Here is a 67,730-nt window from a genome sequence, read left to right as displayed (position 1 = left end):
TCACATGTTCAAAACCCAATTTCTTTCCTGCCACAAAAGTACTCCTTATGCAGACCTCCATCTCACTAAATTCTGACTTTATTTTTCCAGTTGCATAAGCCAAAAATCTTGGAGTTATACTTGACACTCCTCTTTCATACACCACATGTAATCAATCTACTGAAAAATCCTGGTGGCTCCACTTGGAAAATATACTCAGATCCAACCACCACTACCCACACTGGCTCTAACTAGTCAGCCTGTTTCCTCCCTTCAAACCTATGGTGTATTTTCAACACAGCAATCAGAAGTCTCTTTCTATAAGTCAGATCATGCTATACCTTGGGTTCAAAACCTTTCCATGGACTCCCAGCTTAAAAAAGTAAATGCTGAAGACCTTACTATCGCTGACATATGGCCTGGCCCTTGACTACCTCTCTTAGCTCCATCTCCTTAATCTCTCCTCCTTACTTCCACTCCAGCCACGATTAACTCCTTGTTGTTCCCCAAACATGTTAAATACACTTGTGTCTTAGGGCCTTTCTATTTGTTATCTCCCTTGCCTGGGATACTCTCCCTCTAGTTGTACCTAGAACAGTTGAATCATCGCATAATTGCTAAAAGGACAAGTGACCACGTGACAACGTTCTTTCATCTTTTATGCTTGTAACACCAGAATTTACTTGAAAAAGTTTGTAAGTGGACAAGTATGAAAGACAGATATGTACACAAAGTAACAGGAAGGTAAAGATGATGTGAAAAATGAAAACCAATCCACTGAAAGTCATTCTAATTGGTATTTATAAATGTAAAAACACAAATGTTTTGCTGTTATGTAACAAAGAATATAGCCATCATCTATCACTTCAACAAAACTATGAGCCCTAAAGTTTTCAAAAGTATTGCAGTTTGGACAGGTGTGGTGGCTCATGCCTACCGTCCCCAGCACTTTGGAAGGCAGGAAGATCACCTGAGGCCAGGTGTTCAAGGCCAGCCTGGGCAACACAGTGAGACCCTATTTCTACAAAAAATAAAAATAAATTAAAAAACAAAAAGTATTGCATTTTGACAAAGTGAGTTCATGAAGAATACAAATAATAAGGTAGAACATAGTAGAGATGCATTTGAAATCCAAAATCCGTATTTAAAGGTAGGTATGTTCCAGATTCATGCATAATGACAGCTGCTTTCAAAGGATGTAATGCCTTTTAGGTATACATAAACATTCAAAACTGGGAAAATATGGGAAAAAATGTGGGTCTCCTATATTTGGATTCTCATTAAAATTGCTAACAAAGTTAATTTTCACCATCCCTTTATTCTTCTGTAAATTGTTTATAAAATGACTTGAAAAAGAATGCAGTCAATTCTCATTACTTGAGGTAGTTATGTTCTATGAAGTTGCCACAAACACGCAAATTAGTGAATACTGAGCCATTGCTCCTAACAGAAATACAGGGTTAGGTTCTTGTAAGCCTTTGGTCACATTTTCACCAACTTATAAATACATAAGCTTGTTTTACATCTGTTTCTGTTTAAAGACACATTATTTAATAAATATAGACCTGGCATGGTGGCTCATACCTGTAATCCCAGCACTCTGGGATGCCAAGGTGGGTGGATCACTTGAGGTCAGGAGTTCAAGACTGGCCTACCCAACATGGTAAAACCCCACCTCTACTAAAAATACAAAAATTACGCTGGGTGCAGTGACGGGTGCCTATAATCCCAGCTACTGGGAAGACTGAGGCAGGAGAATCGTTTGAACCCGGGAGGAGGAGGTTGCAGTGAGCCGAGATTATGCCACTGCACTCCAGCCTGGGTGACACAGTGAGACTCCATCTCAAAAAATATAATAATAAATAGTGATGACTCATCATCATCTAACTCCCACTCAACAGCACTGTAACTCATGACTAAACAAAGGTTATCTAACACATGTATTCTCTAAGGCACCTCACAGCCCGCATGCACCTTGGAATACCACTATATAGCACTTCAGCACAATGCTTGGGAATCACTTTAAACAGTAAAATCACAAACAGAAGGCACAAAAATGTGAAAAATGTAGAACTATATAAACTGCTTTCGAAAAGGACACTTGTTTATAGTAAGAAAGCTACACAAAAAACTGAGCACTGTTCAACCCCAGCTGGGAATATCTGGGTAAGGTTCTCAAATTTTTCACCTCTGTGTATGTCCATGAAAAACCATGAAACTGCCATGAGTATTGATGTTAGGTTACAAATAAATTTTAGCAAGTAGGTGCCTTTACAAATACAGATTCTACAAATAAAGAGAATTGACTGTAAATAAAATTTTATAAGCAAAAACTCTGAAAATAAAAACAAATAGTTAAAATGGTAATGGGAAGACCATATAAACAACAGAAAATTAAAAGTTCTTAAACACATGAAAAGGTGCTGAACTTCACAATAAGATAAAAATGTACAAATATGAGATAATCATTTTTAACTATTCAATTGACAAAGATTCAAAGGTTTGATAAATTATTGGCTATTTTGCGGGAAACAAACTCCATGTTGGTATAAATATAGATTAATATAACCTCTACTGAAAAAAATTTAGCAAACTTTTATTTAAAATTTAAATGTAGGTCGGGCACGGTGGCTCACGCCTGTAATCCCAGCACTTTGGGAGGCCAAGGCAAGCAGATCACAAGGTCAGGAGTTCAAGACCAGCCTGGCCAACATGGTGAAACCCCGTCTCTACTAAAAAAATACAAAAATTAGCCGGGCATGGTGGCGTGCGCCTGTAATCCTAGCTACTCAGGAGGCTGAGGCAGGAGCACTGCTTGAACCTGGGAGGCGGAGGTTGCAGTGAGCTGAGATCACGCCATTGCACTCCAGCCTGGGCAACAGAGCAAGACTCTGTATCAAAAAAAAAAAAAAAAAACAATTTAAATGCAATAGCCTCTTCAACACAGTAGTTCTAATTCTAGATACTTAATCCTAAAGATGCTGACTGTACTATTAAATAGCAAATAATTAGAAACAAATTAAACTCTCATCCACAAGAGCTCAATTCATTAAGCGTGGTACACATCTATAAGAATACCCTGTAAGTGCTTAAAAGAATGAGTTTTTTTTAAAATTTTTAATTTTTGCATTTTTCTTTTATTTTATTATTATACTTTAAGTTTTAGGGTACATGTGCACAATGTGTAGGTTAGTTACATATGTATACATGTGCCATGCTGGTGTGCTGCACCCATTAACTCGTCATTTAGCATTAGGTATATCTCCTAATGCTATCCATCCCCACTCCCCCCACCCCACAACAGTCCCCAGAGTGTGATGTTCCCCTTCCTGTGTCCATGTGTTCTCATTGTTCAATTCCCACCTATGAGTGAGAACATGCGGTGTTTGGTTTTTTGTTCTTGCGATAGTTTACTGAAAATGATGATTTCCAATTTCATCCATGTCCCTACAAAGGACATGAACTCATCATTTCTTATGGCTGCATAGTATTCCATGGTGTATATGTGCCATATTTTCTTAATCCAGTCTATCATTGTTGGACATTTGGGTTGGTTCCAAGTCTTTGCTATTGTGAATAATGCCGCAATAAACATACGTGTGCATGTGTCTTCATAGCAGCATGATTTATACTCCTTTGGGTATATACCCAGTAATGGGATGGCTGGGTCAAATGGTATTTCTAGTTCTAGATCCCTGAGGAATCGCCACACTGACTTCCACAATGGTTGAACCAGTTTACAGAACTCTCCAACCCACATCAACAGAATATACATTCTTTTCAGCACCACACCACACCTATTCCAAAATTGACCACATAGTTGGAAGTAAAGCTCTCCTCAGCAAACGTAAAAGAACAGAAATTATAACAAACTGTCTCTCAGACCACAGTGCAATCAAACTAGAACTCAGGAATAAGAAACTCACTCAAAACCGCTCAACTACATGGAAACTGAATAACCTGCTCCTGAATGACTACTGGGTACATAACGAAATGAAGGCAGAAATAAAGATGTTCTTTGAAACCAACGAGAACAAAGACACAACATACCAGAATTTCTGGGACACATTCAAAGCAGTGTGTAGAGGGAAATTTATAGCACTAAATGCCCACAAGAGAAAGCAGGAAAGATCCAAAATTGACACCCTAACATCACAATTAAAAGAACTAGAAAAGCAAGAGCAAACACATTCAAAAGCTAGCAGAAGGCAAGAAATAACTAAAATCAGAGCAGAGCTGAAGGAAACAGAGACACAAAAAACCCTTCAAAAAATTAATCCAGGAGCTGGTTTTTTGAAAGGATCAACAAAATTGATAGACCGCTAGCAAGACTAATAAAGAAGAAAAGAGAGAAGAATCAAATAGACCCAATAAAAAATGATAAAGGGGATATCACCACCGATCCCACAGAAATACAAACTACCATCAGAGAATACTATAAACACTTCTACGCAAATAAACTAGAAAATCTAGAAGAGATGGATAAATTCCTCGACACATACACCCTCCCAAGACTAAACCAGGAAGAAGTTGAATCTCTAAATAGACCAATAACAGGCTCTGAAATTGTGGCAATAATCAATAGCTTACCAACCAAAAAGAGTCCAGGACCAGATGGATTCACAGTCGAATTCTACCAGAGGTACAAGGAGGAACTGGTACCATTCTTTCTGAAATTATTCCAATCAATAGAAAAAGAGGGAATCCTCCCTAACTCATTTGATGAGGCCAGCATCATCCTGATACCAAAGCCAGGCAGAGACACAACCAAAAAAGAGAATTTTAGACTAATATCCTTGATGAACGTTGATGCAAAAATCATCAATAAAATACTGGCAAACCGAATCCAGCAGCACATCAAAAAGCTTATCCACCATGATCAAGTGGGCTTCATCCCTGGGATGCCAGGCTGGTTCAACATATGCAAATCAATAAATGTACTCCAGCATATAAACAGAACCAAAGACAAAAACCACATGATTATCTCAATAGATGCAGAAAAGGCCTTTGACAAAATTCAACAATCCTTCATGCTAAAAACTCTCAATAAATGAGGTATTGATGGGACGTATCTCAAAATAATATGAGCTATCTATGACAAACCCACAGCCAATATCATACTGAATGGGCAAAAACTGGAAGCATTCCCTTTGAAAACACGCACGAGACAGGGATGCCCTCTCTCACCACTCCTATTCAACATAGTGTTGGAAGTTCTGGCCAGGGCGATTAGGCAGGAGAAGGAAATAAAGGGTATTCAATTCGGAAAAGAGGAAGCCAAATTGTCCCTGTTTGCAGATTACATGATTGTATATCTAGAAAACCCCATCGTCTCAGCCCAAAATCTCCTTAAGCTGATAAGCAACTTCAGCAAAGTCTCAGGATACAAAATCAATGTACAAGAATCACAAGCATTCTTATACAGCAATAACAGACAAACAGAGAGCCAAATCATGAGTGAACTCCCATTCACAACTGCTTCAAAGAGAATAAAATACCTAGGAATCCAACTTACAAGGGATGTGAAGGACCTCTTCAAGGAGAACTACAAACCACTGCTCAAGGAAATAAAAGAGGATACAAATAAATGGAAGAACATTCCATGCTCATGGGTAGGAAGAATCAATATCGTGAAAATGGCCATACTGCCCAAGGTAATTTACAGATTCAATGCCATCCCCATCAAGCTACCAATGACTTTCTTCACAGAATTGGAAAAAACTACTTTAAAGTTCATATGGAACCAAAAAAGAGCCCGCATTGCCAAGTCAATCCTAAGCCAAAAGAACAAAGCTGGAGGCATCACACTACCTGACTTCAAACTATACTACAAGGCTACAGTAACCAAAACAGCATGGTACTGGTACCAAAACAGAGATATAGACCAATGGAACAGAACAGAGCCCTCAGAAATAATGCCGCATATCTACAACTATCTGATCTTTGACAAACCTGAGAAAAACAAGCAATGGGGAAAGGATTCCCTATTTAATAAATGGTGCTGGGAAACTGGCTAGCCATATGTAGAAAGCTGAAACTGGATCCCTTCCTTACACCTTATACAAAAATTAATTCAAGATGGATTAAAGACTTAAATGTTAGACCTAAAACCATAAGAACCCTAGAAGAAAACCTAGGCATTACCATTCAGGACACAGGCATGGGCAAGGACTTCATGTCTAAAACACCAAAAGCAACGGCAACAAAAGCCAAAACTGACAAATGGGATCTAATTAAACTAAAGAGCTTCTGCACAGCAAAAGAAACTACCATCAGAGTGAACAGGCAACCTACAAAATGGGAGAAAATTTTTGCAACCTACTCATCTGACAAAGGGCTAATATCCAGAATCTACAATGAACTCAAACAAATTTACAAGAAAAAAACAAACAACCCCATCAAAAAGTGGGCGAAGGACATGAACAGACACTTCTCAAAAGAAGACATTTATGCAGCCAAAAAACACATGAAAAAATGCTCACCATCACTGGCCATCAGAGAAATGCAAATCAAAACCACAATAAGATACCATCTCACACCAGTTAGAATGGCAATCATTAAAAAGTCAGGAAACAACGGGTGCTGGAGAGGATGTGGAGAAATAGGAAGAATGAGAGTTTTAAATACTGATATGGTGTGTTCTCCAAGATATATTGACAGAAAAGCACTTATCTATTGAAGAACATTATATGAATTACCTCTAAAGATAAAAAATTTTAAAAGTTCAAAAAGGGTAATGATGATATATCATGACAGAATTTAATTACTTTTTTTCTTTTTTTTTTTTTTGAGACAGTCACTGAGTCACCCAGGCTGGAGTGTAGTGGCACGATCTTGGCTCACTGCAACCTCCGCCTCCTGGGTTCAAGTGATTCTCATGCTTCAGCCTCTCCAGTAGCTGGGATTACAGGCGCCCACCACCATGCCGAGCTAATTTTTTTTTTGTATTTTTAGTAGAGATGGGGTTTCACCATGTTGGGCCAGGCTGGTCTCGAACTACCGACCTCAGGTGATCCACCCACTTCAGCCTCTCAAAGTGCTAGGATTACAGGTATGAGCCACTATGCCTGGCCTTAATTACATGTTTTTTAAAAATTCACAATAAATGTATACACAAACATTTTAAAAAACACAAAAGGGTACACTGTGAAAAGTGTACAGAAGGGCTGGGCATGGTGATTCATGCCTGTAATCCTAGCACTTTGGGAGCCCGAGGTGGGAGAATGGCTTGAACCCAGGAACTCGAGACCAGCTTGGGCAACATAGATCATGTCACTACCAAAAAAAAAAAAGTGTACAGAAGCACAGTTGCTCTTGTTTTTTGTTTGTTGCTTTGCTTTGGTTTTTTTTTTTTGAGACAGGGTCTCAGTCTGTTGCCCAGGCTGAAGTGCAATGGTGTGAACACGGGTCATTACACAGCCTCAACCTCCTGTACTCAAGTGATCCTTTTGCCTCAGCCTCTCCAGTAGCTGGGACTACAGGCATGCACCACCATGCCTTGCTAATTCTTTCATTTTTTGTAGAGTCAGGGGTTTTGCGTTGTTGCTTATGCTGGTCTTGAACTCCTGGGCTCAAGTGATCCGCCTGTCTCGGCCTCCCAAAATGCTGGGATTACAGGTAAGCCACTGTGCCTGCCCCAGAGATGCTCTTAGTAACGTGTTTTTTTTTTTTTTTTTTTTTGAGATGGAGTCTCGCTTTTTAGCCCAGGCTTGAGTACAGTGGCGCAATCTGGGCTCACCACAACCTCCACCTCCTGGGTTCAAGCAATTCTCCTGCCTCAGCCTCCCAAGTAGCTGGGACTACAGGCGCGTGCCACCATGCCGGGCTAATTTTTGTATTTTTAGTAGAGACAGGGTTTTACTATGTTGGCCAGGCTGGTCTGGAACTCCTGATCTCAGGTGATCCACCCACCTCGGCCTCCCAAAGTGCTGGGATTACAGGTGTGAGTTGCCGTGCCCAGCTGCTCTTAGTAACTTCTGGAATTTGATGTCTAAATTGAAACCATTATTTCAAACATCACAAGACTTAAGTTCATAAAAACTTTTTTAAAAAGTTAACTCTGGGTCAGGCGTAGTGGCTCAAGCTTGTAATCCCAGCACTTTGGGAGGCTGAGGCGGGTGGATTACCTGGGGTCAGGAGTTCCAGACCAGCCTGGCCAACGTGGCGAAACCACGTCTCTACTACTAAAAATACAAAAATTAGCCAGGCATAGTGGCACATGCCTGTAGTCCCAGCTGCTCGGGAGGCTGAGGCAGGAGAATTGCTTGAACCTGGGAGGCAGAGGTGGCAGTGAGCTGAAATTGCGCCACTGCACTCCAGCTTGGGTGAGAGTTAGACTGTATCAAAAACAAAAAGGAATTAACTCTGTAGTTTATTTCTGTTAATGGCAACCTTGCAGAAAAGTTAAACTTAAAATATGTCTCAAAGTAATCTCTGTCTGATCCCTTAATGAAGGATCTCTTCAAACACAGCAACTTTTGTCTGTCTTCTGAATGTAGGTACAGCTGTGGCTGTAGAACAGACCATGTAATTTTCATCTAGATTCCTTACAACCACAAGGACAATTATTACAATGAAAGCCAGAGAACTAGCTCAGTTTTGATTTTATTACTAGGATAAATCCAGCCAGGCAGTGTGGTGGCTTTGATGTTTTCTGTCTATATCTAAGGGGGAAGCTGCTTCATTATTCGATATTAAGATAAATAGGGCCTAAAAATAGTCGTAGGTCAAACACCATTATGATTAACTCAACTTTCAAAACCATTTACCTAATGTAGGATTTGTTAATAAGTCTTCTTCAAAATTAGCAAGAAATACAACTAATGCCTAACCCGTCATGATGAATTAAAGACTGATCCAAAAATAACTGACAGTTCTCTTCCAGTTGCCCTCTTCGACAATCCCACCAGTCTATGCTCTAAGCTCACGCTTGACTTCCAAAAACTGCCAGATATTGTAGACACCAAGAAGAATAAGATGTACTACCTTTTCTCTAATGAAAGAGGAAATACAGATATAAACAATATATAAACATAATATAATGTGAAAAGCTATGTATAGAAATAAAGAGAGAGGCCGCGTGCGGTGGCTCACGGCTGTAATCCCAGCACTTTGGGAGGCCAGGGTGGTCGAACCACTTGAGGGCAGGAGTTTGAGACCAGCCTGGCCAACATGGTGAAACTCCATCTCTACTAAAAATACAAAAATTAGTGGGGCATGGTGCCACATGCCTGTAATCCCAACTACTCACGTGGCTGAGGCACGAGAACCACTTGAACCCGGATAGCAGAGGTTGCAGTGAGCTGAGATTGCACCACTGCACTCCAGCGTGGGCAGCAGAGCGAGACTCTGTCTCAAAAACAAACAAAAATAAGAATATGTAAAGACATGAAAAATGTGACATTAAGTGGGAATACACATGCACATACACAAAATGCTATGATGGCATCCATATCAAAATATGGGCCAAAGGGCAAAATAATATGCAAAAAAGAAATACAATCACAGACATATAGCTAATTTAAAAAAAAATTAAATATTTTTATTATATACTTTTAAACATACAGAAGATAGAAAAAAACAGTACAATGAACAGCCATGTCCACCAGTTAGATTCTGTAACATTTTGCCACATACGCCTCACATACATTTTGTTAAACCATTTGAAACATTTTAAGACACTCTAACACTTCATTCCTAAATGCTTAAGTATGCAAATTAAGACAGTCTTTTATAAACTACAACACCCTTCTCACAGCTCATAAAATTACCAATAATTATCCAATATCATTCAAAATCTAATCCGCATTCAAATTTTCTCAACTGCCTCACCACCGTGCTCGCCTCCCACCCCCACCCCAGTCTTTTACAGATGGTTTTTCAAAATAGAGTCCAGTAAAATATTTCACATTGCATTTGGTTATTACATAACTTTTAATCAAGAAGAGTTACCCATTCCACTTCCTTTTTTCTTTCCCAACACTTGATATTTTGAAGAAATGAGGCCAGTTATCTTCTATAACGCTTCACATTCCAGATCTGTCTGATCGTTTCTTTAGTGGTGTCATTTAGTGCTGCTCTATGCCAGCATTTCCTGCAAATGAGAAATTAGAACCAGAGGCTTGACGAATTCCAGTTAAACCATGTCCTCTGTGGACACCAGTTAAACTTGACTAGAGCACTTCATATGTCAGAGTGTACAGTGCAGTATGCCTAGGTTATCCCATATCACGATAAAAAAAAGTCTGCTGGTCTGCCTACTAGTGATATAAAATGGCATCATATCCTAAAGCTCTTTATTGTGAAAGTATGTTTCTTCCACACAACCAACCAGTTAAGTATTTGGTGCAACGATACTTTGACACATGAGAATTCTAGTAGGGATGTAGATTAACCTTTTATCTAATAGTTTTGGCATCAAAATTCTTTAATATTGATTGTTTTATATTAACCTTTCAACTTTTTAACATCTGAACTTTTTAAATGTTCAAAAACATTTGTTTTCCACAAACCATAAAGTTTTACAAAAGTAAGATTCACTTTCATAATGCTGGCAGACTTACTCCTTAATTTAAGGAATGTGAGCACCTTCCTTCTTTTTGATTTTGTCTGAAACCCTGTAAGGAAAATAAAGGAAGTTAAAAAAAATAGCTATATAGATATAGCTAGCTATATATAGATAGCTTTATATGGATGTTAAAAAGCATTTTGTTTCACAAGACATTTTACTTATTTTATTCAACAAAATATGATCAGAAATTAAGTTGATAGTCTTTTAATGTACTTTAAAAGTTATCCCAAAGAAAACAATTATTAGGCTGCAGTTAAGGTTTTCTTGCAGTGGCTCATGCCTACAATCCCACAACTTTGGGAGGCGGAGGTAGGGGGATCACTTGAGACCTGGAGCTTGACACCACCCTGGGCAACATAACGAGACCCTGTCTCTACAAAAAATTTAAAAATTAGGCCGGCGCGGTGGCTCAGGCTAGGCACAGTGGCTCACGCCTGTAATCCCAGCACTTTGGGAGGCCGAGACAGTTGGATCACCTGAGCTCAGGAGTTCGAGAACAGCCTGGCCAACATGGCAAAACCCCGTTTCTACTGAAAGTACAAAAAATTAGCCAGGCATGATGGTGGGGACCTCTAATCCCAGCTACTTGGGAGGCTGAGGCAGGAGAATCACTTGAACCCAGGAGGTGGAGGCTGCAGTGAGCTGAGATTTACACCACTGCACTCCAGCCTGGGTGACAGAGCAAGACTCTGTCTCAAAAAAATAAATAAATAAATAAAAAATAAAAATTAGCCAGGTGCAGTGGCATTATCACTGTAGTCCCAGCTACTCGGGAAACTGAGGTGAGAGGACTGCTTGAGCCCTGGAGGTCAAGGCTGCAGTGAGCTGTGAATGTGCCCTTGCACTCCAGCCTGAGCAATAGAGTGAGACCTGGTCTCTAAAAAATAAAATTTAAATTTAAAAAATTTAAAAACATTGCCGGTCACAGTGGCTCATGCCTGTAATGCCTGCACTTTTGGAGGCCAAGGTGGGCGGATCACCTGAGGTCGGATTTGGAGAACAGCCTGACCAACATGGAGAAACCCCGACTCTACTAAAAATACAAGACTAGGCCGGGCACAGTGGCTCATGCCTGTAATCCCAGCACTTGGGGAGGCTGAGGCGGGTGGATCAAAAGGTCAGGAGATCGAGACCATCCTGGCTAACACAGTGAAACCCCATCTCTACTAAAAACACAAAAAAATTAGCCGGGTGTGGTGGCGGGCACCTGTAGTCCCAGCTACTCGGGAGGCTGAGGCAAGAGAATGGTGTGAACCTGGGAGGCAGAGCTTGCAGTGAGCCAAGATCGCGCCGCTGCACTCCAGCTTGGGGGACAGAGCAAGACACCCTCTCAAAAAAAAAAAACCAAAAAACAAAACAAAACACAAAACTGGCTGGGCGTGGTGGCATATGGCTGTAATCACAGCTACTCGGGAGGCTGAGGCAGGAGAATCACTTGAACCCAGGAGGCGGAGGTTGCAGTGAGCCGAGATTGCACCATTGCACCCCAGCCTGGGCGACAGGGCAAAACTCCATCTTAAAAAATAAATAAACTAATTAATTTAAAAAAATATTTTTCTTCCTTTTTTTTTTGAGACGGAGTTTCGCTCTTGTTGCCCAGGCTGGAGTGCAATGGTGCGATTTTGGTTCACCGCAACCTCCGCCTTCTCGGTTCAAGCAATTCTCCTGCCTCAGCCTCCCAAGTAGCTGGGATTACAGGCATGCGCCACCATGCCCGGCTAGTTTTGTATTTTTAGTAGAGACAGGGTTTCTCCATGTTGGTCAGGCTGATCTGGAACTCCCGACTTCAGGTGATTCGCCCGCCTTGGCCTCCCAAAGTGTTGGGATTACCGGCGTGAGCCACTGCGCCCAGCCGATTTTTCTTCTTTCAGTATGTCCAATGATGTTCCTGACCCCGCTTATACCTTATTATTATTTTTTTTTGAGATGGAGTTTTGCTCTTGTTACCCAGGCTGGAGTGCAATGAGGTGATCTCGGCTCACCGCAACCTCCACCTCCTAGGTTCAAGCAATTCTCCTGCCTCAGCCTCCTGAGTAGCTGGGATTACAGGCATGCACCACCACGCCCGCCTAATTTTGTATTTTTTTTAGTAGAGACGGGGTTTCTCCATGTTGAGGCTAGTCTCTAACTCCTGACCTCAGGTGATCCGCCTGCCTCGGCCTCCCAAAGTGCTGGGATTACAGGTGTGAGCCACCGTGCCCGGCCTATACCTTATTTTCATCAAATAAAATATATGACCTTAAACTACTTGTGTCATACTTATTAAAATGAGACCATTAAACACCAGTATTCACTAAATAAAAAAAAAATTTAAAGTCAAAAATTAATACTAAAACATTTGTTTTTCTTGTCAGATCTAGCCCAAATGTCCTCTGTCTCTCTTCTGGCTTCAATGCTTTCTATCTTTCCCTACATGTATACTAGCTTGCAGTGGCTTCCCACTTCATTACTAATCTACACCTAACAGACCGTAAGATGTATTGAAAGATTTGTTACTAATGAGTATCAAAGTTATAACCTATTTTATGTTATTTCAACAACATTATTCTTAGTCATTTGCATTCTGCTTAGATTTCTAAGACAAAAAGATAGAGGTTAAGAGCTAGACTCAGAGCCTATCTCAACCACGTGGCTTCAGTAGAACAAAGGTTAAGAATTGTTAGCTTAAGGCAATGACGTATTAAAAACACTTAAGGCCAGGTGCAGTGGCTCATGCCTGTAATCCCAGCACTTTGGGAGGCCGAGGCAGGCAGATCACGAGGTCAGGAGATCGAGACCATCCTGGCTAACACGGTGAAACCCCATCTCTACTAAAAATACAAAAAATTAGCCGTGCACGGTGGCACACGCCTGTAGTCCCAGCTACTTGTCGGGCTGAGGCAGGAGAATGGTGTGAACCCGGGAGGCAGAGCTTGCAGTAAGCCAAGATCATGCCACTGCACTCCAGCTTAGGAGACAGAGCAAGACTGTCTCAAAAACAAAAACAAAACAAAAAAAACACCAAAAAACCAAAAAAACAAAAAGAACACAAACGAATGTTCATAGCAACATTATTCATTACAGCCCCAAAATAAAAACAACCTAAATGTCCATGAACTGATGAATGGATAAAATGTGATATAACCAAACAACAGAATATTCAGCAATAAGAAGGAATGCAGTACTGGTGCATTCTACAGCATGGATGAATCTTGAAAATAGCATGCTAAGTGAAAGAAGCCAGACACAAAAGACCACATATCGTATAATTCCGTTTATATATAATATCTAAAATAGACAAATTCATAGAGACAGAAAGTGTACTGACTGCCTAGGGCTGGGGAAAATGAAGGTAACAGGGTTTCTTTTTGGGGTGATGAAAATGTTCTAAAATTGTAGTGATGGTTACATAACTGAAAACCAAAACCACTGACTTGTATACTTTCTTTTTTATTTTATTTTTTGAGACAGAGTCTCGCTCTGTCACCCAGGCTGGAGTGCACTGGCACAATCTCGGCTCACTGCAAGCTCCACCTCCTGGGTTCACGCCACTCTCCTGCCTCAGCCTCCCGAGCAGCTGGGACAAAAGGTGCCCGCCAACATGCCCGGCTAATTTGTTTTTGTACTTTTAGTAGAGACGGGGTTTCACCATGTTAGCCAGGATGGTCTCGATCTCCTGACCTCGTGATCCACCTGCCTTGGCCTCCCAAAGTGCTGGGATTACAGGCGTGAGCCATTGTGCCCAGCCAACTTGTATACTTTCAAAGGTAAACTGCACACCATGTGAATTATTTCTCAAGAAAGCTATTTAGAACATAAATTATACCAATACTTTATATATACATTATGTATTTTTTCCAAGTATTTCATAATTTAAAAAACACAAAAGCCTACAGTGTTACAGTCAGATAACTGATCTCAAAACAAATTACAAGCTGTTGATTTATTACTTTTTGGTCATTAAAATGAGGAATTCATGATACATACAATATACCAAGGTTATACTACAACAACTGAAGCGTGACTTTTTTTTCCCTCCGCAAATTCTCACTCTGTTGGCCAGGCTAGAGTGCAGCGGTGTGATCTTGGCTCACTACAACCTCTGCCTCCCAGGTTCAAGTGATTCTCCTGCCTCAACCTCTCAAGTAGCTGGGATTACAACTGCCCGCCACCACACTGGGCTAAGTTTTGTGTATTTAGTAGAAATGGAATAGTCACCATGTTGGCCAGGCTGGTCCTGAACTCCTAACCTCAAGTGATCCACCTGCCTCTACCTCCCAAAGTACTGGGATTATAGGTGTGAGCCACCGTGCCAGGCCTTTTTCTTTTTTTGAGACGGAGTCTCACTCTGTTCACCAAGGGTGGAGTGCAGTGGCACAATCTCAACTCACTGCAACCTCTGCCTCCCAGATTAAAGCAATTTTCCTGCCACAGCCTCCCAAGTAGCTCGGATTACAGGCATGTGCCACCATGCCTGGCTAAATTTTTTTTGGTATTTTTAGTAGAGACAAGGTTTCATCATGTTGGCCAGGCTGGTCTCAAACTCCTGACCTCAAGTGATCTGCCTGCCTCGGCCTCACAAACTGTTGGGATTACAGTCGTAAGCCACCATGTCTGGCCTTAACTTTTAAGTAAGAATATTAATGGGGGCACACACAGATGATACATTTAAAAACATACACCTTGAAGTCAGTTGTTTCTTCTATATTAATTTACTAAAAATACAAGTGCCTACAATATCACATCATAATTTTAGCAGGGCACAAGAGCTTACTTTTAAAAATAATTTTAAATGTTCTGACTAAAATACAATAGAACATGTCCGTAGGAGACTAACGTATAAAGTGACAAGTTTGAAGCCATACTCCCCAAGGTTCAATGTGGTACACATTACCCCAGATCTTTGGGCATTAAAAAAATTTCATTTCTCTTGGAAGGCTGAGGCGGGTGGATCACGGGGTCAGGAGATTGAGACCATCCTGGCTAACACAGTGAAACCCTGTCTTTACAAAAAAATACAAAAAATTAGACAGGCGTGGTGGCAGGCGCCTGTAGTCCCAGCTACCTCTGAGGCTGAGGCAGGAGAATGTCATGAATCCAGGAGGCAGAGCTTGCTGTGAGCCAAGATCACGCCATTGCACTCCAGCCTGGGCGACAGAGCAAGACTCCGTCTCAAAAAAAAAAAAAAAAAAAAAAAGAATTTCATTTTTCATTTATGAAAAATTATCCCATCTTTTCCATTCCCTACAATCAATTTCAAATCAAAGCAGAGATTAAAACATTATTTAGAAAAAGTATAATTTCAATTCAAAAGTGTATAATCAAAATAATCTAACGATAGCATGAAAGCTTTTTAAAATTAACTAAAATTATACTTAGGGACAATGCAAGAGTAATTTAAGCCTCAGACAGTTGTATTTTTTTATTTTTATTTTTTAGTAATATAAAGAGAGAAGCAAGTAGTATTTTATAAATTTACAAAACAAAGTCACATAACTACAAAAAAATTGTCAGGAAAAGATGCTGAGTGATTACTTACCATATAATAGCCAGTATGATAGCCACTCATGTACCATGAAATTAACATACTTCCCAAAGCATCAGCATCATCAAGGGAATCTGGACATATGGGAGGTGGTGGGGGAATTATCTGGAGACAGAAAAAGATATTGTTTATATCCAGTAAACAAAAAAGTAAAGTCTGGAGATTTATATTATATAGTGAATGCTGGAAATTAATTGTATTTTTGCTTATATCATCTCCTACTTAAATTTCTTTTTTTTCCCCTAAACAAAGACGAGGTCTTGCTATGTTGCCCAGACTGGTCTCAAACTCCTGAGCTCAAGTGATCCTCCTGCCTCAGCCTTCTAAAATGCCGGGATTACAGGCATGAGCCACTGTACCTGGCCTTAAATTTCTTAACATAGCTAGCATTTGGAGAAAACCAACCAATAACAACAAAAGACCAACAAAATTAAATTTAACGAGGACGAAAAGACAGCAAGTGACATAAAAAGTTTAAACATTTTGATTTAGACTATGTATCTGTTCCACTATGAAGCTATGAGTAAAAAAAAAAATCAAGCATAAATACTTTCATGCTTTTCCTTAATACACACACACACACACACACACACACACACACACACACACACACACACACAGCTCACATAGCATTTCGAGGGCGATTTTAAGTAAATGTCTTGGGTAGAACACCTGTTCTAACCCCATCCCAATACACAGTATGCCAAAAAGTATCTTTTTATCTATTGTTCATACCTAAAAATCTACCATTAGAAATCCAGTTTACAGCTGGGTGCGGCAGCTCACGCCTGTAATCCCAGCGCTTTGGGAGGCCAAGGCGGGTGGATCACCTGAGGTCAGGAGTTCAAGATCAGATCAGTCTGGCCAACATGGTGAAACCCCATCTCTACTAATAAAACAAAAATTAGCCGGGTGTGGTGGCAGTCGCCTGTAATCCCAGCTACTCGGGAGGCCGAGGCAGAATTGCTTGAACCCAGGAGGCGGAGGTTGCTGTGAGCTGAGATCACACCACTGCACTCCAGCCTGGGGTACAAGGGCAAAACTCTGCCTCCAAAAAAAAAAAAAAAGAGAGAGAAAGAAAAAGAAATCCAGTTTACATCAGAAGCTAACATCCAACTATACCTAGAAGGGCAAACACTAATTCCTTATATAAGGCATAATTAAATCCCTTCTAACAGGAACTACCTCCTTATGGCATAGATACCAACTTCTGCCAGGAAAGAAGGCAACCTAGAGCTTAGACTTGGGACTACAAGAGCACTGCATCTGGGTAACAGAAAGGCATTAAAAACAAACAAAACCCAGAGGTTTAGTTCAAATTTCTACCCATTAGAATCTGGCCCAAGGGATGTTCTACAATGACATTTTCCAATCCTCTATTCTGCTAATTATCAAATTGTATGTGAAAGCAAAATCTAACCTATACTCTTTTTTACTTACTGGTGGTCCAGAAGGAAATGGAGGCAGCCAGCATGATAGTAAGTGGGGTGGTGGTGGTGGCGGTGGCGGTGGTGGGCCATTGAATTTTAGACCTGGCTATAAGGAATATTTCAAAGGAAAATTAACTTACCAATTTCAATAGGATAGGAATAAAAAGGACTCAAAACCAAAAGGATAAAAATAATTACCCAGAATATTTGTTTTATACATATCAAAAAGATTAAGTGAAATTTCATGTACCAAATCCTGAAGTCAAACAGACTCATAAGTCAAATGACAACCTCTGGATTTTTCTCATTTCTATGTAGACATTAAGGAAGTAAAACAAAATAAGAGTGGTGATTACCTAATAAATCAGAGACAGTCTATTTAGCAAAATTATTTCAATCATAAAAGACTATATCCCAAATTTCATTAACTAAATTGTATATTTTTATGAAAGCCTGTTTAGCTATACATGCCAACTTAGAGGACATATTGTGAAAACCTGCAAATCTCTCACCTTATAAAAATCAGCCCCCTGAGACCAATGAAGCATGATGTATATATCCTAAGAGGGTACATCATTTTAGATTCAAGAAACTGTAATATAATGTAAGCCTCAATAAGAACATTATCACAGAAAATCTTAAAACTTTTGGTGAGTCATGCTTGTTTTTTGAAAATGACTGCCTAGGCTAGGCGCCTGTAATCCTAGCACTTTGGAACGCCAAGGTGGGGAGATCACTTGAGGTCAGGAGTTCAAGACTAGCCTGGCCAACATGGTGAAACCCCATCTCTACTAAAAATACAAAATAAGCCGGGTGTGGTGGCGGGTGCCTGTAATCTCAGCTACTTGGGAGGCTGAAGCAGGAGAATCACTTGAACCCAGGAGGTGGAAGTTGCAGTGAGCTGAAATGGTGCCACTGCACTCCAGCCTGAGCGACAGAGCAAGACTCCATCTCGAAAAAAAAAAAAATGCCTAAATACCATTCCCTCCATGGAAGAAATCACCGCTTTACACAAAAGAACTAGAAAGGGACAAGCCTTAAGGTTCCATGACATAATCTAACCTATAATAAAAATCTTTTTAGAGTTGATTTCTGTTACTTATAACCAAAAGGACCATAAGTGAAAACAATATTTACATTTGAACTCTACAAAACAATCTGAGAGCGCCTCAGGATTTTATCTATATTAGATGTAAATAATGTGTTCTTATTTTACATATCTTATACAGGTGACATGGGAAACAACAGCATATCATCCAGCTAATGATAAATTATTATTACACTTTTTTTTGTTTTGTTTTGTTTTTTTGTTTGAGACGGAGTCTCATTCTGTCGCCCAGGTTGGAGTGCAGTGGCACGATCTTGACTCACTGCAAGCTCTGCCTCCCGGGTTCACACCATCCTCCTGCCTCAGCCTCCCGAGTAGCTGGGACTACAGGTGCCCGCCATCACGCCCGGCAAATTTTTTTGTATTTTTAGTAGAGATGGGGTTTCACCGTGTTAGCCAGGATGGTCTCGATCTCCTGACCTTGTGATCCGCCCACCTTGGCCTCCCAAAGTGCTGGGATTACCGGCGTGAGCTACCGCGTCCGGCGCATTATTATACTTTCTAACTTAAATAAGTGTGCTAATTATTAGTCTAATACCTAATACTCCACAAAAGTTAACTGGATAAATCTTTCATATAAAGTATTTTGTTGCATCCACTGCAGTGTCTAACATTTTTTTAAAAAAATTAACTATTTTGCATCATTATCTTATTTCCTTTTCAAAAAATTCTTGTGTATTTAAGCTACAAAAGTTTCATGGGAGAGCTACAAATTAGTTAACAGAGAGGTTAAATGTCCCGACATTAACTATTTTCTGGAAAACTTTCATAGAAGGTTTACCTTTCCTGGTCCCAGTCTTGGCCCTGGCATGGGGGGTGGTGGAGGGAGAAAAGAGTTCCATGGAGCAGATTTGGGCTTGATGTTATCTGATTTATTTCCAGGAGACCTGGAGTTCTCACTTTCATCTGTTGAAACTTGGCTTTCATTTTCATTCTTTAAAAAGAAAAAATATGCAGGTTTTTGTTATAAGGGTGTGATTAAGAAAAAATTAATGCCTCGGTGGATCAAACTGACAACTGTGTATACTGTTTAACAGTTTCTCATCTAGTCTCTGCTTCCAGAAATTGAATTTTTTTTTTTTTGTATCCTTACCTCTTGAGCATTCTGTTCTATACTATTAGCTACTTCACAGATTGGGGAAAGTAGATCGGACAGATTTTGCTCCTCTCTATTTCCATATCCAGTGTAAACCACAACACAGGTTTCTCTCTTGAAATCAATTGAAGCAATGGTAGCTGGGTAAATGCAACCGTCTTCTGACCAAATGGCAGAACATTTGTCCCCAACTTTCCACTACAAAAGAAATCAAAGATATATACATGCACACATTTCTTTTGAAGAGGGCAAACTATCATCTTGTTTTGATCAGTGGGGAGGTGAAGGATAGAGGGTAGAGATTTGGAAGGCAAAATGATGTAATGAGAAAGGCTTGGGGTCTAAATACATAAATCTGAATTCCAACTCTCTCACATTTATAATCATGGACAAGTTTCTGAATCTCTTTGAGTCTTAGTTTCCCCATCTTATTAGATGGCTATAATATAAACTACCTCCCATATTTGTTGTGAATAGCGGGAGGGAGATAAAATGCATATGGTGCCCAGCACTCTGGACTGGCCTAGAGCAAGTGCTCATCAACTGTTAGCTCTCTTCCCCCTTGGTAATGATGAAACTAAAGTTGGCTCAAAAGACACCAAAATATTCAGCTTTCAGGACTACTGCTTTTAACTAGCAGAAATAATCTACCTAGACTTCTGGGTTCCTTGGAATTAATAGTTTTAGAGTTTTTAAAGAAAAAGGGGAAAAAAAAATCTATCTCTCAGCTTAAGATGTAAAACACTGCCAATTCAGCTTACGGCTCTTGGGTACTCCTTCCAAACAGCACCTTCTCCCTGCCTTCCATTCACAAATGGAACACATGTCCTGATTTTAGCATTTATCATTCCCATCTAATTCTTTATACTTTCATGACTAATATGCATGTTCCTAAATAACAGAAAACTTAATAGTTGTTTTTGAAGTTGTATAATTATATGTCAATAGAAACACTGTACTAATCACTTAAGTTAAAGACATTTTACACTATTAAATAAGGACTAATGAGACATCCTTTGAAGTTAAATCTCAACATTTTAAAATAACCTGTTGTAAGGAAGCTGCAGTATTCTTCTTTTGGCTTTTATTCTTCTTAGCAGGTTTTCTTTTAGGTGTGGTTTTTGGTTTACCTGAAGTTTCACAAATGTCACCATTCTTTAGAGCATGCTACGAAAATAGGAATAAAAATGTGCATGTTACAGGGTGGTGCACAGAATAAAAGTCACGACATAACCCAGTTACTACTATAAGCTAGTCTCAAGGCTCCGTCACCTCAGAAAGCACCTATTTTCTCTTTTGACCACCCCCTACACTATAAAAACTGCTCTTAAAGGCATCATACACCTGACATCAGCTCTAAAGACCCTTTTAATCAAATCTCCTTGCTCTCAACCTCTCTGTAACATTAGACCCTATTAATTATCTTTCTTCCTGATATTCATGGCCCTTTGGATGTCATAGCAATGTAGGGCCCCAACGGTTTCATTACTTCTGATCAAGACTTAGATTTAGGTATTCCCAATAAGAGCTGGCCATCCTTCTTTACTTGCTTACGGCCATCTATTATTTTATTTATTTTATTTTTTTACACAGAGTCTCACTCTGTCACCGGGCTGGAGTGCAGTCACACTGATCTCAGCTCACTGCAACCTCCACCTCCCAGGTTCAAGCGATTCTCCTGTCTCAGCCTCCCGAGTAGCTGGGATTATAGGCGTGCACCACTGTGCACAGCTAATTTTTGTATTTTTAATAAAGACGGGGTTTCACCATGTAGGCCAGGCTGGTCTTGAACTCCTGACCTCGTGATTTGTTCGCCTCAGCCTCCCAAAGTACTGGGATTACAGGCGTGAGCCACCGCGCCCGGCCAAGGCCATCTATTCTTATTACTTTAGTTGCAACTGTCTGCAAACACACTTCTGAAGCTATTAATCCAGTTGTGACTTTTCTCAATCTAACATTTCCAATGATCAATTTCACATCTTAATTCATACCTCAAACTCAACCTCAACTTAATTCATATTCAACCTCAACTTAATTCAAATTCAATCTCAACTTAATTCATACTCAGACTCACTACTAAAACTATCGTTTTCCCAAATCAGTTCTTTTCCTCCTTTACTCAGATTACTTCTCCCTGCAATATCACCAACCCATCCCACATTGAGCCCCATTTCAATCTCTATTTTATAGAATTCTCTTGGTAATTCTTCTTTAGTCGACTTCTAGTTTCAGTGTATACTGGAAAGCACATTTAAAAATCTAGGCCGGGTGCAGTGGTTCATGCTTGTAATCCCAGCACTTTGGAAGGTCAAGGAGGAGGGATCTTTTGAGCTCAGGAGTTCCAGGCCAGCGTGGGCAACAGGGTGAGACTGCATCTCTACAAAGAATACAAAAATGAGCTGGGTGTGGTGGCACACACCTGTGGTCCCAACTACTCAGGAAGCTGAGGTAGGAGGATTGTTTGAGCTCATGAGTTGAAGGCTCCAATGAGGCATGATCACGCCACTATACTCCAGCCTGGGTGACAGGGCAAGACCCCATCTCAAAAAAAAAAAAAAAAAAAAAAAATCTAGAAATCAGTTACAAAGGTGACATAGAGGTCTGATCCTTAGCTCATGTTACAAGAGTAACTATGAGAAAGACATGAAATCTGTATGCTTGGTGCTCTTTATACACTGTATGAGTATATGCTCTGTTTGCTCAAGGTAGTCTGGACTATTGTTTGCTCAAGGTAGTCTGGACTGTTGATGACCCATATTTAATGCTCAGTAAGACTAAACATCTCAGAGAATGGAGAAGGTGATGATGTTGGCCAACTGTATAAGTGTCCTGTTTGAGACACAGAACCATACTACATTTCCTAAAAGAACTGTATATTCCTACCCAATAGGAACACTTGAACTGATACCCAACTTACAGGATTTGGGATGATTAGAGTAATTTAATATATGAAAAGCACACAGAGCACTGTCAAATTAATATTTGTAATGCTACAAATATTAATTGCTGTGCTAATGCTATTTATCTTCATCATTATTTTACTACATGCTTGTTAAATGTTTAAAATTATAATTCAGATTGTCTTTTTCTTATTAATCTCAATTAGAGGACTTCCATAGTTTGATACAATGTAAAAATACTAAAAGGAATACATCGTTTGTTCGTTTTCTGAGATGGAGTCTCACTCTATCGCCCAGGCTGGAGTGCAGTGGTGCAATCTTGGCTCATTGCAACCTCTGCCTCCCAGGTTCAAGCAATTCTCCTGCCTCCGTGTCCCAAGCAGCTGGGATTACAGGCACGTGCCACCATGCTTGGCTAATTTTTGTATTTTTAGTAAAGACGGGGTTTCACCATGTTGGCCAGGCTGGTCTCAAACTCCTGACCTCAGGTGATCCACCTGCCTCAGCCTCTCAAAGTGCTGGGATTACAGGAGTGAGCCACCATACCCAGCCAGGAATAAATGTTTTAAATTTTATTTAAATTGCCTCCACAAAGGATGACATATATAGGCTATCAACTTCTAAAGGAGGATATCACCTGATTTAACTAACTCATACTACCATCTAATCTTCAAAATGAAAACTGAATAACATGTACTTTAACACTTTATCGTATGTTATCAATTCCTTTCCAAATGAATAACGAGAAAATAAGAAAACGACTAAGCAAGCATTTCATACCTTAAATGAAGCCACAGCTTTATCATATGCTTTTATCAATGCTGTATCATCCCAAATGTCAGAATCATCGCTCTGGAAAGGGTAAGAAATAAAAACAACTCATGTTCAGATAGGTTTAATCAGAAAATGTATGTTAGTACCAAGAGTCATCTTAATCCACACATAACAAAATTACACTGAAAATGAGTACTTAAAATCCTAAATAAAGCCACAGGAAACTTACCTGCTTAGAGGTTATGTGACTTTACTCCAAAAGCTAGACATAGGTAAATGTTCTAAGAATGAATGCCATCAAGTGAATGCCCCTACAATTTAATTCCTATCCACATACCATCAGTAGATTTGTTCAAGGCCAGCTATATTTATTTCAATTAAGGTCAGATAAAACTTGACTTCATCTAGACTACGGGAATGCTGTTCTGACCTCAGAACCTATGATCCAAAGAATATTTTTTCTTTTGAAATTATAATGTTTCCAGATTATAAGGATACAAATTGTTAATAGTGACTAACCAATTTTCATTTTATTATTATTATTATTTTTTTACTTCCATTTCCCTTTCCTGCTTTCCTGGTACCAATTTTCTTTCCTTCCTTTTCTTTTCCTTTCTTTCGTTTCTTTCTTCTCTCCCTCCCTCCTTCCTTCCTTCCTTCCTTCACTTCTCTTTCTCTCTTCTTTTTTTCTCCCCTCAAATTCCTGTGTTCAAACGACCCTCCCACCTCAGCCCACTGAGTAGTTGGGAATATAGGTGCATGCCACCATGCCTGGCTAGTTTTTAAAATTTTTTGTAGGGAAGGGGTCTCGCCATCTTAGCCAAGCTGGTCTTGAACTCCTAGGCTCAAGTGATCCTCCAGCCTCGCTCGGCCTCCCAAGTGTGGGAATTACAGGCATGAGCCACTGCACCTGGAAATATTTTTGTCCAGACATGGTAGCTCATGCCTGTAATCCCAGCTACTTGGGAAGCTGAGGCAGGAGAATTACATGAGCCCAGTTGTTGGAGGCTGCAGTAAGCTATGATCATCCCATTGCCCTCTAGCCTGGGTGACAGAGGAAGACCCTGTCTAACAACAACAACAACAATAACAAAATAATAATAATAATAAATAATTTTTTAGCACTATCTGCTAGCACTGTGCAAGTCACTGAGAGATATATAGAAACATGGTACTCTCCAGTTATTATCTAACCAGGGATTTAAGACTATCACACAAGACAAAACAAAAAACAATATAAAACAAATCTTAACAAACATCAAAATGTGAAATACAAACAGTATTTTAATTAAAAAGGAAAGAAATTAATGTATACTGCAAGATCATATGGAGGAAACCGGCCTAAGAAATAAAAACCACTCACGCCTGTAATCCCAGCACTTTGGGTGGCCGAGGTGGGTGGATCACGAGGTCAGGAGTTCGAGACCAGCCTGGCCAACATGGTGAAACCCTGTCTCTACTAAAAATACAAAAATTAGCCGGACATAGTAGCACATGCCTGTAATCCCAGCTACTTGGGAGGCTGAGGCAGGAGAATCACTTGAACTTGGGAGGCAGAGGTGGCAGTGAGCCAAGATTGCGCCACTGCACTACAGCCTGAGAGACATAGCGAGACTCTGTCTCAAAAAACAAACAAAACAAAACAAAACAAAAGAAAACAAAACAAAACAACAGGATTTAGGCCAGGCATGGTGGCTTGTAATCCCAGCATTTTGGGAGGCCAAGGCAGGTGAATTGCTTGAGTCCAGGACTTCCAGACCAGCCTAGGCAACAGGGTAAGAACCTTGTGTCTACTAAAAATACAAAAATTTTGGCCGGGCATGGTGGCTCATGCCTGTAATTCCAGCACTTTGGGAGGCAGAAGCAGGCAGATCACGAGGTCAGGAGTTCGAGACCAGCATGGCCAACAAGGTGAAACCCCATCTCTACTAAAACTACAAAACTTAGCTGGCGTGGTGGCAGTCACCTGTAATCCCAGCTGCTTGGGAGGCTGAGGCAGGAGAATCACTTGAACCCGGGCGGCAGAGATTGCAGTGAGCTGAGATTGTGCCACTGCACTCCAGCCTGGGTGACAGAGTGAGACTCTGTCTCAAAAACAAACAAACAAAAAAACCAAATTTAGCTGGGCATGGTGGCACATGCCTATAGTCCCAGCTACCTGCAGGGGCTGAGGCGAGAGGATCACTTGGGCCCAGGAAGTTGAGGATGCAGTGAGTGGAGATGGCGCCGCTGCACTCCAGCCTGGGTAACAAATTGAGACCTTGCCTGGGAAAAAAAAAAAAAACCCCAAAAAAACCCAATAGGATGTGCATAGGTAGACAAAATAGAATGCATTCCAAGTAAGAGCATGAACAACAACAAAAAAGGCATGGAAGCAAAAATAACACTAAGAATTTATTTATGTAAGGTAACTAAGTAGTCAAATTTATAGAATTAGAAAGAATGGGCCAGGCGCAGTGGCTCACGCCTGTAATCCCAGCACTTTGGGAGGCCGAGGTGGGCGGATCACCTGAGGTCAGGAGTTCGAGACCAGCCTCAACATGGAGAAACCCCTTCTCTACTAAAAATACAAAATTAGCCGGGCGTGGTGGTGCATGACTGTAATCCCAGCTACTCGGGAGGCTGAGGTAGAATTGCTTGAACCTGGGAGGCGGAGGTTGTGGTGAGTCGAGATTGCGCCATTGCACTCCAGCCTGGGCAACAAGAGCAAAACTCCAACTCAAAAAAAAAAAAAAAAAAAAAAAAGAATGATGATTACCAAGGGCTAAGTGTAAGGAGAAATGGGAATTTGCTAATGGGTAGAGTTTCAGGTTGCAAGACGAAAAACTTCCGAAGATCTATTGCGCAACAACATGAACATACTTAATATTACCGAACTATATACTTAAAAATGGCTAAAATGACAAATTTTTTTACTTCAATAAAAAATAAAACACACTGTATGAGGGATTAGTGAGACAAGTCCAAATAGAATCCAATTTATACTCTAGGGTAGAGTTGGATTTGGTATACTAGAGAGTATTTTGGATTTGGTATAGTATTAGTCAATGAATTCCAAAAAAGTTTGTTATAAAATTCACTGAGTTGTAATATTACTTTTTGTCATTTTCCTGTTTTTTTTTTTGTTTTGTTTTCTCTTGAGACAAGAGTCTCGCTATGCCACCCAGGCTGGAGTGCAGTGGCACGATCTCGGCTCACTGCAACCTCCACCGCCCAGGTTCAAGTGATTCTCCTGCCTCAGTCTCTCAAGTAGCTGGGATCATAGGCGCCCACCATCAAGCTGGGCTAATTTTTGTATTTTTAGTAGACATGGGCTTTCATCATCTTGGCAAAACTGGTCTCGAACTCCTGACCTCAAGTGATCCTCCCACCTCAGCCTCCCAAAGTGCTGGGATTACAGGCATGAGCCACCGCACCCAGCCTTGTCATTTTCCTGTTAATCTCCGTTATATAGAGACAAATGTATTCCAATATAAAATGTCAATCTTGCTGTATGATAAAAAGTACTTAATAATCCCAGCCTGGGCAACATGGCAAAACCCCATCTCTACAAAAAGTACAAAAATTAGCTGGGCGTGGTGGTTCACATCTGTAGTCCCAGCTACCCAGAAGGCTAAGGTGGGAGGGCCGCTTGAACCAGGGAAGAGGAGATTGCAGTGAGTGGAGATCAGAGATCATGCCACTGCACTCCAGCCAGGGTGACAGAGTGAGACCCTGTCTCAAAAAAGAAAAAAAAAAGTACTTAAGATCATTAAGTCACTTTGCAGATAAGGAAAGTAATCACAAAGAGGTTAACTGACTTAAGGTTACATTCGCACTTGGAAGGGAAGATATTCCTTGGAGATTTGGTAAAAGGAATAAAAACAGGCTGGGTCCAGTGGCTCACACCTGTAATCTCTGTCTCGAAAGAAAAAAAGGGGGGGTAGGGGGGAGGCTGGGCACGGCAGCTCATTCCTGTAATCCCAGCACTTTGGGATGCAGAGGTGGGTGGGGTGGGTGGATCACTTGACATCAGGAGTTTGAGACCAGCCTGCCAATGTGGCAAAACCCCGTCTCTATTAAAAATACAAAACTTAGCCGGGCATGGTGGTGCACACCTGTAGTCCCAGATACTTGGGAGGCTGAGGCAGGAGAATTGCTGGAACCCGGGAGGCAGAGGTTGCAATGAGCCAAGATCACACCACTGCACTCCAGCCTGAGTGACAGAGTGAGACTCCATCTCAAAAAAAAAGGAAGCAAACAGTAGAAAATGAAGGGTGGTCCTGAAGAAATAAAGAAATCACAAAATCAAGGCCAGTGATATCAATAGAAGAGTGCAGTCTTAAAGCAAGATACATAGACAGATGGCAGCTCAAACTCCTCATATCTCAACTGTTATTGCCAGACCAGGAAACAAGTAATTTCAAAACGAACAGAAAACAAAGCGACAGAAGAAAAGGTAATACTGATTACAAGGTACCCAAGGACAAATACATCTGACTGAAAATCTAAGGAGCACCAAAGCAAAGCCATGAAAAAGAACCAAAGGAACAAAAATAAATAAAAAGCAAAATGGTTGATACATTGGCAAACAGTATTTATTTAACATATGTATAAATGGGGTCCCTGAAGAATAAAAACAAAACAAAACAAACAATCTTCCTGGTGGTCTAGTGGTTAGGAATTTAAAAAAAAGAAAAATTCCTAGGGATGGGAGGAAAAACCCCCTCCCATCCTCAGAGCCTCTAAGCAAAAAGACTAAGTTACAAAATAAAGAAAATCAGTTATCATTAGACTTTCTCATAGAAATTTATGGGGAAAAAGTATGAGCCAAGAATTTTATATGCAGCCTAGCTGTCCTTGAAGTAGCAAGACTAAGAAAAGTTTAAAATGTAGATGAATACCGTACTCACTAGCCTTTCCAGGGTAATCTATTGAAAATAAGCTTCATCCAACCAAGATATGACCAGGGAAACTTGGGTTTTAAAAATAACAGAACTGGCCAGGCATGGTGGTTCACGCCTGTAATCCCAACACTTTGGGAGGCCCAGGTGGGTGGATCACCTGAGGTCAGGAGTTCGAGACCAGCCTGATCAACATGGTGAAACCCCGTCTCTACTAAAAATACAAAATTAGCCGGGCGTGGTGGCGCATGCCTGTAATCCCAGCTACTCGGGAGGCTGAGGCAGAAGAATTGCTTGAACCTGGGAGGTGGAGGTTGTGGTGAGCCAAGATCGCGCCACTGCACTCTAGCCTGGGCAACAAGAGCGAAACTCTTGTCTCAAAAAAAAAAACCGAAAAACATAAAACAGAATTGTTAGCATCAAATATATTTAATTGTGGATCTAAGAGGAAAGTAGTGTATTAAATTGAAAAGCTGATTCTAAAATTTATATGGAAATACTAAGGACAAAAATAAACCAAAGCTGGACAATTTACATTATCTAACTTTAAGATTGTAAACCAGAAGTAGCTAAGACAGGTTTCAATCAATTTAGAAAGTTTATTTTGCCAAAGTTAAAGACGCTCCTATGACACAGCCACAGGAGGTCCTGATGACATGTCCCCAAGGTGGTGGGGTACAGCTTTGCTTTATACATTTTAGGGAGACATGAGGCATCAATCAATATATGTAAGATGTACATGAGTTCTGTCAGGAAAGGCAGGACAACTCAAAGTGGGGGTAGGGAGGTTTCTAGGTCATAGGAAGATTTAAAGATTTTCTAATTGGCAACTAGTTGAAACAGTTATTATCAACAGAAAGGAATGTTTGGGTTACCATAAGGGGTTGTGGAGACCAAGGTTTTATCATGCAGATGAAGCTCCCAGGTAGCAGGCTTCAGAGAGGGTAGGTTGTAAATGTTTCTTTTCAGACTTTAAGAGTCTGTTCTATCAGTAATTCCAAAAGGGAGTAGGGTGTGATGAGACATGTCCAACTCCCCCTTCCCATCATGGCTTGAACTAGTTTTTCAGGTTAATTTTGGAATGCCCTTGGCTGAGAGGATGGGTCCATTCAGTTGGTTGTGCAGGGGCGGGGGGGGGGGGGCCCTATAATTTTATTTTTGGTTTACAAGACATACCCTGAAGCAATACTAATTAAAAGTGTAGTACTGACATTAATATAGACTAATAGACAATGTAACAGAATTGAGAGTCAGAAATAGCCCTGTGATATATGTGACTGATTTTAACTGAAGTTACAAATGTGGTTTAATAGAGAAAGCATAGTAGTTTCAAGAAATGGTGGTAAAACTATTGGAAATCCTTATGCAAAAACAAACCAAATTTCCACCTACATTGAGCCACATATAAGAATTAATACAAAATGGATTACAGACCTAAGTGTAAAACTAAAACTCTAAACTGTGTAAAAAAAAAAAAAGAGAAAAATCTGTGATCATGGATTGCCTATAACAAAAGAACAAACTGAAATGGCCTTGTTGCCTGGGGTGGCACCCGAAGTTCTTGGTCTCACGCCGAGGAAATCAAGGACGCTGACACACCAAGGGTGTGAGGCTAGAGCAGAAGTTTAATAGGCAAAAGAAAGAGAATAGCTCTCTCCTGCAGAGAGAGGTCCTGAAAAGAGTTCCCATTCCACAGTGAAATGCAAGCATTTTTATAAATGAGCTAATGGGAAGGGGGTAGCTTATCTACACATAGGGAGCAAAAAACCAGTTAGGACCAGGTGTTGCCATCTGCATAGAGCGTGAATCTCTGGCATCCCCCACCCCAACCTTTTATTATGCAGGCAGGTCCTTGGCCTGAGCTACTCCACATTGCTTATCTCTTTCCTATTGTGCATGTGCTAAATAAGGGGAGGTGGAGCCACCATGGTGGACATGCCTGGCCCCAGGTACCCCTTTCTCTCCGTGCAGCTGCAGGCAACCCCAACAACTCACAACATGCAAGCTTCCAGCTTCCTTATCTGAGTATGTACTAAGGTCCACTGTGTTTACTTCACATACTGTGTTTACTTCACATACCCACCTTACGTATGTGAAGCTTGCTGATTACCCAGGAAGCTCCCCCTCTGTGCCAGAGCTGCTTCCTTATACATGTTTACAGCCCGATCTTCCAGGCTGCTCCTTGTTAGAAGAGAAGTGATTTCTTGGGCTGCTTTTTGTTAGAAGGGAAGTTCTACCGAGGACTCTGTCTAACTATCGGCTTACCTAGTCTTTTTTTACCTCCTCTCTCAAAACCATCAAAGAAAAAACTGAAAAATTAGATTTCAGCAAAATTAAGATTTTCTGTTCTTAAAAAGACGTTGTTAACAAAATGAAAAACCAAAGTGTAAACCGGGAGAAAATACATGCAAGTTACCTATCTGATAAAGATATTGTACCCAGCAAACATGAAGAACTCTCAAACCTCAACAACAAAAAAATTCAATTAAAAGATGGGTAAGTTGGCCGGGTGCAGTGGCTCATACTTGCAATCCCAATCTTTGGGAGGCTGAGGCAGGAAGATTGCTTGAGCCCAAGAGTTCACGACAAGCCCAGGCAACATAGTGAGACCTTGTTTCTACAAAATTTTAAAAAATTAGCCAGGCATTGTGGCGTGTGCTCCTAATTTCAGCTACTCAGAAGGCTGAGACAAGAAGACTGAGCGCAGGAGGTGGAGGCTGCAGTAGGCTGTGTGATTGCACCACTGCACAACAGCCTGGGTGACAGAGTGAGACATTGTCTCCAAAAAAAAAAAAAAAAAAAAAACCCCAAATGATTTGAATAGACACTTCACCAAAAAAGATATACGGATGGCAAATACACTCATGAAATGATCAACAGCAGCACTGGTCATTAGGAAATGCTAATTAAAATCACAAGAAGCCACTATATCTATTATAATGCCTAAAATTAAAAAGACTGACCATACCAGGTGTTTTGCAGGGACACTGAGCAAATGGAACTTTCATACATTGCTGGTCAAAATGCAAAATGGGGGAGCTGTTCTGAACCTATTTAGTTGTGGGGGCTGTCCAACTTTTGAATTGTTCTTTGCTCAATTAATCTCTGTTATATTAAAAAGTAACATGGTACAACCACCACTTTGAGGAAGAGTTTGACAGCTCCTTAAAGACTTAAAATACATCTACCCTGAGACCTAAGTATTCACTCAAGAAAAATGAAAGCGTATGTCTATACAAAGTCTTTTTAAAAAATTTTTATAGAAAATTTTTAATTTTTGATTTTAAAATAAAAATAGAGGTTTCACCATGTTTCCCAGGCTGGTCTCAAACTCCTGGGCTCAAGCGATCTGCCAGCCTTGGCTATATGAAGTCTTATACACTAATATTCATAGTAGCTCTACTTGTTAACAGTCCCAAACTGGAAAAAGCCCAAATGTTCACAAGCAAGCGAATGAATACAGTATAGTATATACATGCAATGGGATACTACTCAGCAATAAAATGGATGAAAATCAAAATAGCTATGATAAGTAAAAGAAACGTGACAAAAAAGGTACTGTATCATTCCACGTTTATAAAAATTCTTAAAAATGCAGGCTAATCTATGGTGACAGAAAGTAGATCAGTGGTTGTCTGGGGACAGGACAAGGAGGGATGAGAAGGATCACAAAACAGCAATCCAACTGAGGCCACCATGCTATAAGGAAATCCAAACCAGCCCACACACTGAAACCACATAAAGAAATCTTCATGAGACTACATGAAAAAAAGAGATAGCCTGCCAATCCCTAGCTGTTCAGTCCCCAGCTACTGTAGCTCTAGCAACTGTGTAGGTGCAACCACGAGACAGCCGCACGAAAACTGCCCAGCAAGGCTCTCACAAATTCCTAACCCACAGAAACAATGAGATATAATAAAATGTTCTTTGTTGTTTCAAGCCACTAAGTTTTGGCAGATTCGTTACACAGCAACGGCAGCCAGAACAGACCACCAGGACTGCCTTTATATCTGATTCTCAGTCATTTCCAGTAGCTCAGATTTCTCAAATTATTCCCAACACCCTGCCATCTTCTACCTTCTCCTACCACTTCCTGAAACTTCCACTGTGCTCCCTTGAGTAATTAATAAAATCCACTCTTTAACCTCTGAATCATCCCTTCATTTCTTGCTCTAAGTAAAATCTAGCTCCCTGAGGATGCCTTTTCCTTTCGCAGCCATCTCAAATGATAGATGTTTCCTCTTTTCTCCTCCACACTCTTCATATCACTGTACCTACTGGAGATGTGGGGAAGAAATCTTCCCTGCTCCGGCTGGCGCGGTGGCTCACGCCTGTAATCCCAAGCGCTTTGGGAGGCCGGGGTGGGCGGATCACGAAGTCAGGAGATTGAGACCATCCTGGCTAACACGGTGAAACCCCGTCTCTACTAAAAATACAAAAAACAATTAGCCGGGCGTGGTGGCGGGCGCCTATAGTCCCAGCTACTCGGAAGGCTGAAGGAGGAGAATGGCGTGAACACGGGAGGCGGAGCTTGCAGTAAGCCGGAGCTTGCAGTGAGCGGAGATCTCGCCACTGCACTCCAGCCTGGGCGACTGAGCCAGACTCCGTCTCAAAAAAAAAAAAAGAAAAAAGAAATCTTCCCTGCTCCTTACTTGCACTTCCAGATTATTCTCCTCCATTCCCCTCTCAAAATTCCCAGCCTTGAAAATCCTGACAAAAAGTAGCCAGGCATGGTGGTCAGCACCTGTAGTTCCAGCTACTTGAGAGGCTGAAGTGGGAGAATCCCTTGAGCTTGGGAGGAGGTTGTAGTGAGCCGTGATCGCGCCACTGCACTCCCACCTGGGCAACAAAAAGAGGCCCTGTCTCGGGGGGGGGAAAAAAAAGAAAGAAGGAAAATCTTGTCACCAGACTCACAGTCTATTATCGTTTCCTATTGCAGTCACCTACAGCCTACCGAGTCACTCTTCCTCATTCCTTAATGTTTACATCGCAGTTCTCTCTCCAACACTACTCCTGTCATAATTTTTGGTGATTTAAATATCCATGTAGATGATCCCTTCAATTACCCTATATTTGCAGGTCTCTAAACTCCTCTCCACCACAATCTTGTACATCCTCTGATGTGGTGCAGCTCTGTGTTCCTACCCAAATCTCATGCTGAATTGTGATCCCCAGTGTTGGAGGTGGGCATGGTAGGAGGCGACTGGATCATGGGGGTGATTTCTAATGATTTAGCACCATCCCCAAGTGCTGTTTCCTGATAAGCGTTCTCACAAGATCTGGTTGTTTTAAAGTATGTAGCACTTCCCCCTTCTCTCTCTCTCCTGCTGGCCATGTGAAGACTGTGCTTGTTTCCCCTTCACCTTCCACCATGACTGTAAGTTTCCTTAGGCCTCCACAAGAGAAGCCTGTACAGGCAGCAGAACTGTGAGCTGATTACACCTCTTATCTTTATAAATACCTGGTCTCAGGTATGTCTTTGTAGCAGTGTAAAATGAACTGATACATCCCCAAATCTCAGCTACTCACTCACTTCAACTGTATTTATTTATTATAACCAATAACCACAACCTCTCCATAAATGCAGTTTCAAGAATCCCACTCTCTTAACCATCACCTTCTAGGCTCTGCAACTTACTCCTACTAGTGGTTTGATGGGGACAATCATTCCACTTCATTAGGACTGGCAGTACATTGATCCTCCCACTTTTTTTTTTTTTTTTTTTTTTTTTTGAGACAGAGTCTCATTTTGTCGCCCAGGCTGGAGTACAGTGGCACGATCTCGGGTCACTGCAAACTCCACATCCCGGGTTCAAGTGATTTTCCTGCCTCAGCCTCCCTAGTAGCTGGGACTACAGGCACCTGCCACCATGCCCAGCTAATTTTTTTTTTCCAAGAGGAGTCCTGCTCTGTTGCCCAGGCTGGAGTGCAGTGGCGCAATCTCGGCTCACTGCAAACCTCGCCTCCCGTGTTCAACTGATTCTCCTGCCTCAGCCTCCCAAGTAGCTGAGATTATAGGCACGCGCCACCACGCCCGGCTAATTTTTGTATTCTTTTTTTTTTTTTTTTTTTAAAGACAAAGTTTTGCTCTTGTTGCCCAGGCTGGAGTGCAATGGCGTGATCTCGGCTGTCTGCAACCTCTGCCTCCCAGGTTCAAGCAATTTTTCTGCCTCAGCCTCCCGAGTAGCTGGAATTATAGACACGTGACAGCATGCCCGGCTAATTTTTGTATTTTTAGTAGAGACAAGGTTTCACCATATTGGCCAGGCTGGTCTTGAACTCCCGACCTTGTGATCTGCCCAACTCGGCCTCCCAAAGTGCTGGGATTACAGGTGTCAGCCACAGCGCCCGGCCGATCCTCCCACTTTTTAAACTGTCTCTCAGGGTCTTAAAATCCTCACTTCCTTTCTTATTTTTTTTTTGAGGTGAAGTCTCACTATATCGTCCAGGCTGGAGTACAGTGGCGTGATCTCAGCTCACTGCAACCTCCACCTCCTGGGTCCAAGGGATACTCCTGCCACAGCCTCTTGAGTAGCTGGGATTACAGGCACCTGCCACCATTCCCAGCTAATTTTTCTGTATTTTTATTAGAGATGGGGTTTCGCCATACTGGCCAGGTTGGTCTCAAACTCCTGACCTCAGGTAATCCACCCACCTCAGTCTCCCAAAGTGCTGGGATTACAGGCGTGAGCCACCGCGCCCGGCTTCTCACTTCCTTTCTTAGCCAGCTTAAATTCCATGATCAATCATTAAGAGAACTCCTTTGTACTTCTCCCCCTCACTTCTTCATATCCACATGGTAAAATCACAACTGCATTAATTTCAACTCTCCATTTACTCTGTGGGTGCCCTCATACACAATCTTGCTGTCTGGTCTCCTTCAACTCATGACCACGAATCTCAAGTAGGCTCTTTATGTTGCCTAGCAATATTTCCACTAAACTTCCCTAGTCCAACCCTTGCCCACTCTTCTAAAGAACTATCTACTTCCCATCTTCTCTTTCCTCTCCCATCCCAGCTCCTAGCTGATAACCTTGCTTCTTTCACTAAGAGAACAGTAAGAATCAAGAGAACTTTCAAAATCTCCTGCCATCCTATCTGCCCATTCACGTATCATAGATGTGTAACTATATAGCTGTCACCAAAAGAACCGCTAATGTTTCCAACAAAGGCCAAATCCATCCCTTCTTACCTACTCTAGGACATTGCTCTAGCCATTGTCTTCTTTCCGACCTCAACTTTCCCATTCTCATCTTTCCTATCAACCCACAAACATGCTGAAACATGTTGCTCCTATCTTAGTGCAGTGGCTCACACTAGTAATCCCAGTACTTTGGGAGGCAGAGGTGGGAGGACAGCTTGAGGCCAGGAGTCCAAGGCTGTAGTGATTCATGATTGTGCCACTGGCACCCTAGCAGCCTGGGCAACAGAGCAAGACCCCCCTCTCTTAAAACCACACACACACAATTAAAATTCCTCTTAACTCACTTCCCCCTCCATTTATTGCCCAATTTCTCTACCCTCCATTTATAATAAAATTTCATGGTAGCTCACTCCTTTAGGCCCAGCGACTCCAAAGGAGGGTCGCTTGAGGCCAAGAGATCAACGCTGCCATGAGCTAGGATCACGCCACTGTACTCCAGCCTGGGCCACAGGGAGCGAACTTGTCTCTAAAAAAATTTTTTTTAAATAGAATTCCTTGAAATATGCCTACCGATGTTTTTATTATGTATTTATTTATTTATTTATTTGAGACGGAGTCTTGCTCTATCGCCCAGGCTGGAGTGCAGTGGCGCGATCTCGGCTCACTGCAAGCTCCGCCTCCCGGCTTCATGACATTCTCCTGCCTCAGCCTCCCGAGTAGCTGGGACTACAGGCGCCCGTCACCACGCCCGGCTAATTTTTTGTATTTGTAGTAGAGACGGGGTTTCACCGTGTTAGCCAGGATGGTCTCGATCTCCTGACCTTGTGATCCGGCCGCCTCGGCCTCCCAAAGTGCTGGGATTACAGGCTTGAGCCACCGCGCCCGGCCGTTTATTTTGTTTTAAGACAGGGTCTGGCTCTGCCGCCCAGGCTGGAGTGCAGAGGCGCAATCAGATCACTGCAGCCTCCACCTCCCTGAGCCTTCCAAGGCCTGAACCTTCCAGGTAGCTGAGACCACAGACGCGCACCACAACACCCGTCTAATTTTTGCAGACTCGGAGTCACACTATGTTGCCCAGGCTTGTCAAATGTTGCCTTGGATTTCTCTTCTCCTACTCTCCAACTCACTCCAGCCAAATTCACCCCTACCATGCTATGCCCAAGACTGAACTCCTGAGAAACCTGCTCTACTGGCAATCTTCTCTTTCCCACCTCAGCAAAAGGCAACTTTATCTTTTCAACTATTCAGGATAACCTCCGTTATCGAATCTATCTGAAAAACCTGTTGCCTCCGATTTCAAAATATACCCAGAATCCAAATACTTTCACTCTGTTAATAACATCTTGTTCTGAAGTTCAAATCACCTTAACAAACTCCTAAGTGGTTCCCCTGCTTCACCCTGGCCTAATGCCCTCACCTCCCCCACACCAGCCAGAGAGGAGTGAACAAAATAAGCTACTGCCAAGTCGCGGCAGGGCCTCCACTCAACGCTATCAAGGAACCCAAACTGCTCGAGGAAGGAGCTTGCGGATGTGGTTCGCAGGGAACGGAGTGGGAAAAGACGTAGAAAAACGCGGACCACAACTCCAGTGAGCGGATCGACTTGATGCTGTCCCGAGACTGCGGAAGGAGAGTTGGGCCGGAAGAAAGGTGCTGAGAGCGCTAATAGGGAGACTGCACTGGCTGCGACCTCACCTGGCCTGTGCCGCGCCGGAACAGCACGGAATCCTCCTGCTCCGGGACGCCGCCACCACTGCCGCCGCTGCTCATCGCCATAGCAAACCTGCGGGTGCGCAGCGTGGGGCCCCGTCCCTTCTTAAGAGTGACGACTTCCGCCGCCCGGGGCTTCTGGGAGCGGAACAGTACGGTGGCCTGGAGGACCGCTTGTAGTAACTTCTCACGCTTTCTACGAGGGGTTATCGCCCTCCCACATTTGTGGCGTGTATATTTTTCATTTCTCTCAATCCTTTCATGTCACTGTGTTATATTTCCTTTCCTTTTTTTTTTTTTGTTTGTTTGTTTTGAGACAGAGCCTCGCCCTGTCGCTCAGGCTGGAGTGCAGCGGCGCGATCTCGGCTCACTGCAGCCTCGACTTCTTGGGCTCAAGCGATCCTCCCACCTCAGCCTCCCCAGTAGCTAGGACTACAGGCGTGCGCCACCACGCTCAGCTATTTTTTGTATTTAGTAGAGACGGGGTTTCGGCATGTTGCTTAGGCCTCGTCTCGAACTCCAGTGTGTGTGTGTGTGTGTGTGTGTAGATATTGTGTGTGTGTGTGTGTGTGTGTAGGTATTTATTCCCCCTCCCCCTTGGAAAAGTAAATGTAAGCTCCTACTAGGAATTTAAAACCTGCTTGATCTACATAAAGACAAACAAGGAAAGACAAACATGGGGGCAGGAAGGAAGGCAGATCCTTAAACACTAGAAGATATTTGATCCCCCAACCTTATTTGTTGTTTGTTTTGAGACGGAGTCTCACTCTGTCGTCAGAGTGCAGTGGCACCATCTCGGCTCATTGCAGCCTCGACCTCCCGAGCTCAAGCGATCCTCCCGCCTCAACCTCCCAAGTAGCTAGGACCACAGGGGCACGCCACCACACCCGGCTAGTTTCTGTATGTTTTGTAGAGGCGGCGTTTGGAGCATATTGTGTAGGCTGGTCTCGAACTCCTGAGCTCAAGATATTCCGCCCGCCTCTGGCATCCCAAAATGCTGGGATTACAGGTGTGAGCCACCTCGCCCAGCCTCCAGTATTCTTTTTTTTTGTGACAGAGTATTGCTCTGTCACCCAGGCTGGAATGCAGTGGCGTGATCTCAGCTCACTGCAACCTCTGCCTCCCAGGTTCAAGCAATTCTCCTGCCTCAGCCCCCCGAGTAGCTGGGATTACAGGCGCCCACCACCACACCCAGCTAATTTTTGTATTTTTAGTAAAGATGGGGTTTCACTATGTTGGCCAGGCTGGTCTTGAACTCCTGACCTTGTAATCCGACCGCCTCGGCCTCCCAAAGTGCTGGGATTACAGGTGTGAGCCACCACACCTGGCCTCCAGTATTCTTTATTAAGCATCTAGGGTTGCTAAATGGCTTACATGTACATAGTATATATATATTTTTTTAACTCCACGAAAGGAACTTTGAGCTCTTCCCCCCAAATACCCTTGGCTTCTATATAGTATACAAGAAATATCTGTGGAGGAAGGGGAGAATGGGATGATGTTGACCAAGTGTACAAAAATGGTAACTATGTAGAGGTAATATGTGGAATGTAATCATTTCACAATGTATATCTAAACATCAAATGGTACACCTTAAATATATACAATTTTTAGGGGTCTGGTACGGTGGCTCATGCCTATAATCCCAGCACTTTGGGAGGCCAAGGTGGGTGGATCACTTGAGGTCAGGAGTTCAAGACCAGCCTGGCCAACATGGTGAAACCCTGTTTCTCCTAAAAATACAAAAATTAGCCGGGTGTGGTGGTGCAGGCCTGTAATGACAGCTGCTTGGGAGGCTGAGGCAGGAGAATCTCTTGAACCCGGGAGGCGGAGGTTGCAGTGAGCCAAGATCACGCCACTGCACTCCAGCCTGAGTGACAGAGTGCGACTCCATCTCAAACAAATAAATATGTACAATTTTTATGTGTCAAAAAAGTTAAATTGTCACAAGATAAAAAAAAAAAATTTAAATCTCATGTCAGGAAAGTAATGTGCCAAAGGTACATCTCACAGATAAACATGAAAACCTGCACTCCAGCCTGGGCGACAGAGTGAGGCTGTGTCTCAGAAAAAAAAAAAAAGTAAAAAAAAAGTATGTTTTTATGAAGCTTGCTTAGATTTTTCTGAATCATAAAAATTCTCACAATTGCATTTGATGTCAAAATTTAAACAAATTACCTGGACATATTACATGATGGTTAAAAAAATAAATTTAAACAAAATATAGAACCAGGTTTCTTTTTGTTTTTTAATTTTTTTCTTTTTGAGACGGAGTCTCGCTCTGCCACCCAGACTGGAGTGCAGTGGCTCACTGCAACCTCTGCCTCCCGGGTTCAAGTGATTCTCCTGTCTCAGCTTCCCGAGTACCTGGGATTACAGGCGTGTGCCACCACGCCCAGCTAATTTTTGTATTTTTAGTAGAGACGGGGTTTTGCCATGTTGGTCAGGTTGGTCTCAAACTCCTGACCTCGTGATCCGCCCGCCTCAGCCTCCCAAAGTGCTGCGATTACAGGCATGAGCCACCGCACCCAGCCATTTCTTTTTGCTTTTATTATTTAGAGATATAATTGATATACTATAGAATTAATCATTTTAGAGAGTACAATTGAATGGTAGATTGAGCGGAAACCTTAATATATTCACAAGGTTGTGCAACCGTCACTACTATCTAACTCCAGAACATTTTAATCACCCACCAAAGAAACTCTGTTTCCTTTAGCAGTGCGCTGCCATGCTCAGCTATTTTTTGGGAGAGAAGGGGTCTCCCCATGTTGTCCAGGCTGGTCTCAAACTCGGTTGCTTAAGCAGTCCTCCCACTTGAGCCGCTGTGCCCAGGCCTGAGTTACTATATTTATAAAAGTTATTTCATATGATAGACAAATCATTCAAAACATAATGAGGTAAACTGCCAAAAGAAACCATTTTACCATATTTGAAGGCATTTAATGTAAATGCTGAATTTAATTTCATGTACTGGAATCAGTCTTTTTGCATATGTAATTTTCATACCAAATATCTCTCTTCAGTTGACTCCTGGAACTCTCTCATGATAAAATAAAAGTTTCAAATAATGTCGGGGTGGTGGCTAACACCTGTAATCCCAGCACTGTGGGAGTCCAAGGCAGGTGGATCACATGAGGTCAGGAGTTTGAGACCAGCCTAGCCAACATGGCAACACTAAAGATATGAAAGTCAGCCAGGCATGGTGGTGCATGCCTGTAATCTCAGCTACTAGGGAGGCTGAGGCACAAAAATCACTTGAAACTGGGAGGTGGAGGTTGCAATGAGCTGAGATCGTGCCACTGCACACCAGCCTGTGAGACAGAGCAAGACTCTGTCTCAAAAAAAAAAAAAAAAGGGCCAAGTATGGTGGCTCATGCCTGTAATCCTAGCACTTTGGGAGGCTGAGTGGGAGAGGATCATTTGAGCCCAAGTAACATGGTCAGGCCCCATCTCTACAAAAATAAATTAGCTGGGCATGGTGGTATGGGCTTGTGGTACCAGCTACTCAGGAGGCTGAGACAGGAGGAGTACTTGAGCCAAGGAGGTCAAAGGCTGCAGTAAGCCATGTTTTTGCCACCGTGCTCCAGCCTGGGCAACAGAGCAATATGCTGTTTCAAAAACAAACTAAAAAAATGGTAGTACCTACATGTGAAGATTGCATATAATAAAGATTGTAAAGCAGATAGAAAAACTGGACAGTTCACCAAAAAGAAAATCCAAATGTCCACTAGAGATCTGAGAAGATGCCCAACCTCTAGAGCCAAGGAATTGCAAATTAATAACTAAGATAACATTTCAGGGCCTGGCACGGTGGCTCATGCCAGTAATCCCAGCACTTTGGGAGGCTGAGGCAGGCGGATCACTTGAGGTCAGGATTTGAGACCATCCTGGCCAACATGGTGAAATCCTGTCTCTACTAAAAATACAAAAATTAGCTGAGCATGGTTGCGGCGCCTATAATCCTAGCTACTTTGAAGACTGAGGCAGGAGAATCGCTTGAACCTAGGAAGCGGAGGTTGCAGTGAGCTGAGATTGTGCCAGTGCACTCCAGTCTGAGTGACAGGGTGAGACTTCATCTCAAAAAAAAACAAAAAAACAAAAAATTTCAGGAATATACCTGCCTTTGGTAAAAACAAAAAGAAATTGTGAACCAGGCATGGTGACTCATGCCTGTAATCCTAGCACTTTGGGAGGCTGAGGCAGGAGGATCCTTTGAGCCCAGGGGTACAAGACCAGCCTGGGCAACATAGGGAGACCTTGTCTCAAAATAAATAAATAAATAAATAAAATAAAAAATAAAAAAATCGTGAATAGTGTTGCGATGAATAAAAAAGAAAAAAAATTAAAAAGAAAGAAAACCCAGAAAAACTAACATACCATTTTCCTCTCAGTTTGGCAAAACTATTAGGAATTAATAACATTTGATGTTAGCAAAGTATGGGGAAATGAACTTTTATCCTCTTATTGAAAATATCTGTTTGTAGCCAGGCATGATGACTTATGCCTGTAATCTCAGCAATTTGGGAGGCCATGGTGGGAAGATCCCTTGAGGCCAGAAGTTTGAGACCAGCCTGAGTAATAAAGTAAGACCCCATGTCATTAAAAAAAAAAAAAAAAAAGAAGGAAAGACTGCTGGGCGCAGTGGCTCACGCCTGTAATCCCAGCACTTTCAGAGGCTGAGGTGAGCAGAACACTTGATGTCAGGAGTTCAAGACCAGCCTGGCCAACATGGTGAAACCCCACCCCATCTCTACTAAAAATACAAAAATTAGCTGGGCGTGGTGGCGGGCGCCTGTAATCCCAGCTATTCAGGAGGCTGAGGCTGAAGAATCACTTGAACCCTGGAGGCGGAGGTTGCAGTGAGCCGAGATCACACCACTACACTCCAGCTTGGACAACAGAGTGAGACTCCGTCTCAAAAACAACAACAACAAAACCCAAAACATCTGTTTAAAGTTTAAGACATGTATACCTGTGAAAGTTGATTACATAAATTGGGTCATTCTTGAAATACTCAACTAAATCAGAGTTGAAGGGCCAGGGGGAAGAAGCATTCAGGGCACACAGCATCTGCTTCAAGAATTAAATTTTCCGCAAGTCCAACTGCTGAACCAGCCTTCTGTATCCCTAAGACCAGTTTTACCTAATAGCTGCTAAAATGAACTGCCATGACTCTAAGACTGGTTTTTACCTACCACCATCGCTCACCAATCAGAGCTTGCTAGCTCCCACAAGCTCTAGTGTGAATGAGCTTTCTTCCAAAACAGTATGTAATACTGTTCTTTCTCATAAAACCCGGAACCTTCTCCTTTTTTTTGTTTTGAGATGGAATTTTGCTCTTGTTGCCCAGGCTGGAGTGCAATGGCGCGATCTCGGCTCACTGCAACCTTCACCTCCCGGGTTCAAGCATTTCTCCTGTGTCAGCCTCCTGAGTAGCTGGGATTCAGGCATGCACCACTATGCCCAACTAATTTTGTATTTTTAGTAGAGACGGAGTTTCTCCATGTTGGTCAGGCTGGTCTCAAACTCCTGACCTCAGGTGATCTGCCCGCCTCGGCCTCCCAAAGTACTGGGATTACAGGCATGAGCTATCACACCTAGCCGCAACCTTCCCTTTATTCTCCTGATCATACCAATGATCAGCCTGGTCTGTGTGTATGCCCTGAATTGCAGCTCTTGCTTACCAAATAAAATGTTTTTAGAGATTTGTCTCTATATTATATTTGGCTTTGACATAACTATTCCCAAGGAATTCTATCTTTAAAAATCCATTCTTATAGAAATGAAAGCACCAATAAATGGGAAAAAGTACGATAATCCACATCGCAGAATTGTTTGTAGTGGCAAAAGTTGCAACATCCTAATTGTCTATGAGTAAGGAAATGATTGAATAAATTACTGTACATCTATACTAAAGTTAAATTTGTAAATACTGAAGTACAGGCACGGCTATTTTTTTTTTTCTTTTTGTGGAAACAGGGTCTCACTCTGTCACCCAGGCTGGAGTGCAGTGGCACCATCTTGGGTCACTGCAACCTCTGCCTCCTGAGTTCAAGTGATCCTCGCACCTCAGCCTCCCAAGTAGCTGGGACTACAGGCACGTGCCACCACACCTGGCTAATTTTGGTTTTTGGCTTCTTTCTTAATTGGTATGTTTACTTAAAAATATAGACTAATGGGCTGGGCATGGTGACTTACACCTATAATCCCAGCACTTTGGGAGGCCAAGGCGGGTGGATCATGAGGTCAGGAGATTGAGACCATCCTGGCTAAAACAGTGAAACCCCATCTCTACTAAAAGTACAAAAAATTAGCCGAGTGTGGTGGTGGGCACCTGTAGTCCCAGCTACTCGGGAGGCTGAGGCAGGAGAATGGCGTGAACCTGGGAAGCAGAGCTTGCAGTGAGCCGAGATTGTGCCACTGCACTCCAGCCTGGGCGACAGAGCAAGACTCCATCTCAAAATAAATAAATAAATAAATAAATAAATAAATAAAATAATAATAAAATAAAATATAGACTAATGATCCTGTGCTTCAATGTCATTGTGGTTATGTGCTGATGTCCATAAAACATAAGTTATAAGGGACTCTTCACAAATACACTCCAGACAGAAGGGTAAACAGAAATGACTGACAAGACAGTGCCATTTCAGACATACTTCCCTTAATTATCAATACTTGCTAGAAAATGGAGTTTGACATTATTTACAATTATACCAATATTCACAGAGGCCAACTGTCACAGGCATTAAGGGCACACCAGGGCCAGGAGACCTCATTTCAGACTTCCCAAATATTTTTATATTTTAGCTATTAAGATCAGTTACCAGAGCTAAACTTGTTCTTAACAAGCAGAATTTTTATGTCCATTCAAAGAGTCTCTTACACCTTTCTGGGCCTATTTACTTGCAGAGAACAGTAGAAACTGTAACCAGGCTCTTCATATCATGCATTCACATGTGATGTCCAATCTTCATATGCTGTCCAATTTCTTTAAGATAAATGGAGTGACTCGCAGCAGGGCCACGTAGATGAGAAAGTTCTGTATGGAGATCATATCCTCGTGCATCTTCCGTTTCATCTCCCTGAGGTCCAGCTTCCGGGAAAGGCCCCCAATCCGGAAGATCAGCTGCCTCGCTCTGCTCTCCCTAATGGCCCCCTTACACCCGGAACTAGGCCTATCCCCTCGCCCCAGCTAATTTTTGTATTTTTAGTAGAAATGGGGTTTCGCCATGTTGCCCAGGCTGGTCTTGAACTCCTGGGCACAAGGGATCTACCCGCCTTGGTCTCCCAAAGTGCTCAGATTACAGGCATGAGCCACCACGCCTGGCCCAACATGGCTATTATTTTTTAAAGTGCTAAATTATGGCCGGGGGCTGTGACTCACGCCTGTAATCCCAGCACTTTGGGAGGCCAAGGCGGGTGAATCACGAGGTCAGGAGATGGAGACCAGCCTGGCCAACATGGTGAAACCCCATCTCTACTAAGAATACAAAAAATTAGCTGGGCGTGGTGGCAGGCGCCTGTAATCCCATCTACTCAGGAAGCTGAGGCTGGAGAATCACTTGAACCCGAGAGGCAGAGGTTGCAGTGAGCAGAGATCACGCCACTGCAGTCCAGCCTGGGCAACAGTGCGAGACTCTGTCTCAAAAAAAAAAAAAAAAAATTACCTGGGTGTGGCAGCGCGTGCCTATAATCCCAGCTACCCAGGAGGCTGAGGCAAGAGAACTGCTTGAACCCAGGAGGCAGAGGTTGCATGGAGCTGAGATGGCGCCACTGCACTCCAGTCTGGTGACAGAGTGAGACTCCATCTCAAAAAAAAAAAAAAAAAAAAAGTGCTAAGTTACATCTAAGTTTCCTATTTTTGTTTAAAAAACTCCTTGTAGTGGGTTGAATGGTGGACCCCAAAATGATACATCTGTCCATCTGATATGCGTGAATGTGACCTATTTGGGAAAACAGTTTTTGTAGATGAAATTAAGGATTTCCAAATGAGATCATCCTAGGTTAGAATGGAACCTAAATCCAACAGCAAAAGTCCTCATAAAAAGAAGGGAAGAAGACAGAAAAGAAGACCACAAAGACAAAGGCAGAGATAGGAGTTATGCTGCCATAAGCCAAGTAATACCTGGAGCCACCAGCAGCTGGAAGAGGAAAGCAAGGATTCTCCCTTGGAGCCTTCAGAGGGAGGTGTGGCCCAGCTGACACCTTGCTCTCAGATTTCTGGCCTCCAGAACTGTGAACAGAAATATTTCTGTTGTTTTAAGCCACTAAGTTTGTGGTAATTTGTTACAGCAGCTCTCAGAATCAAATACATTCCCACACCCCTTATTTATGTGTATGTGTGTGTATGCATGTTTGCATGAGCACTGAGAGAAGTATACCATTATTAACATTGGTTAGTTCAGGGGAATGAGACTGGTTACTGAAGGCTGAGAGAGTATACGTGTGTGTATATAAATTGAGTGTATTTAAATTAAGTATATGGAAGTAAATTAAGACTACAATGAGATACCACTACCTCCCACCAATATGGTTAAAGATAAAAGGACTGATAATACCTAATGCTGGTATGGAGCAATGGAACCTTCCTTTATTGCTGGTGGTAAAATGGTATGGTCATTAAAAACAAAGTAAAACAAAAACAACAAAAATGCAATTGTTTGATGGTACCTACTAAAAAATGTGTGTATGTGTGTGTATAGACACACACCCTATGACCCAGCAATTCCATTCCTGGCATATACTCAGTAGATAGCGTGTTTAAGACCATCATAAGATATATAAAAATGTTACGGTAGCATTATTCACAACAGCCCCAAAGTGGGAGCAATTCAAAGGTCCATGAAATGTAGAGTAACTAAATTATGGTATATTCATATAACAGAATGCTACACAACAGTGAAAAAGGCTGAACTGCTGCATAGCAGCAAAATAGAGAATTCTTTTAGACATAATGTTGAGCAAATCAAGCTAGGCTCACTACAGCACATACCGTGTGATCCCATTTACAAAAAATTCAAAAACAGGCAAAACTAATCTATGGTGATAATCAGATGGGAGGCATTATCTAAGAGGGTGCTGGAAATGTCCTTTATTGTGATCTGAACATAGTATTCATATACGAGTCATTGAAATATACATTTCAAATGCTGGCTGTTTATTATCATTTCACTGGGATAAATGCCCAAGGAGTTAGTTTTCAAAGAGATGCTATTTAGAATTTATGGAAATTTAGAACTTACTGTATTTTCCCAGATTTTCTATAATGAGCAAGCATTGCAGTTTGAGGGTTTGAAAGGTTGGTAGAGACAAAAACTGCATAAGCTGCATGATTATTTCTCACACTTCAGATGCTTACCACCTTTATGATTTGCCATATCATGTATTTTAAAAAATACATTTTTTTCTTTTTTTAGATGGAGTCTCATTCTGTCACCCAGGCTGCAGTGCAGTGGTGTGATCTCAGCTCACTGCAACCTCCTGGGTTCAAGTGACTCTCCGGCCTCTGCCTCCCGAGTAGCTGAGATTACAGGCACCCATCACAATACCTGGCAAATTTTTGTATTTAAAAATACAGCCAGGCTCGGTGGCTCACGCCTGTAATCCCAGCACTTTGGGAGGCCAAGGCTGGCGGATCACCTGAGGTCAGGAGTTCGAGACCAGCCTGACCAACATGGTGAAACCCCGTCTCTACTTAAAATACAGAATTAGCTGGGCGTGGTGGCTCATGTCTGTAATCCCAGCACTTTGGGAGGCCAAGGTGGGTAGATTGCCTGAGGTCAGTTCAAGACCAGCCTGACCAATATGGTGAAACCTCATCTCTACTAAAAATACAAAAATTAGCTGGGCATGGTGGTATGCTCCTGTAGTCCCAGCTACTTGGGAGGCTGAGGTGGGAGAATTGTTTGAATTCGGGAGGTGGAGGTTGCAGTGAGCTGAGATCGCGCCACTGCACTCCAGCCGGGCGACAGAGTGACACTCCGTCTCAAAAAAACAAAAACATACAATTTAAAAAATTTAGTCTTAGCTTTTCAATATGAGGGATTAAAATATATTATTTTAGTCTGCTCAGCATCCATTCTCCCTTCCTTTTGGCAAAGAACCCTAAATTTTTTGGGGGATGATATAGTTTGGCTGTGTCCCCAACCCAAATCTCATCCTGAATTGTAGCTCCTATAATTCCCATGTGTCATGGGAAGGACCTGGTGGGAGGTAATTGAATCATGGGGGTGGTTACCTTCATGCTGTTCTCATGATAGTGAGTGAGTTCTCAGGAGATCTGATGGTTTCATAAGGGGCTTTTCCCCTTTTGCTTTGCACTTCTCCTTCCTGCCATCATGTGAAGAAGGATGTATTTGCTTCCCCTTCTGCCATGATTGTAAGCTTCCTGAGGCCTCCCCAGCCATACACAACTGTGAATCAATTAAACCTCTTTCCTTTGTAAATTATCCAGTCTCGAGTATGTCTTTATTATCAGCATGAGAACGGACTAATACAGGGGACCACCTACTCCTTACTAGAGTTGGTTTTACCATCAACTTGCCCTCCTCTTGCTGAGGGATGGGTACCTAACCCATGTAACTTCAGTTGGAGGCACTCCAAGTGACATAAAAACTAAATATACATGTCAGAAGTTCAACCTGATATCAGCACTGTAAGAAAAAAAAAACAAACAAAAAAACACCTCATAACACCTACTCTTAAGATACCTGAAACTGTTACAATTCCTGACCTTTCCAAAGCCTTGAGTCCTCAACTTTTCCATGACTCTGGAGTCTCTCATTCTTTCAAATAAGATTTTTATCAGTAAGTTCATTAATCTGATCCTGTTGCTTGCAACCAAAAATTCCAATATATCATGAAATCAGGTTAGATGTGGTTATATTACTTCAAGTATATACTAACCCATTTCCCGTTTGCCCCAAGAATACTCTTGCCTCTAATCTTAATGTAACATTATATACATTTCCATTATATTAGGATTAGAGACAAGTTCTGTTTAGAAATAACTCTAAGAACAGTTTGTGTATTTTCACATTGAAAATTAATTTGCGTCAACCTCAGAGTGTGTTTATGTAAAATTAAATGAGCGCTGGCAGCCAGCTGCACTTTTTTTTTCTTTCTTTTTTTTTTTTGAGACGGAGTCTCACTCTGTCGCCCAGGCTGGAGTGCATGGAGTGCAGTGGCATGATCTCAGCTCACTGCAAGCTCCGCCTCTCGGGTCTGTGCCTTTCTCCTGCCTCAGCCTCCCGAGTAGCTGGGACTACAGGCGCCTGCCACCATGCCCGGCTAATGTTTTGTATTTTTAGTAGAGACGGGGTTTCACCATGTTAGCCAGGACGGTCTCGATCTCCTGACCTCGTGATCCACCCACCTCGGCCTCCCAAAGTGCTAGGATTACAGGCGTGAGCCACGGCGCCTGGCCACTTTTTTTTTCTAAACAGGAAATGGGTTAAATACGTAACTCTGTATGAAATATCCATTCATAAGCTACCCTAACAGCCCCCTTGAGTGGTATAAGGCTACAGCCTTTGACCAAAAAAAAAAAAGTATTTGACAAAAACTTATGTCATGTGATATATGTTCATAAAAGGCAAGTATTTAATAGGATTATGTCAATTATAGCCAGGCTGGTAGGTAAATTTCTTGTAAATACCAAGGCTCAGCCAGACTGCTGCAAGGAAGTGTTCCGGAACTTATGTACCAGCAAGCAGTCTTGTCCAAGTGGTAAAACAGCAAGAGTAGTATGTGGAATGGAAATTCAGTTTGTATGTTTTTTTTTTTTTTTTTTTTTGAGACAGAGTCTTGTTCTGTTGCTCAGGCTGGAGTGCAGTGGTGCAGTCTCGGCTCACTGCAACCTTTGCCTCCCAGAGTCAAGAAATTCTCTTGCCTCAGCCTCCCAAGTAGTTGGGATTACAGGCGCGCACCACCACGCTTGGCTAACTTTTGTATTTTTAGTAGAGACGGGGTTTCACCATGTTGGCCAGGCTGGTCTTGAACTCCTGACCTCAGGTGATCTGCCTACCTCAGCCTCAGCCTCCCAAAGTGCTGGATTACAGGCATGAGCCACCACGCCCGGCCTTGTTTTTTATTTATTTCTTTCTTTGAGATGAAGTCTTGTTCTGTCACCCAGACTGGAGTGCAGTGGTGCAATCTCGGCTCACTGAAATCTCCACCTCCCGGGTTCAAGCGATTCTCCTGCCTCAGCCTCCCAAGTAGCTGGTATTACAGGCACACACCACCATACCTGGCTAATTTTTGTATTTTTAGTAGAGACGGGTTTCACCATATTGGCCAGGCTGGTCTTGAACTCCCGACCTCGTGATCCACTCGCCTTGGCCTCCCAAAGTGCTAGGATTACAGGCACCTTTTTAAAATTATTATTTTGAGACAGGGTGTCACTTTGTCACCCAGGCTGGAGTGCAGTGGCATGACCTTGGCTCACTGCATCCTCAACTTCCCAGACTCAAACCACCCTTCCACCTCAGTCCCCCAAGTAGCTGGGACTACAGGTGTGCACCACCACATCTGGCTAATTTTTGTGCTTTTTGAGGAGATGGGGTTTTGTCATGTTGCCCAGGCTGGTCTCAAACTCCTGGCCTCAAGCGATCCTCCCACCTCAGCCTCCCAAAGTGCTGAGATTACAAATGCGAGCTACTGCACCTGGCCGTGTATTTCTACAAAAGTTATGTTATAATCAAATTTGAAAATCTCAACTTTTCCAAGCAAATGATCCAATAGCAGGCTATTTATAAACTTTTAATGTGCATTAGTTACTGCTATGTAAAAGTTTTTTTAAGAAGTGAAGGTGTGAAAAAAACAAACCTGTAGTAAGTTTCATATCTTTTGGAAATTTATAGGGAAGTACATTTGAGCATACACATTGTCATTCTCCTTTTCTCAGTGACAGTTTTATGACTTGGCCATCTCTAAAGATAATATATTCCAATATGTAATTGCTATATAGCAAATACATTAGCTGATAAAGTTGTAGGAGGCAATGTAATAAATGTTCTTACTCAGCTTTGGTCTAACAGATAACTATGACTGACAATTTCGTAAAAATAACAGACCAAGTGTTTTTAAGTTGAGAGAGAGAGAGAGAGAGAGTGTGTGTGTGTGTATGTTTTGAGACAGGGTCCCACTCTTATCACCCAGGGTGGAGGGCAGTGGTGCAATCTCGGCTCACTGCAGCCTTGACCTTCTGGGTTCAGGTGATCCTCCCACTTTAGCCTCCCAAGTAGCTGGGACTACAGGCGTGCACCACCACACCCACCTAATTTTTTTTTTTTTTTGGTAGAGATGAGGTTTTTCTGTGTTGCCCAGGCTGGTCTCAAACTCCAGAGCTCAAATGACCCACCTGCCTCGGCCTCCCAAAATGCTGGGATTACAGGCGTGAGCTACTGTGCCCAGCCTATATAAAAATTTTTTTAAGTTTTTGGAAAATGTCAGAAATCAACGTTTCCTTTTAGCCCTATTTTCAAAAACTGGCTAGTTTGATAAATGGATCACAATTTCTTACACATGCTACTAATAGAAGAGGCATTCAAAAATAAATGACTGATGGCCGGCTAGTAGATAACTTGAGATCAGGAGTTCGAGACCTGCCTAGCCAAGATGGTGAAACCCCATCCCTACTAAAACTACAAAAAATTAGCCAGGCATGGAAGTGGAGGTTGCAGTGAGCGGAGATCGCACCATTGCACTCCAGCCTGGATGATAAAGCGAGACTCTATTTAAAAAAAAAAAAAAAGTAACTGATAAAACTGACCACAGTGTATCTTGGGCAGTAATGGCTGCTACTTCTCATTTTCAGCAGGACTTAATGAAAATTGCTAATGATAACGCACTACCTCCTCTTAAGAATGATGCAAAATACGATTTTTGATGTTTAAAGGGAGGGTTCCATGGAGTTTGGTATTTTCCAAATTATATTCTAAATCTGGTACTATCTCACCTAATAATTTTATCTTTCTTTAGCAACAAGCCCTAAGAATATCCAAACTAAATAAAATCATTACATGAATTTACTTTTTAAAATTATTCTCCTAAGGCTGGGCATGGTGGCTCATGCCTGTAATCCCAGCACTTTGGGAGGCCGAGGTGGGCGGATCACCTGAGGTCAGAAGTTCGAGACCAGCCTGACCAACATGGAGAAACCCCATCTCTACTAAAAACACAAAATTAGTCGGGCGTGGTGGCTCATGCCTGTAATCCTAGCTACTCGGGAGGCTGAGGTGGGAGAACCCAGGAGGCAGAGGTTGCGGTGAGCCAGTATCACGCCACTGCACTCCAGTCTGGGCAACAAGAGTGAAACTCCGTCTCAAAAAAAAAAAAAAAAAAATAATAATAATTAAAATTATTCTCCAGGGATGGGCATGGTGGCTCATATCTGTAATCCCAGCACTTTGGGAGGCCGAAGCAGGCAGATCATTTGAGATCAGGAGTTTGAGACCAGGTTGGCTAACATGGTGAAACCCTGTCTCTACTAAAAATACAAAAAAACTAGCTGGGTGTGGTAGTGCACGCCTATAATCCCAGCTACTTGGGAGGCTGAGGCAGAATTGCTTGAACTTGGGAGGCAGAGGTTGCAGTGAGCCGAGATTGTGCCACTGTACTCCAGCCTCAGCAACAGAGCAAGACACAGTCTCAAAAAAAAAAAAAAAAAAAAAAAAAAAAAGCTATTCACCTGTATTTTCCCTTAATATCCTATAATTGACCTGTTTCCCTCTTTATAAGTTCAGCTACTTTTAGTTACCTTAACTATACCACATGGTGGTGTCATGATTGCTGTCAATGTATTGCATATATATATATATATTACAATATACCACATGATAGGTGTCAATATACTCCAACAATTAGACTTAATTTTCTTCCTCGCCGATAATTTTTCCACCTGCTTTGAGGAAACATCTGGTCATATTGCAGTTAAAAATCAAACCTCTTAAAAATAAATTTATTTAATTAAATGCCATAAAAATTAGTCAAGAATGGCCAGGCATGGTGGCTCACGCCTGTAATCCCAGCACTTTGGGCAGCGGTGGAAGGTGGCTCACTTGAGCTCAGGAGTTGGAGACCAGCCTGGGCAACATGGCAAAACCCCTATCTCTACCAAAAATATAAAAATCAGCCTGACGTGGTGGCATGCGCCTGTAGTCCCAACTGCTTGGGAGACGAGACTGAGGCAGGAGGATCACTTGAGCCCAGGAGGTTGAGGCTGCAGTGAGCCACGTTCGTGCCACTGCACTCAGCCGGGGTGACAAGGCGAGATCCTGCCTCAAGAAAAAAAAAAAGTACTAATGATTGATTACATCCTAGAGATCTTCCTTATTCTAATATCCATTTTATTTTGGAAACGTAGCTTTCCCTCGATTTGTAAGAATTAAAAGGTCTAAAGTTCTTCCATTCCACAGGATAAACTAAAGAAATTATTCATTTAAAAAAAAAGGCAAAGAAAAGAGCTTAAAGCATGAAAAGTTTTTTTGTACTTATGGCTTATTAGTCTGTGTAGAAATTCTGGAGACAGAATTACAGAAACCAGGCCCACAAAGAATCTTTGTGGTACAATCAGATTTCTTTATTATTTTCTTTTATTAGAATGTAACTTAAGCTACTTAATTTTTGCCTTTGTGACTACCATCATAGAATATTCTGAAGACTAAAGTTAACCAAAGATCCAGAACAATGTTTTAATTTAATGAAAAATCTAGGCTAATATGAAGATAGAAACTCAGGCTAAAAAACTTCAGCCGGGTGGGATGGCTCACGCCTGTAATCCCAGCTCTATGGGAGGCCAAGAAGGGTGGATCACCTGAGGTTAGTAGTTTGAGACCAGCCTGGCCAACATGGTGAAACCCCGTCTCTTCTAAAAACACAAAAATTAGCCGGGCGTGGTGGCGGGCGCCTGTAGTCCCAGCTCCTCAGGAGGCTGAGGCAGGAGAATCGCTTGAACTCAGGTGGCGGAGGTTGCAGTGAACCGAGATGGCACTACTGGGCTCTAGCCTGGGCGACAGAGCAAGACTCTGTCTCAAAAAAAAAAAAAAAAAACACCTCACAAAAACCCAAAAAACTTCCTGGTTGTCGAATTCAGTATTAGACACAAAAAATTCTAGCCTATTTATGGGTGGTACCACTGGTAAGAGACAAATCACAAGATATTATATTAGGCTAACTTCAAGATCTGTCCATTCAGATAGTGGTTGACATATTGGGTGATCAGAAAAATTTGTTAAATTGCATTATGTGAAAAATCAAGTATTTGTAGAATACTTTAAGTTATTCTATTTACTACTACAATGGCATTTTTATTCTCTCTGACATAGTTTTGTGTTTACTTCAGAGTGCAGCAAGGTCTCAAACCTTAATTTCTCTAGGTTACATATTTCCAAATTTATAACTACCATCAAGACTCAAGTTTTAGAAGAGGCTGAGAACAGAAAATATGGTACTCATTCCAAAAAATGTTAAAGCTATAAGTAGAACTGAGACCTCAGTTTACATCCACTTAGTTTCTATTCCAGTGGTTTGAAGTATCTGTTGTAAATTGTTCAAGCAAGCTTTGTAAGTTGATTTTTTTTTTTTTTTTTTTTTTTGAGGCAGAGTCTTGCTTTGTTGCCCAGGCTGGAGTGCAGTGGTGCAATATCTGCTGACTGCAACCTCTGCCTTGGGTTCAAGTGATTTTCCTGCCTCAGTCTCCCGAGTAGCTGAGATTACAGGCATGTGCCACCACACATCTGGCTAGTTTTTTTTTTTTTTTTTTGTATTTTTAGTAGAGATGAGGTTTCATCATGTTGGTCAGGCTGGTCTCAAACTCCTGACCTCAAGTGATCCGCCCGCCTCGGCCTCCCAAAGTGCTGGGATTATGGGCATAAGCCACCGCACCTGGCCCTTTAACTTGATTTCAAAGCAAAATTATACAAATGGACCCTAACTTCTATTATATATTTAAGTTTACTTCAAAGATCTACTTTATCCTTATCCTTAGAAACTGTGAGGAAAAAAAACTATGTTAACAAAGCTGATGACAAAGATTCTTTATTATATAAGAGATCCTATTATCTGATCATATTACCTAATAAATTATATATGAATATTCAATAATAAAAATAATGTTTACCAATATGTCACATGCATGGTTAGTGTTTTATTCTTTGAAGATTGCTTCTAAAACATCGCACTAAGTAAAGCTGAAAGGATAAAGTTTAAAATAGTTTTTAAAGGATAAGTTATAACATATGTAATGACTGTCCACTCTACAAAATCTTGATCTTAGAGCTTATGATACACCCAGTTGGCAGTAGCACCCAGGTTTTCCAAATAGCCAGTCATCACTTTTCTCTTGTCTGCATAGACTTCTTCTCATTAGCTGCCTTCTGCTTTTCTTGCATGATCTCAGAGTCCCTACAATGAGGGAAAAGTCTATAAGTTGTTACAGAAAAACCAATTATATATTCTCACTTGTTTTCTACACATAACCCATTCAGTGTATTAGAAGACAATTTAAAAGAGGATATAAACTTTTTTGTCTTTCCATTTTCATGGCTGGAGACAAAATGGAAAGACAGACTGGAAAGGCTTTGAAGTCAGATCTTATTCTGAATACCATCTCTGTTATCATGACCTTGGGCAAATAACCTCAAAGCCCTTTCAAAATCCAGGCAATAGGTATCAAGGTTGTTACAAGGAATCACTATGAATATATAAAAGTGTGTGACATTAGGCAGCTACATGTAGAAATAATAGCTATTACTCTTGGTTGTTAACTAGTTAATTCATTCTAATTTTTTTCCTTGAAAGAAGAGGCATTTAAGAACTCTCCTAGGTATCCTAACTGGTATCTACGACTAGAACATAGATATTATGGAGGATTTCAGTTTCTTACAAGCAAAAAAGCCCAAAAGCTAGTCACTAAAACTGGATTACAATAAAGAAAAGCTGGATGTTCAGGGTACTTTTTTTTTTTTTGAGACGGAGTCTCGCTTTGTCGCCCAGGCTGGAGTGCGGTGGCACGATCTTGGCTCACTGCAACCTCCACTTCCTGCTTGCAGTTCTTCTGCCTCAGCCTCCTGAGTAGCTGGGACTACAGGCATGCGCCACCACACCCGACTAATTTTTGCATTTTAAGTAGAGACGAGGTTTCACCATATTGGCCAGGCTGGTCTCGAACTCCTGACCTTGTGATCTGCCTGCCTCAGTCTCCCAAAGTGCTGGGATTACAGGTGTGAGCCACCGCGCCCGGCCCTTAACCCTTCTCATCTCCAGTCAAACTGACACATGCCATATAAACTGTGAACTATGACCAGACTACCTGGGTTAGGTGATTCATGAGTCCATGGACCCATATTTTAAAAATAGGCTAAACGGCCATGCATTCAACATCTACTGTGTGTCAAGCACTCTACCAGCTCTGGTTAAAGTCCCACAACTCTGACTTATTAACCTCATGTTTCAAATTTTTTAATTATTTATTTATTTTTTTGAGACAGAGTCTTGCTCTGTTGCCCAGGCTGCAGTGCAGTGGCACAATCTTTGCTCACTGCAACCTCCACCTCCCTGGTTCAAGCGAGTCTCCTGCCTCAGTTTCCCAAGTAGCTGGGATTACAGGCATGTGCAACCACGCCCACCTAATTTTTGTATTTTTAGTAGAGACAGGGTTTCACCATGTTGGCCAGGCTTGTGTCGAACTCCTGGCCTCAAGTTGATCCGCTCGCCTCGGCCTCCCAAAGTGCTGGATTTACAAGTGTAAGCCACTGAGCCTGGCCTGTTTTAACTTTTTGAGGAAATGCTAAACTGATTTCCACAGCCATGATGGTAAGATATTTCTGTAAAGCCAATAGCAAAAACAAGGGAATAGAAGAAAGGCAAAATAGGCCAGTGGCTCACACCTGTAACCCCAGCACTTTGGGAGGCTGAGATAGGCGGACCACCTGAGGTCGAGAGTTTGAGACCAGCCTGAGCAACATGGAGAAACCCTATCTCTACTAAAAATACAAAATTAGCCAGGCATGGTGGTGCATGCCTGTAATCCCAGCTACTTGGGAGGCTGAGGCAGGAGAATCACTTGCACCCGAGAGGTGGAGGTTGCGGTGAGCTGAGATTGCGCCATTGTACTCCGCCTGGGCAACAAGAGCGAAACTCCGTCTCAAAAAAAAAAATAAATTAAATAAAAATAAAGAAGAAAGACAAAATAACACAGCTACAGGCTGTTCTGCCTATAAAGTAGCCAATATTTATTTCTTTACTTTCCTAATAAACTTGCTTTCACTAAAACAAAAACAAAAACATAGCTATAAAGAAATGAAGTATAGTGGAAAAAGAACCATGACAGTTACTTCTCTATTTGAAACCAAGCTCTCTTGTGCTTGCTGTGTAACTTTAGTAATGTTACTGAAGTTCAGAGCCTCAGTTTCCTATTCTACAGATTAGTACTAATACCATTTTTCAGGGTTATGATGAATAAAGAATAATGTATATAGAATGTCTAGCATAGAATTTTATAAGGAGTGCATATCTGGTAAACAATGACAATTTCTGAACCAAGCTAGACTAGGTTCTCCAATAAAAATACTATTGCAGGGTCACTGATTCATACCATGTTCATTTTTACTCTAATGTGAGTAAACAGAAATTGAAGACAAAGCTTATCACTTTAATAATAAATGTTAGGGCCGGGCATAGTGGCTCACACCTGTAATTCCAGCACTTTGGGGGACTGAGGTGGGCAAATCACTTGACCCCAGAAGTTCAAGACCTGCCTGGACAACATGATGAAACCCCGTTTCTACAAAAAATATAAAAACTATCTGGGCTTGGTGGTGTGCCCTTGTAGTCCCAGCTACTCAGAAGGCTGAGGTGGGAGGGTCACTTGAGCCTGGGAGGCAGAGCTTGCAGTGAACCGAGACTGTGGCACTGCACTCCAGTCTGGGTCACAGAGTAAGACGCCATATCCGGGAAAAAAAAAAAAGGTGTCAGGACCTTTGCCTTAAATTAAGGTCTTTAATCTCATTTATCAATGACTCTTAATAGTGGCTGCACATTAGAATCACCTGGGAGCTGTTTTAAGTTCAGTTTAAGGTATAACTGGGTGTGGTGGGAGGCTGGGGGAGGGATAGCATCAGGAGAAATACCTAATGTAAATGATGAGTTGATGGGTGCAGCAAACCAACATGGCACATGTATATCTATGTAACAAACCTGCACGTTGTGCATATATACCCTAGAACTTAAAGCGTAATAATAAAAAAAAAATTCAAAAAAAAAAAAAAGGGTATAACTGGACCAGCGTGGTGGCTCACGCCTGTAATCCCAGCACTTTGGGAGGCCGAGGCGGGTGGATCACTTGAGGTCAGTAGTTTGAGACCAGCCTGGCCAACACGGTGAAACCCAGTCTCTACTAAAAATACAAAAATTAGCTGGGCATGGTGGCGGGCGCCTGCAATTCCAGCTACTTGGATTGCTGACGCAGGAGAATCGCTTAAGCCCAGGAGGTGGAGGTTGCAGGGAGCCGAGATCACGCCACTGCACTCCAGCATGGGCAACAGAGTAAGACTCTGCCTTTAAAAAAAAAAAAAAAGGCATAACCTAAGTACAGTAAAATTTACCTAGGGTGCTTTTTAATGCTCGACCTCTGACCAATTAAATCAGAACTGGATGAAAGATAAATGTTTGAGCATAGAGATATCCCAATTACCCCGATTTGATCATTACACATTGTACACATAAAGGTTTTTTTTTTTTTTGACGGAGTCTCGCTCTGTCGCCCGGGCTGGAGTGCGGTGGCGCGATCTCAGCTCACTGCAAGCTCCGCCTCCCGGGTTCACGCCAGTCTCCTGCTTCAGCCTCCCGAGTAGCTGGGACTACAGGCGCCCGCCACTGCGCCCGACTAATTTTTTGTATTTTTAGTACGGACAGGGATTCACCGTGGTCTCGATCTCCTGACCTCGTGATCTTCCTGCCTTGGCCTCCCAAAGTGCTGGGATTACAGGCATGAGCCACCGCGCCCGGCCGGAATTTCACTCTTGTTGTCCAGGCTGGAGTGCAATGGCGAGATCTCAGCTCACCGCAACCTCCGCCTCCCAGGTTCAAGTGATTCTCCTGTCTCAGCCTCCCGAGTAGCTAGGATTACAGGTGTTCGCCACCACAGTTGGCTTTTTTTTTTTTTTGAGACGGAGTCTCGCTCTGTCACCCAGGCTGGAGGGCAGTGGCACGATCTCGGCTCACTGCAAGCTCCGCCTCCCGGGTTCACGCCATTCTCCTGCCTCAGCCTCCCAAGTAGCTGGGACTACAGGCGCCTGCCACCTCGCCCGGCTAAGTTTTGTATTATTAGTAGAGACGGGGTTTCACCGTGTTAGCCAGGATGGTCTCGATCTCCTGACCTCGTGATCCGCCCGCCTGGGCCTCCCAAAGTGCTGGGGTTACAGGCGTGAACCACCGCGCCCGGCCACACACTTGGCTAATTTTGTATTTTTAGTAGAGAAGGGGTTTCTCCATGTTGGTCAGAATGGTCTTGAGCTCCCAACCTCAGGTAATCCACCTGCTTCGGCCTCCCAAAGTGCTGGGATAACAGGTATGAGCCACCACGCCAAGCCAGTTTCTTTTTGTTGTTGTTTTTTTGAGACAGGGTCTCACTCTGTCACCCAGGCTGGAATGCAATGGCAGGATCTCGGCTCACTGCAACCTCCGCCTCCCAGGTTCAAGTGATTCTCCTGCCTTAGCCTCCCAAGTGGCTGGGACTACCCAGCCCACATACAGGTATTAAAATATCACATGTACCCCCAAAATATGTACAACTATTGTAATTCAATTTTTTAAAAAAACAAAAAATCAAAACTGAGCATAACGCAAGGCTTGAGTAGCTGTCAAGGTTTCCCAGGTGATTCTAATGTGCAGCCAGGATTGAGAACCCCTAACAAGCCACACTGAAGCACATGCAGTCAGTTATTTGCTTAACCTCCAAGTTCCATATGGACAAAATCATTTGAGAATAAAATTAAGCTTTGATTAGCTCTTTTAGAAACATGAGTGTACTTTTTTTTACTTAAGCTGCAGTCTAAAGTATTTCTGTAGCAGTTTTACATTGGCACATATAGTCATATATTAAGGCTATGTACATGAATTCTCTCCAATGCAATGGATCTTCAGAAATCAGCACAGCTAGCTATTATGCATATACTTTTTTGTATCTTCTTGAGAACTATTATCATTATATATTAATAATTGAGTCCCTTGTCATTCAGAGTAGTTTGGGTAGGCTGTCTACTTTGAAAATGTTGTAACTCTAGCACCTCACAGTGTTTTGCATATAGAAGATGTTATTTTGCTGAATAAAGTTTTTTTTTTTTTTTTTTTTTTTTTTTTGATACAGAGTTTCCCGCTTAGTACCCAGGCTGGATTGCAATGGCACAATCTTCACTCGCTGCAACCTCCCCCTCCCGGTTTCAAGCGATTCTCCTGCCTCAGCCTCCCAAGTAACTGGGATTACAGGCATGTGCCACTACACCCAGCTAATTTTGTATTTTTAGTAGAGATAGGGTTTCACTATGTTGGTCAGGCTGATCTCGATCTCCTGACCCCAGGTGATCCACCCACCTTGGCCTTCCAAAGTGCTGAGATTACAGGCGTGAGCCACCGTGCCCAGCCTATAAAAAGTTCTTATGGTTGTGGAGGAGCTGCATGAGTCTCTGTGAAACAAATAATAGCTTCAGAGCTTTACGTTCTTTATCTATATGTTGGGATGTCTACCCCACGTGGTTTTAGTCCGCCTGGCACAAATCATTAGGCCCTGTTCTACCAAGGGCTTAACAAAATGCTTTCTGTTCCCCAAAATGAGGCCTTCTTTTTTTTTTTTTTTTTTTTTTTTGAGACAGGGTCTAACTCTGCCATCCAGGCTGGAGTGCAGTGGTGTAATCGCAGCTTACTGCGGCCTTAACCTCCTGGGCTCAAGCGATTCTCCCGCCTCAGCCTCCAGAGTAGCCGAGACCACAGCCATGTGCCACCATGCCTGGCCAATTTAAAAAAATATTTTGTAGATACAGGGGCTGGCTATGTTGTCCAAGTTGGTCTGAAACTCTTGGCTTCAAGCAGTTCTCCCGACTCTCCCAAACTGCCGGGATTACAGGCATGAGGCAACACACCCAGCCCAAAATGTTGCTTCAATCACAACGTCAGTGACTTTAGAATTAAATTAGTACCACGTACCTCTGCTTTCTCTGAGAGGCAGTCAAGCTATCCTCTTTCCTCTTTCCCTTGCTAATTTCCTGGGTTTTCTTCATGTTTTTCTGGCGGGCAAGTTCTCGTTGATTTCCACCTACAAAGTCAAACAGTCATGCTCTTTTCCCATCTCCAAAATTATTAATAATTCCAATAAACAGGCCTTATTTAAATGCATCTTTAGTTTGTGTTTTAATAGATAAACTAGCAGAGTAACAGATTGATGGTGCTCCTAGATCTGACAATAAGGAAGTGGCTTAAACACTTAAAGACTTAAGAGTATTATCATACCAATCTAGGTGGTCACTAGCTATAAATACCAGATATTTTAAAACAGATATTCGAATCTTGGGCCGGTATCCCAAAATAAGTTCTGGCTTTTGAGGGGAGTGGGTGGAAGAGAAAGCTAGATACAGAGATCACAAGTTCAGCCCATCACTTGAGAGTTACCTTTATCCCCATGCAGAGGCGGAGAGGGGTGGATGGAGACTGAACAGATTGAAGGTAAGTCTGCGAAAGGCAGTGTGGGCCTTTACATCCTTATTCTAGCCACAACCCTGCAAGGTAGGCTTCATTGTTTTCATTTTGCAGAACAGACTGACCTAACACCTAGGACTGGTACAAACGAACATCAAATTTAGGACTGGCTCTAAAGCCTCCTGTTTATTCGGCTATTACCTGCGAGCGCCAAACAAAAGAACTAGGGAGGCGACTCACTGGAGTTCCCGGTCCTCATTAGACCTTAAGACTTGAGGCATCAGCTATAAAGTACCTCCAAACAAGGACCCTCCTGGGGCGGCCGTGTCCACATCTCCGGGGTGTGTTCTTTACCGCACAAACTCGCACCTGAGGGGCAGGCACCCGTCCGGCCTGAGAAGCCGGACCGGAACCACCCGCGAGCTCTCTCTCTGCCGACTGAAGCGGGGATCCCCGCACTGCGCGACCTAGGGGGATTCTCCAGCCGGACTCCGCCTCCCCAGCCCGCCGCGCCTCAGCGCTAGGCTCCCACGCCGGCCGCTCGCCGCCGCTTCCCACCCCCGTCTGCACACTCACGGGCCATGCCGACCACCAACGGAGCCTGGAAGAGAGCAACTCGGAAAAGCAACGGCTCTCTGGCACTCTGGGATACCGTCACCACCGTTGACCGGGAAGGCTGAGCCCTCGTGGGCCCTCCGCCCGGCTGCGCCTCCGCTCTGCTCCGCCAACGGCCCCGCCCGCTGGAGGCCCGACAACAGCCGCCGGCATGGCCGGCGCGTCACTGCGCTTGCGCGGCCGGGGCTGGGCCGGGGCTCCGAAGCTCGGCCGGGGCTCCGAGCTTGTTGAATTACATTTCCCTCATGCTACATTAGCACTAATTTTAAAAGGGATTGGTACAATATGTATATCTCTATTATGTGATAAGTTAAGCTGTTGTATTCTGAAATTTAAAAGCATTATTTTCAGTGAAAAAAACCACACAAATAGAAATGTGTACAAAAAACTCACTGAATGATATTTCTTTAATAGTAAAGGCACAATATGTCAAAACCTCCTCTTTCCTTTTTGCAACGATGTAGAACTGCAAAGTTAGCTAATGTCATCTCCTAATTAAACAAAATCAACTGTGAGAAAATTAAACTGATTGCTTCCCAATTATGGTTGAGCAAACACTCAGTTTGTCCCTATTTCATCTCCTGCTTTAGATCTTTGAGAAATTTCCCATTGTTTTGCTTCCTTAGATTTACAGGGAAGAATATCTTAATATTCTTTAATGAACTTGCATTTGTAGCATCTGTACTAATGTTACATCAACTAGGCCTTATCCATACATATTTATAACTTAAAATATTCTGCACAAATATGATATATTTTAAAGTCTATACCTCTTATAAGTATTATCTTTTCTGCTGAAATTCAAGGCTATCAAATAAGTGTATGTTTTTAGAGTTGTACAGTGAGATTTGAAAGCAGTCATGATATAATCACTGTAATTTTTTAAATTAAATGGTGGCAGATAGGCCAGATAAATTGCGGGAAAGGGTCAGATAAATGATGTTATGAATGAGGTAAACTTTTATCATATTTTGTATTATTTGTTATCTATGCTTCTGTTTACATAGCAGGATGACTCTATTGCATTCTGTCATTAACACTGATTTGTCCATATCAGTGCAAGTGAAATCTGCCCTACCCTAAATGAACCAGTTATTTCTAACGTACACCATCAAGAAAAGGTTATGTCTATCAACCTTCATTACATATTATATAGAATATACACAGTATACATTCTAGATATATGAAGTCTTTGCATACATCTGAATTATGCGTATGAGTATACATTTATATATACTTATATATCATATGTTTAAGATATACATTTCTGAGGATCCATATATGTCAGTGAACATGTACTCAATGAACTTTCATTATTGTGCAAACATAAACAGTGCAGTGTTATGGGATATTCCAACCAATTATAAGATCAAATCTCTTCACTTATTCTATTTGTTTTTGTTGTTATTGATGTTGCTTTTTGAGACGGAGGAGTCTTGCTCTGTCACCCAGGCTGGATGGAGTGCAGTGGTGTGATCTCAGTGCACTGCAACATCCGCCTCCTGGGTTCAAGCAATTCTTCTTCTTCAGCCTCCCAAGTAGCTGAAATTACAGGTGCGTGCCACCACACTTGGCTAATTTTTGCATTTTTAGTAGAGATGGGTTTTCACCATGTGGGCCAGGCTGGGTTTGAACTCCTGACCTAAAGTGATCTGCCTGCCTCGGCCTCCCAAAGTGCTGGGACTACAGGTGTGAGCCACTGCATCCAGCCTCTATTTGTTCATTTTTATAAGGCAATTTCTCACTCAAGATATAGAATCCCTTTTCTTTTCTTACTTCATTATTTTTTTCTAGAAGCCAATGTTAAAAAGAGAAGTATATTAAGAGACACTTTAAAAAGATGAGATTTACAAAAACATCTTGATAATAAGAAAAAAACCCATATGTCATTTATATCTAAATCAATCAGATACCTTTAAGGCTTGTCTCATAGGATCCTATAACCAGGGTTTTTAAAACTGCTTTATATTAAGAATAGCTAAGAAATGGGAACTTAATCTGCCTTCCTTTTATGAATTCTACACCACAGCCAGTATGAGCTGAGATAATATTAGATACTCTTAATGTTATTGTTCCTGCACCTCATATTCATGAAAATTGCATAGATATTTAGAGAAATCTACATTCCACTAAACATCTATTTATCTATTTATATATGTATTTACAATTTTTGCATTTAAGAATATGCATGCATTCACTCAATGTGATATAGTTAGGCTTTGTGTCCCCACCCAAATCTCATCTTGAATTATTATCTCCGTAATCCCCACCTAGCAAGGGAGAGACCTGGTGGAGGTAATTGAATCATGGGGGTGGTTTGCCCCTTGCTGTTCTTGTGATAGTGAGTGAGTTCTCAGGTTATCTGATGGTTTTATAAGGAGTTCTTCCCCGCTTTGCTCGGCACTTCTTCCTGCCACCTTGTGAAGAAGGTTCCTTGCTTCCCTTTCAACTTCTGCTATGATTTCCTAAGTTTCCTGAGGCCTCCCCAGCCATGCTTAATTGTAATTCAGTTAAACCTCTTTCCTTTATGAATTACACAGTCTCTGGCAGTTCTTTATAGCAGTATGAAAACAAAGTAAAACAGCATGTTTTGACATGTCCGTATAATTTGGTTGACTCACCTGGCCCCTTGCAGTTTGGTATAAATTGTAATACAATTTCCATGTTTATTTATCTCTATCAAATAATGAAAACATGGCATCTGCATTCAGAGATAAAGTTTCTCATTTTTATACAGGCACAAGTTTTACCTAGTAAATAATGTTTAAATAACTTAAAACCAAGTTCTAGTTATACTATCTATTACTCCAATTTGGTCTCAATAAATCACATGAAAGGAAGGTAGATATTGTTATTTTCATCTAAGAGGAAACCCAGTTTGAGAAAAATGAAATAACTTGCTTAAGGTCACAAATCCAGTAAGTAGTGGAGGCTAAACTGAAATCAAGGTTTTCAGGCTCCAAATTCTCTATTTTTGAATGTTATATAACTCAACCAAGTAAATATCATATATTAAGGTAAAAAACATCTTTCACACTTTTATACTACTAAACTCTATTACAATTCTCTATAGAATAACACATGGACATTTTAGCAGTTCTGTAAAACATCAGAGTAAAAGCTTTCCACCTGTAACTCACTGTCAACTGAAAGACAAATTTTACTCTCTTAAAAATAGAAGAAATATCATTTGCAAGTAGAAGAGACAATGATGCACTTTTTCATTTTCTTAACTCAACTGGAATTAAAATTATATTAACTCATCATTTTTCTCTTTCATATCACAAATAACTTATTCTGCTTCTCACTATTGTAATGTGTTTTCTTAAAGTCTAACAACTCTTTCACTTATTTGACAACATTATATTAGAGTTAAAGTTAAAAACATTTTTTTCTTTTGATGTTTAAAAATACAATACAAACAATGGAAAATGGAATTTGCATGTCATTGTACATTGCAGACTCCAAGTGGAATTTGCTAATCACAAATTCCAATAGCATATATATTCTTATATCTCTAGTTGTTAAACTGATCGTTAATAATTAAACTTTTCAAAAATATAGTGTATATTTTAATTATATAAGAATATGTAAATTTTGGATGCAATTAATATTTAAACCATTAATCTGCACTTCAATAATACAGAGTTGACTCTTTTGAGATAAAAGTCAGCCAGGATTACAAACTCTAGTAGTATTTTTTAATAAATAAAAAATATTGAAGAAATAGCTTTGTTTTCCAATCCCTAGTTTTCTTCATTTGGTAAATAAATGTTTGCTGAACATGTATAAAATGTCAAGTATTGTGTGTGCTTTGATAGTTATGTATAAGCATGAGATATGAACTATTCATAGAATATTAATCTTTTTTGCATATTTGCTTATTTCATGTTCTTTTTTCAGTAAGACTTTGTGCCTTATAATTGCATATAACCCAACAGAATGAAATAAAATAAAATTAATTAGATGAGGACATCAAAATGAAAGAAAAATAAAAATTCTTTGAAACCAGGGACTAAGTTAGTATACAAAGTCCATGCCAAGAAGAATTAGTTTCTAGCAATGTATTCCACATGTGGCTCTAAGTGTTCTATCCACAAATAGAAAAAAACAGACACAATTACATGATTCAGATCTTCCAGAAGTTAAATGAACATACACACAATTGTTTTGTTCAATAAAAGGCAAAACTATTCCTTTTAGCTGCATAATAAAAAAATCTCTCATTATTCTTTTTCTAAGATACTGAAAATAATGGCCATCAACAATAACTTTAAGTAAATAATCTGATGTTTCACAGAATATTTTCTTGTAATTTCCCCCTCTGAGTCTTTGTAAGAATATTTTGTAAAAGCACTTCTGTAAGATCTGAATTTTGTGTGGTTGAGTATTAATACTCTATGCAGGTCTGGCTTCATTACAGGAAGAATTTCCAGTATCCAGAGAAAATGGCTGGCCCATAGTCCTTCTGGCATGCCTTCATAAATGCTGCTTATTTTCACTAACCTCTCCATCTGTACTGAGTGGCAGTATGTTTATGGTTATTTCCCTCGAAAAGAGACTAAAGTTCAGAGAGCCTTTATTGTGTGTTAATTGCAAATCCTACACTAAAAAAGTCTGCTAAACCTGGGCTAGTAATGACGCAAGCATGAATCAAAAGGCATCTCACCTTTGCTCAGAGGGAAACTTCAAGGAATCCTTGAAGTCAAACATCCCTTCAAAGACTGTTAAGACACAAATGAATAGGGATTGGGCCCCAAAATTCTGAATCAGAGCATTACAGGATGTAAATCTCATGGAGAAAAGAACACATACGTCCGGCAGAGTGGGATAGGCACATATAATTCTAAACAGCACATAGTTTGAGATTTACAGTTAAATAGTAGAGATGACTGAGAATATTGTTGACCCAGGGCAAGGAAAATTTTGTCATTGGGCACAATTGAGAATAATGAATTTATAATAAGCTGGATTCAGACAATTCTGTATCCTAACCCATGAATGGATAAACCAGAGAGTGGGACTAATAAAGTGTTCACAGATTGCATATTTTATTTGGAAAACTATCAAGGATAATTAAAGGGGCAAGAGATTAGCTAAGATATAATTGGTTCTGGGAACAAAAGCAATAGAGTTCCATGAAGCAAAGAGCATTCATGATTTGGGTGAAGCGGGGCATTCACCCAGAATAAAAGACTTGCTAAGTTTGCTCAGGTTACATCAGGGACACATGTAATACAGGTGGTTAAATAGATGGGGGGTTAATGCCCATAAATTCTTAGTCCAGCATTCTCATGATCACAGGAAAAGTAAGAAGATATTGTCCTATTTATGTGAAAACTGGCATGGAAAAGGGAGAAGCAAAAGAGAAAATTTTACAATCCATTAATTAGTTTCATTAGCTTACGATATACTCACATATATGCATCATCAAAATTCTGGAAAATTAGGCCACTACTAACACAGCTTCCAATATGATGGTAAAGCAATAGTTCATCAAGATAAAAAATAACTTAGTATATAAATTTCTCAGATACATTTTATATTTTTAGTCAAAGAGCCCACACAATTGTTTTATGTTGATACGGAAAAGACAGTGCTGACCCATTTCTCGTAAAATGAGAAACTGGAACTTTTCTTTCTTTCTTTCTTTCCTTCTTTCTCTTTTTTCTTTTTCTTTTCTTTTTTTTTTGAGACAGTTTCTTGGCTCACTGCAACCTCTGCCTCCCAGGTTCAAGCAATTCTCCTGCCTCAGCCTCCCAAATGGCTGGAATTACAGGCAACCGCCACCACACTCAGCTAATTTTTGCATTTTTAGTAAAGATGAGGTTTTGCCATGCTGGCCAGGCTGGTCTGGAACTCTTGGCCTCAAGTGATCCACCTGCCTCGGCCTCCCGAAGTGCAGGGATTACAGGCATGAGTCACCGCGCCGGGCCAACTACAAACTTTCTTCTAGAACACATAACATTAAAAATAAAAATGTTAAAATTAATGATTTATTTATTTTTACTGCACAGTTGAGTTGATGTTAATGTAAAGTAAATTCTTAAAAGATACAATCAACAAGTAACATTCCTTTTGAAAAGTATGCTTGTCCTAGATTAGTGTTTGCTACTTACTCGTCAGTTCTAATCACCAAGTTATAATTATATGTTCGAGAAATTTGGGGGGGAAATTTCTGTGAAGGATCAATGGGAAGGTGCCAGAGAAGACAGGGAGAGCCTTTGGATTTTGATGCAAGGCTGAAATTTGTGAATGGAAGTAGGACGTGCAGGAAGGCCCTCATATAATAGGGCAGCTCTG

The 67,730-nt window shown here is 41.6% G+C and overlaps 3 protein-coding genes across 5 annotated transcripts; all 3 read right to left on the bottom strand.

Annotated features, from left to right (window-relative positions):
- Positions 1-9,495: 9,495 nt before the first annotated feature.
- On the bottom strand, positions 9,496-37,348 carry SMN2 (survival of motor neuron 2, centromeric). 2 transcript variants are annotated; one of them, XM_003806767.5, is made up of 9 exons: positions 37,104-37,348; positions 23,388-23,459; positions 20,755-20,874; positions 19,705-19,905; positions 19,393-19,545; positions 17,514-17,609; positions 16,068-16,178; positions 10,542-10,595; positions 9,496-10,072 (listed from the first exon to the last, which is right to left on the bottom strand). In XM_003806767.5, the coding sequence occupies exons 1-8, from the start codon at positions 37,182-37,184 to the stop codon at positions 10,545-10,547; spliced, it is 885 nt and encodes a 294-aa protein (XP_003806815.1). In that variant the 5' UTR covers positions 37,185-37,348; the 3' UTR covers positions 9,496-10,072; positions 10,542-10,544. The 2 variants fall into 2 exon arrangements, with proteins under 2 accessions (XP_003806815.1, XP_034815874.1); XM_034959983.3 differs by lacking the exon at positions 17,514-17,609.
- Positions 37,349-44,086: 6,738 nt separating this feature from the next.
- LOC100983684 (small EDRK-rich factor 1) lies at positions 44,087-67,379 on the bottom strand. Of its 2 annotated transcripts, none has more exons than XM_034959985.4 (3): positions 61,389-67,379; positions 60,324-60,432; positions 44,087-45,357 (listed from the first exon to the last, which is right to left on the bottom strand). In XM_034959985.4, the coding sequence occupies exons 1-3, from the start codon at positions 61,393-61,395 to the stop codon at positions 45,141-45,143; spliced, it is 333 nt and encodes a 110-aa protein (XP_034815876.1). In that variant the 5' UTR covers positions 61,396-67,379; the 3' UTR covers positions 44,087-45,140. The 2 variants fall into 2 exon arrangements, with proteins under 2 accessions (XP_034815876.1, XP_003806813.1); XM_003806765.5 differs by lacking the exon at positions 44,087-45,357 and adding an exon at positions 54,146-54,527 and having other exon boundaries at positions 61,389-61,605.
- LOC112439852 (mitochondrial import receptor subunit TOM5 homolog) lies at positions 44,095-45,039 on the bottom strand. The gene is made up of 2 exons (XM_055113095.2): positions 45,025-45,039; positions 44,095-44,316 (listed from the first exon to the last, which is right to left on the bottom strand). Exons 1-2 carry the CDS (start codon positions 45,037-45,039, stop codon positions 44,095-44,097), a joined length of 237 nt encoding a protein of 78 aa, XP_054969070.1.
- Positions 67,380-67,730: the final 351 nt, after the last annotated feature.

The sequence above is a fragment of the Pan paniscus genome, chromosome 4 (genome assembly GCF_029289425.2).
Source record: "Pan paniscus chromosome 4, NHGRI_mPanPan1-v2.0_pri, whole genome shotgun sequence".
Classification (NCBI taxonomy): domain Eukaryota; kingdom Metazoa; phylum Chordata; class Mammalia; order Primates; family Hominidae; genus Pan; species Pan paniscus.
This window is presented reverse-complemented; position numbering and strand designations above follow the sequence as displayed.

Bases quoted from the DNA above. Each gene is read 5' to 3' on its own strand.
- SMN2 (XM_003806767.5), bottom strand. From the start codon at position 37,184: ATGGCGATGAGCAGCGGCGGCAGTGGTGGCGGCGTCCCGGAGCAGGAG. The intron at 20,875-23,387 runs GTATGAAATGCT...CTATTTTCGTAG, and splicing joins AAGCTGTGGCTTCATTTAAG to CATGCTCTAAAGAATGGTGA. The intron at 19,546-19,704 runs GTAAGGATACAA...TTCTTTTTAAAG, and splicing joins TAGAACAGAATGCTCAAGAG to AATGAAAATGAAAGCCAAGT.
- LOC100983684 (XM_034959985.4), bottom strand. The intron at 45,358-60,323 runs GTACGTGGTACT...TTCTGTTCACAG, and splicing joins GCCTCTCAGAGAAAGCAGAG to TTCTGGAGGCCAGAAATCTG.